Source organism: Juglans microcarpa x Juglans regia, chromosome 1D (assembly GCF_004785595.1).
Source record: "Juglans microcarpa x Juglans regia isolate MS1-56 chromosome 1D, Jm3101_v1.0, whole genome shotgun sequence".
In the NCBI taxonomy this organism is placed as follows: domain Eukaryota; kingdom Viridiplantae; phylum Streptophyta; class Magnoliopsida; order Fagales; family Juglandaceae; genus Juglans; species Juglans microcarpa x Juglans regia.
In genome coordinates, this window is record NC_054594.1 from 38025714 (window position 1) to 38097512 (window position 71799).

A 71799-nucleotide genomic window follows, 5' to 3' on the forward strand; every position below is an offset into this window, starting at 1 on the left:
GACAACGGGTCCCCGTTGCCCACCCTTACCCTCGACCTTGCAAATTGGGAATGCTTGAGACACATTTTACACTATATTAATAGTGTTATTTGAAAATCTTTACCGCATACCATCTATATTACATAATTTAATTTATAAAATTCAAATCTTAAAATTTATTTTTAAAATTAAATTATGTCATATGAATAATATATGTTGTAAATATTTTCAAATAAAATTATTCTTTGCGACATTGTCAGTAACAATGATATATTTACGCACTAACTTATGAATGGTTAGTAATTTTCCAGGCCTAGCAAGCTCGACCTTACAAATCAAAACCTATCTCATTCAAATATTGGAGAGACCCATCTCATTTATGATAACAAATCAATTACATGCATAGTGCCTCCATGAAATCGTTGGTCCCCAAATATGGTTCGGTCAAGCTGATGCCTCTGTGAATGATAAAGAGGTTCTCGTTGACCTTGTTAGGGATGGTCCTATTAAAGAGCTCTAGTTGAACAACTAGCTTCTTCTTGTGCATGAGCTCCCAGATTCGGTTGGCCTTGTCACCACTACAGGGGGTAAAGACGAAAGGAGTTTCCATGTTATCAATGCTTCCTCAATGTCAACTGCGACAAGAACTGCAGAAACCCCAGCTTTCTGGGCATTTCGAACCTTTAAAGTGAAAAAATAATTTCCACGATCGACCAAAACTAAGGTCAGGAGAGCACCGGTGTTCGACTTGAAGGAAATCCCATCGAAGCCTCTGCAATCCTTTTGGTTCTCCTTGGGGTGCGCCACAACTCCAGCCATCACACTGATAATTTTTCAGCAATTAAGTTTACTTGACAACAAATAGAAACGAAGAAAGCCATCGAAAATTAATGAGAGAAAGAGAGCAAGGTATGGAAGGAGAATTGTTGGCTTTTCAGGTTTAAAGTGATACTGCTAGAGACAAATGTTAGAGAAGAATAAATGTGAGGAAATTGCTTGAGAAGATGAGGAGCAAAGATGGAGAAAAGAAACAACATTTGGGTCAAACTCTCGTCTGGTGCACAGGAAAATAAGAGTGCCAAAATCCTTACCATTGATGCCGATAATGGTTCTCATCACTGGTTTCACTTTGTTTTTGGTTATGGCTTGATAATAGCCTGATACAATCGTTGGAAAGGGAGGTAATGGAAGAACCGATAAATTTTTTGAAACAAAGGAAGAAGAATTCTCGTTGAGACTGAATTCCTATTTTTCTTTCATCATCTCTTCGTGTCCATCTTCCTACAACGCATAAAATTGATGATCCAGGTGGGTTAAATTTTTATTGACGTTGCTGGTGAAATCTTCAAAGTCGTTCCTGACATCCTTGAATGTCTGTAGGATAATTTCAAAACGTTGTTGTGATTGTTCAAGCTGCTACTTGATTTTGAGCAACGATGTGATAATCTCTTTCATTTCCATTGATTGATGAAGCTGTCAAGGAAAACATAGCTCTAGATACCACTTGTAACACATCTGATAATAGATGTTTGGGTGACTAGAAAATATAAGAGAAAATACATAGAAATTGGTCACATTCGAGGTTGACCTAGCCTCCAAGAGAAAAGAGAAGGAAAGCAGAATAGGAAAATATTTTCATTAAGGTTCTGAATGATTCTTCAGAGCCAAGTTGTTCATTACATATAACCCACGTATTGGGCCTGGGCTAAAGTAAACACAAGACAATAAGACTAAAATCTGCATGCAACTAGTTATTGCTATGGGCCTAAGCCCACTACTTGTTACAATCCAAAGGCCCATAAATAATCTAAACCAAAACACGAGTAGAAAGAAGTAGAGTAAAAGGTAAGGGTGACCCATGGACTAAAGTTGAGTCCAAGTTAATTAGGCTTGTTACAGTTGCTTCAATCTATAGGTTGTCTAAGCAATTTTGGATGGGGTTAATGTCGATTCGTGGCCATGTAATATTATATATATATATATATATATATATATCTCTCTCTTTATACTTAAAAGAGGCTATATATATATGAACAGTAATGAACAATATTTTATGTTTGACACTTTTGTTTTCCATCAATGCCCCTACGTAAAAACTCTGCTTTTTTCAAGTAAAGCTGCTGCTTTTTTTTTTTTTTTTTTCCGCTAGGTTCTTTTACTTTTATATTTTGCAATCCATGTGCTTCATCTATTCGAGCTTCTCTTGAATTATACTGCAGAATATTTTATTGGTAGGCATCTAGAAACGCCGAATGGGTAAAACGTGCACAATGGGATTGAAAGGGTCATTCATTTGTTTGTAAAAATGTTGCTTTTCCATTTTTGGTCTGCTAATGTTGTGCATTTATTGGCCTAAAAAAAATATAAACAAGAAAAAAAATAAAAATGAAGAATAGAATATCAAAGATGCGTTGTGCATGTGAAGAAATATTGTCCAATTAAATCACAAGTTATAAAATTAAGCAGAAATCATACTATTAACCAATTTAATTCACAACTCAGATTTATGCCTCTTAACCATTTTTTCTATCTAAAACCAATAATAATGTCATGAAATAATTGAAATATATTGATTTTAGATGTATAAAATGTGTAATAATTCAGCTGAATCAATACTTCATGAGATTGAAGGTTCTGGGTTTGAGTCATAGGTTGGTTAAACTTATTGCTGTTTGAGTTAGGCTTAGTTTGGATCTTTAATTCCTCTCAACTAATCATTACAATTTTTTCAAATTTCAACACAAAATATAATAAACAATTCAAAATTTTCAAATCTCAAAATAATAATAATATTAAAAAATAATATTCTAACAATATTTTATCATCTTCACTCAACTCAACTCAACTCAACTCACTTCAACATTCAAACATACCCTTAGTAGTTTTTAAGTAGAATGAATTATATTATCCTCGTAGATCTTATCATTAATTTTTTTTTTTTTACACTGAATATTTATATTTTAAAGTAATTTATTTTATAATAATACATGGTCAACATGCCTCGTACGTAATCCCACGATAGGTTTCCTGTTCGTTGGGGGAAGCATCGTAAGCCTGTTTTGTTTCACTCGACTTCTCTAAAAAGCCCATTCCAAACTTTAGATTCTGTACTCAATAGGTGAGAAGAGCCCACAATAAAATAAAAACGAAGAAGGTCCCTCGACCTTGCAAATTGGGGATGCCTGAAACACATTTTACACTATATTTAGTAGTGTCATTTGAAAATTTTTACATGGTATACCATTCACATAATATAATTTAATTTATAAAATTTAAATTTTAAAATTTATTTTTTAAATCAAATTATATCATGTGAATGTATGATGTAAGTATCTTTAAATATAATTATTCTTTGCGACATTGTCATCGGTACGATATCCCACTAAAAATAACATATTTACGCACTAAGTTGTGAATGCTTAGTAATTTTCCAGGCCTAGCAAGCTCGACCTTACAAATCAAAACCTATCCCATTCAGATATTGGAGAGACCCATCTCATTTATGATAACAAATCAATTACATGCAAGTAGCCGTAGGGAGATCCATCGCTAGACCACATTATAGGTACTTTGGCTCATAAAGTAATCCGCAGAAAGATGGTTGACCCTATCCTCACTTCAGTATAATCGTTTGATTAAACTCCCCACCAACTGGTTGTTGATCTTCGAGACAACTGATACATAATCCCACGTGTGAAGTTGACAACCTGGTCTTGAACCGCCATAAATCACACAGAGGAGGAGGGGGGAAACAAAACTAGAGGAGCTCCCTTATCGATGTCACCAGTGCTATTTAATAATAATATTGTGGGACTGAAAAATGAGGTATAGAGAGGGAGGGGAGGATGATGAAATGATTGCAATAGTAATCAATCACGGCCGTTGATATGTACAATCTGGGATGCGGGGCCCTGGCGATTGATGATTCACTTCCCATTGACGATTGTGATGCGTGACATAGGGAGAGGCGGGTCCCCCCAATTGCCACTCTGTCCCACACCGATTATGTTTTTCCACCCTTTTCTTGTACTCCATTCATAACCCTTGACAGCTCACAAAGTACATATCCACGGCCTCACCATGTCCCCCTATCATATGGCCCATAATCTTTGATATCCATAATTGCCCTCTTGTTATCAATATATTATCAAATGGTTGGGGGTTATACCAAGGGTAAACTGGGCAAGTGGCACGGAGGACATGATATAATATTAATTAGAGGGTGTTAAGCCTTTATCAAAAGGGTTAGAGGGAATAATCAAAGGATGGGAGGATGGGGCCTAAGCCATTATTGGATGTAACGTCTTCTCTTGCATTTTGCTTTTTGGCTAAGACACGAACATCTTTGTGACAATTTGACCGCAATTCTGAAAGCCCCTAATCCTCTTGCTTAGCGTAAATTAATTGCCAATATTATGTCCCGAATAGTAATACAAAGAACAGGTTAGGATTTTTTTTTTCTTTTTAATGGAAAATAGAATGTATTCATTCATAAAAAATGAAGTTATAACTTTGACTAATACATACAGAAAAAAAAAACTCAAATTACAAACTAACTATTCACGGTTATAATAATTAAACATATGTAATTGAGACACTTAATTCACATATAATATATTATTAATCAACCAAATTAAACATTGGCGCTTGGTATGTAATTATTTCTTTTATGATCACCAAAACCCAAAGACGAGCATTGAGAAAAGGTGTGAAAAATAAAAAAAAACCAAAGTTTTAACAAATAAATAAACCAAATTCCTAAATATTTTAGGGTGGAATAGGAAAATGCGGTGCCTTTTGCTAATCTTGAAAGAGTTTTGATACTTTAAAAGCACTCACAAGGAAGTATGTCATTATTATAACACTCAATCAATCAGACAAGAACATATATAGAATTTTTAACCCTTTTTGGAAAAACATTGGGAGCATTGCGTGAGCCTTTCATCTGTCCCACTGTTGTCTAATTTGGAGTCAAACAAACTCTATAATTTGTTTGCAATCTTCAATGGCAAATCAAAATAGACCCAAAAAATTTTGTTGCACTCTATCCAATAAGACAAAACAAAGTGAAGCCGGGTGAGATTTTGAGCGATCTCATCCGATGATCAAATTAGCATACAAAGAATAAGGATAATGCTCTATTTATTAGATTATGAAAATACTAAAATAAAAGAATTTATGATTTTATATATATATATATATATATATATAAATACGTTACACATATTCCTTTTATATGCAGAGAAGTCTTTGATTTTGATTTTGTAGCAATATTTTTATACTTTTCTTGATCCTCAATAGTGTTGTTGAATCGCATACTCTCTTCACTTTCAAAAAATATAATTTGTACGTGAAAACAAGATGTTGGTGACAAATTATTTTCCTCACGTGATAATTAGAATTTAAAAAAAAAAAAAAAGAGAGAGAATTATTTGATAAATAAAAATGATGCTTTCTATCTCTCCATTTTTGGGTATTTATAATTTCATTAATAAATTCTCAATATTATTTAAATGAATTTTTTATTTTTATTTTATTTGTTTGCTTAGGAAAAAGAATGGGAACGGAGGTGCCCAAAGAAAACTACGTACTGTATGTATGGACCTGTGGTTATCAACATTTCGAAAGCTACGTTACGGCGTGAAGTGACGGCGTGAGCACCGACGAGGCACGGCAAGTTGGCAACACATATTAAACAGAAGCGTGAGCACCAACGTGTAAACAGAAGCGCACTTAAAGAGACACACAGACGCACACTCACAGCTCGATAACAAGAGAGAGGACCATCGTCCACAAGGCCCAAGGCCTAAGCCTGAAAGCAGCAGAAACCTGAGAGTCTGAGACCGGAGGCAGAGACTCCGTCCTTTCACAGATCGGACCAAAACCGTGAGTTGTTTCCCACATTTGCCACACTCTGCTTCTTTCTCTGCTCTCTCCGATCTGCTTACTCGTGCATGGTTGAAATGTAGCTCTAAATTCAAATCTTCAATGCCTCGATCCGTGCGGTGTAGTTTGGTTGCTTGTTATTCTTCCCTCTTTGATTTCTCCCTCTCTCTGGATTTACCTTTTCGTGCACTCGGTTCCATTTTCTGCTTCTTCATTGTTGCTTCGATTTGAAATTGTAATTTATTTGTTTGCTTCGAGCTTTGTTTCGCTTCCGCGGAAATGTAGGATAATTTGTCATTTTTGGAATCGAAATAGCACTTTATTTTCCCTTAGTTATAAACATTGAACATGAAAAAGAAGCTTTCTTATTCGATCTTTCTGTTCTTTGACTGCGTTTATTTTAATTGGAAAATCAGCGCCAGGTCTGATTTAGTTCATTCTCTGGTCAATCTGGGTTTTTTCAAAGAACAAAAGCCCTGATTAGCGGGGGTTAACGCAGCTATTTGCTCTAGTTGAGTTTAGTCCTCTGTGTGTGTACACGTATATCGGTATATATGTTGTGTGTATTTCATAGCAGTTAAGATTCAAGCAAAAGTTTAAAGCTATGAATTTTTACGTCCGCGTGAATGTTATTAGATAGATTGATTATTTATAGTTGGAGTCAGCAGATGAGTGATCTCTTTTCTTGATTGAATCTAGAATTGGTGAAATATTGGCTTTAGTGATAGAAGAATATCCTAGTCGCTTATATGCTATTAGTGCAATTCGTCTTGATTTGTCTCCCAATTTCTGGAATTGATGCTTCTTAGTCAGTGATTCTATATTGGTCTCGTGATATCCTAAATGTGGACTGAGCAAACGCCAATACCTGCCTCTACGAGGATTCTTCATATTGTTTTGTAGTGCTTGAGTGCCTATCTTTTCACTTGGGAAAACCCCTTGCTTTCTCCTGGAATTCTCACATCCAAGTTAAGGTTTGCTTCTTGTATGGACAAGGGTCTGTGCTCCCTTTGACATGACTAATTCATTGCTTTATATCCTTTTCATATGAATATCGTAATTTCCTGTGATCATACTTTAGTCTTTTAGATTCACTGTGTCCCTGTTGTCTGTTATTTGTGTTGAATTTGCTTTACTCCAACAATATTGATACACAATTACTATTAGTAGCATTTCCCCCCATCAAATGAAATCTCATTTCTTTTGAATTTTTCTTTTTCTTTTTTTGATAAGTTGAATTTATCCTTTCTTTCATTCATATATATAATTTCCAAGGTTTTCTTTCTGCCAGAAGGCTTCAATTTCCTCTAAACTTCAACTTTCTATAATGAAGACTTTTTTTTTTTATAAGTATAATGAAGACTTTAGTTGAGCCCATAGGAAGAGAGATGCTATCACAAATACATTCCTGGGAAGTGGATTAACCAAGATGTAATCGTTTGTGGACTGAAATTGGATTGCTTTCTTTTTCCTTTGGTTCACTAGTCTGTGTGCACCTTGGTTGTTTCTATTTGCATCTTGTATGTTCCTTTTATCATGTTAACTTTTAAAAGCTTTTCGTATAGGTTCTAATGTTTGTTTCTCTTGGAGAAAGTCTCTCCAAGATTCTTCTTCTCTCTTTTTCTTGATCCATACAATTAATTTCCTGCTAACATATCAAAGAAATTGGTATTGGTGTTATATTTTGTGTATGCTTCAGGCTTCAGAGGTAATACTAATTTTATATCTATGTTTACGTGATTCTAGCCATTTTAAGATGATTGTAATTAAAGACATGGTAACTTGGAAATTAAAACAAAATTGGATTAGTAAATGTAATGGTTGGGAATTTGGGATGCATATATGTTTGCGGCACTGAGAGCATGACCAAATTAATGTGAATGTGATATTTATGTTCCTTTATTGCAGTGCAATGGGAATAGAAGTTCCAGATATTTGTATGGACAAGGAGCCAGATTGTGTCATAGTTTATTCAAACCATGAAACTGCTCCCATTCATCATGATGGGTCTGAGTCATACGAGCATATTAATGAGGGTCCTGAAATCCAAAGTTCAGAAGAAAGCACTGAAGTGAAGGAATATGATGTGAAGGAATGTACTACTGAAAATTCAGTAGAGTTACCTGAACTCTGTCATAATGAAAAATGTAAGGAAGAGCAGAATGCAATAAACTCACATTTTAAAGCAGGTCTGCCTGAAGAAAAGATAAAATCAGAAGCCCAGAAGAAAAGGGACAATGATAGGTCACAAATTCCTGTCAAGCAAGCATCTAGAGCTCTTGCTGCAAATGTTCGAACAAAACACACTGTTCCACAGCCATTTGCACTAGCAACTGAAAAGCGTGCCTCATGTGGAATTTCTCCTGCTGGTGCTCAACCTGATGTTGGGACTCGCCTGAATAAATCATCTGCTGCTAACAATTTGCGACATCCAAATACCACAAAGCCCTATCAGGTAACTACTGACTAATTCTTGATTTCCTGTAAAAGGTATGTCATAAGATCACAATCACTACCATTGAATCATGAATAAATTACCGTTTCTAGTTGGTAAAATGTAATTTTTTTTTTTTTCCAATTGATTTTTAAATTTCTGTATATTCCTGCAGCAAATATCACAAGTGTTACCGAGGAAGCCGCTGCAACCTGATAACAAGAAGCATTCTGATGAAGAAGATTCCTGTTCTGTTGCTTCCTCGTATTCTCTTACCCCTTTCAATCGGAGTTTACTTGTTTTATTTCATGTTTCTTTCTACTTATAAAAAACAAAATCACGTTTCTTTCTTACTTTTCTAGTGTCTCCCCTCACCTTCTCAGTTCTAAAATCAATTTCATCCTTTGACTATGCACAGAACTGCAGTATCTACAAGGGCAATTAAGTCCAGGCCGACTGTTGCATCAGCTCCAGTATTTAGATGCACTGAGCGTGCAGAGAAGCGGAGGGAGGTATTATGATTGAATTTTGTATCCAAAGTTCCTTTTATGTTTGAATATAGGTACTGTGTTTATGACATAGCCTAAATGCAAAGCCACACATCCCTATCATGTTGCCACGTTTCAGTTTTATTCAAAATTAGAGGAGAAACACCAAGCATTGGAAGCTGAGAAAACTCAAAGTGAAGCAAGGACAAAGGTAGGATTCTTTCTCAAGTATCTTTGAACTAGATTATTTAGAGCACTCTCTCTCCCACATGGTGGTCAATAGACTGTTTTTTCTGTCATTGCTTTCCCTCACTCATTTCTGTTTATTAATTTTGTGTGGTTGTGTTAGATAATATTACTATAATTTACATTGCCTCTGTCCTCTTCATGAATTTTGAAAATTTAAGGAAGAGAAAGAGGCATCTATTAAACAACTGAGGAGGAGTTTAATGTTTAAGGCAAGCCCAATGCCAAGCTTCTATCATGAGGGACCTCCACCAAAGGCTGAACTCAAAAAGGTACTGCGTAGACACCTCTTATTCTTATGATGTCTTATAGAAGTACAGGAGCTTATCTGGAACATGTAATTTTTTTATTTTTTTAATCTTTCCTTTCTTGCTTTTCTCTTCTCTTTTTTAGTGGTGCGCATGGCATTATTCCAATGAATTTTATCTATCAAAAAATGAAAATTGTTAAGCTAGTATCTGAACTTCTAGGTTCTTTCTGTTTAGAGATCATAAGTGACAGAAAATGACTATCTTAGTAGTATGCTTAAAATTGATTTTGTTGCTTGCATGAACGTTAGTTACCACCAACTCGTGCAAAATCACCAAAGCTGGGTCGAAGGAAGAGCTGCAGTGATACAGTCAGTTTATCCCAGGGACACAAGGTGAAAGGAGCTTGTGCTCAGGGAAATCGTCATAGCCTTGGTATTGTCAAAGAAGAAACCACCACCGATGGTTCCACCTTTATTAAGGATCAGATCAACATCCAGAATGGTAATACCCTGTGCAAATTCAAAGATGAATCCAAAGAAGCGGAAGGGATAAACGAATCATTTACAACCAAGGTTAATGGTGAGGGGAATATGGTCTTTGATGTCCATTATTGAGTTTCTGGTCAGTTTTCTAATTTATGAGAGGAAATGGATCTTCATTTTCTCTAGTTTTCTTGTGACTGCTCTAAAAAATATGTGTAAGTTATTTCCTTAAACATGCAAGGACTTGCTGCAGTGCTTTGTTTAATGTATGATGTGTAAATTCTGTAAGTTATGTCCATTCATATATATATAAAGTATATAAAGGATTCATCTTTCCTTTCCCTTTTTCTTTTCTTCCATGTAAAATTCAAATTTTTATTTTACAGATTGAAAATGGAAGTGTTTTTATACAACTTACCCACCAAAAAAAAAAAAAAAAAAAACCGTAGCCAAGGGCATGACCAGTAACATAGGCCCCATCTAATTAATTTTTTTTTCTGGACAGGATGCCCTGATTAGGATTCGAAATATTTTCTTTTGTTGGTTTGGGATATTGCACAAAACAGTACTTGTATAACATAATCATCAAAGTTTTTGTTTTCAGTGTAGAACGTGTACCCATATTTTGCTTGGTAGTGTGGGAGTTCTGATATTTGTTTACTGTCACCCTGACCGAGTGATGAGGAGCATAAAGTTTAGGGTGAGGGACCCATTAAGTTGTGCTTTTGTTGGGTTGGAAATCCATGTTTTTGCGTGATTATGCTAAGCCTCATTATTGAAAGTTCTTAAAAGGAAAAGGGTGGAAAGAAGAAAGAAAGAATGACACTATGGAGCGTGAAACACGTCCGTGTTAAAGCTTCTTAGATATCACATAGCAAAAGATGGACTTTCTGAGTAAACTTGCTGGTCTCTCTTGGTTCTTAGGGAGTATTTGTTTCTTTTGTTATCTTCTGTAAATGGCAGATACTCGAAAATGTGCCTCGAATAACAATAACGATCCTAATTGCAAATACCAATTGTTTTGGATCGGTCGCAAAAGTATGTAGTTCTATTAGTGATTATATTTGAAGTTCATTTGCAACACTTGATTAGTAATAGTAGGTACCTTGACGTTATCTCAAAAATTTAACATCTATATCTTCGTAATTTTGCCAACTTTCACAAAATCCTGCTTAAGCTTTTAACAGGCCAACCTGTATGTCTTTCCATTTAAGCTTGTAGTCGCACCATTTGGGGCATCCCATGCGTCAATGAAGGTTCTACGTACCACCTCATATCTTTCCCTTTCTTCAAGTGGGAAGCAAAAGACACCTCCTTTTAACTTTTAAGCACCAATGTCAAGACATCATGTACTATCAACTTTAAGCTCCATACCGATTCACAATAACATCCTCACTAAGCAATGATCAATATATGATCGCGATAGGATCGGTCGATCTATCGGATGGAAGTGAACCATGCCACATGTTATCATTGGAGGATTTGAATGGCAATGCCTGGTGAAATTAAGAGGCTGAGGATGAGCTGTTTTTTTAAAAAATAAAAAATAAATTCTAGATGCTAAAATAATCTTGCTTTGACCTCATTATTCTACCATTCCCTCACACAGAGAGAGAGAGAGATCAGAGAGAGATGAACCTATTAATTAACAGTGGCAACTGGTCTTATTTCTCCCACCAAACTGTGCCTTTTTTGATTCATTTGACATCATTACCTATTGTCCTAACCTATAAGATTTGTTTGGCAGTGTTTACAAAAATCAACATTGACGTACATTAGAAAACGTTTTTTGGTTTGTCTATTGCATGCAAGATGACAATTTTGGTGTAACAAGCAAAAGAAAACTGTGGGGGATGACTAAAGAAGAGACAGGTTAAAATTAGGTGGAGAAGTGCGATGAGATTGCCTGTGCATTCAGCCAAACCTAGCCCAATCTATTTTTTTTACTTCCAAAGTCTAAAGGTTTAATAGGGAACTGTACAAAGTGGGACTCCATGTCACCCGACCCACAAAAAAACTCTCTTCCTCCCCCACGTATATTAAGGGCCAATGAAATGCATGGCTGTTTCAAAATCGAACAGTCCTCTCTCTCTCTCTCTCTCTCTCTCTCTCTCTCTCTCTCCATGAGTTGAGGGGAATGCTGTCTGGTTCGAGACCATGTGAAGCACAGATAATCATTCATTCAAATGATCTCGGACCAGGCTTCATTCCCCCCAACTCTCCAATAGCTAGAGAGTCTTCGTACATGATCGATGGGAAGCTGCCTATACATCAACAATCCAATATTTCTTCTGCTTTCAACATGTAAGTTCTTACTTCTATCCATTTTCTTATATATTATGCATCGATCTCTCCCTTTTCTCTAATGAGAGTGTCAAGCGAAGGAGGGAGGCACGCTGTTTTGAGTACGCTATCCGAAAAGGTACATATAATGGCCTGGTTTAGAGCAAATTCAGGAACACTTACTTTCAATAAAGTGGTTTTTCCTGCAAATAGCATTTTCCTTTGAAATTTGCAACTGGAAGTGCACGTAAAACTCTGTAGGTTCAAACCGTAGGTAATCTGCCAAGACCAATGCTTTTAAATAAAATTGCATTATATATACATCCCTTTGCAGAAAATTGAGTGTGTGTGTGTTATTTTTCGTAGTTTTGTTTTTCTCCTTGATCAAAAAGACAGTCTTTATCTTGAATACTACAAAAGAAAACTACTGGGGATTTTATTCGCAAAAAAGAATGTGCAGATAACTTGTTCACGAGAAGCAAATTCACTAGAACAAACTGGAAAGACAACAAAGAATTACTAATTTCTAGAAGTTATTTGCTTCAGCTTCACCCTTTCAAATCTTGGAAAAGTTTAGGAAATACTCGGAAAACCGTTAAAAAAAATCATAGCTAGGAGTTTAATTTCCAATGCTCCCCAAGTCTGCAAAATCTCTGTTCCTACTACTTCCTACCAAATTCGTTGAAATACAGACACGGGGTTAGTGTGAAAATATGACTGTGTGAAGGCAAAAAAAAATAATAAGCAAATAAAGTTGTGTTTTATCTTTTGGTGGTTGAATCTTGTCTTTCCCTTTGCCTTTGCTTGCTGGGAGTTACAAAGAATATAAGCTCAGGAGCTTTCACTTTATGTGTTGCATGAGAGGGGAGATATTCTTTTGCTACCTATCAAAGTCGAGCTTTGAATTTACTCCTTTTTTCCACCTTAAGACTGCCATCATAACCACCTCCCTCAGTCTAAGCCCATTTCTCTCTCAACTTTTTAATAACATGTGGGTCAGATCCTACCCAATGTTCACATTCAGATTGTGCATGAAAAACCTATACTGCCGTGTATATCTGTTCTTCATGGATTTCATTCGTAAGCCATGCCCCACCATATATGTCAGTCTTCAGATATGTATTTTCATCTTTACTTGGTAGGAATGGGAAAAAACAGAGAACCCACTTAACTAGAGGGGGGGTGGCATATTCCAGTAGGTGGTCTTGTACGATTCATAGACAATTTCTGGTGTTCTCTTTGTGTTGATAAAGTTTTGATACATATGTTGATGAGTGCATGCATGTCTGTGATCCAGACTTCAATGCAACTAATTAAAAAGAACTAGAGGCATGTTTCTGGGTCAAATGGTCGGTGAATATATATATATATTTTTTTGACTTGTTAATGGCATAAATTTGTCCATGTGGTGTTATGTGACCAAGAATTTCAATCTGGAAGAAATGTCAAACAAATGGCAATTAAATATTAACCAAAATTAGAAAAGGTCACCCTCCATCTCCATCACCACAGCTGGTTTCGACCTCTATCATTGTCTAATTATCATTTTCAGTTTGGCAAACTTTCTATCACTTGAATAGCCATAATTTTATGCATTATTGTTTGGAAAACAGGAAAGGTACCAGAATGTGGTAAACTGATGAATTCATCAAGTATCATCATATATATCAAATGGAAATCATAGCTAGCGTAGTAGCTCAACAGATCTTGCCTTAGCCTTTTCGTTGATTTTTGCAAAGCATGTCATGTTCCATTGCAATCAGTCATAAGAAATGACATACGGATTGAGATCTCCTCATAGGAGTCAAAAGAGAAGAGAGACATCTTGAGTGTGTATGAGAAAAAGTAATTCCCATGCTCGATAAAGCCATACGGAATTCGTTGTCAATATTGTAAATGGATTCCCTAATTATTTTCGAGTACTTTTTGGGTGACTTGACCATTTGTAAAATCTATAAAGCATTCAACAGCTAATTGGAAAATTACCTGGAAAAGTCCATTTTATTCAAAACAGGGACTTTGTTGGCCATCACAATCACAGACTTTTTTCCAACACACAAGCTCCCCCCCTCCCATCTTTTTTATGTTGATCCGGGTATTCCGTTATATCCAGATTCACATTTAGATTTATAATACAGTCTGGGTATTTGCTCGAATTAATCTCACTACAAAAAAAACAAGTATTTGTGACAGATTATTTGTGAGGATAATGACTATTTACGATGAAAATAAACTCATTTTAACAAAAAATATTCATTTTCGTATGAAATAACTGAACATAAATAAACAATTTTCTTGTAGTATCTAAACGAATATTCGGTTACTTGAATTGTGACTGATATCCGAATTTATCAAAAAAATCAATTTAAAAAATATTTTAGTTACATATATAATTCATAAATAAGTTGTAATGGTGATAAAGTTATCTGTGTGAATCTAAAAGTTGTGGACATGCAGTTTGTACAAGAGAGTCATGCATTGAAAGCGTACCCATCGTTATCACTTGTCGTTGAGCCGAGTACTGAGGTGTTGTGATGAAATCAGGCTTCGTCCAATTGGTTGGGCCAATCTTCCTCTCGTGGGCCTGTCATCACCATGATGAACTTTTTAAAGTCCATTATGTATGCAACAACCACGTGATAGTTATGATCTAATCTAAAGCCCTCTGCTGCTTCGGTTTATCTAAAAAATTGGGAATCTTTAAATAAAATGATAAAACGGATCGTTTTGTTTTGTTTTGTTTTTTTTTAGGCGATAAAACGGATTGTAATATACAAATTCAAGAATTCTTCCAAGAGAGAAAGGACAAATAAACAAATATTTTTTTTTAAAAAAAAAACGGATTGCAATGTACAAATATTGGTCGCGGTTCGGCTCTAACCATCCTAAACAAGTATCAACATGTCTAAATAATGAGATGAGATGAGATGAGATTATCTCTTAATAATAATAAAATAAGTTATAAACAATAATTAAATATTTGAGTTAATATATTTTATGAGAGAAAAATTAAATAAAATTAAATAAAACTATTATAAAACTGAAATATTATTATAATACTATTTTTTATATTTTGTTTAAAAGTTTAAAAATTTGTAATTATTAGATAATGATTAGATAAAAAATTTAAAAATTTAAAAATAAAAAATGTTTGTGTTTATAATATTTAGATATTGAGATAACATATTATGAAATGAGTTGAAATGAAATTGAATGGCTTGGAAATATTTTGCTATCTAAATTATGCCTAAAAAAAAAAATAATATTATATACAATTTTGAATTATGCAATCTTTGTCTACTTTTTTTTTAAAAAAGGGAAGTTATCGTTAAAAAAAAAAAAATTATGTAAATCTTAAATTTATTATTATTATGTTTTTAAAAAGTACGTGACTGCATATTAAATTTTTTGATAAGGATATACGCGCAAAGATGCTGATCCTCTACCGGATAGGAGCACCCAATCTCTAACACTGAAGGCATCTTTCCTTAAAAATAAAAATCTTAAGAGGATAATGCTAGTCCTCTTCCGCTCCCACCTCTGGGAGTTACTGCTGACATTTTTGTTTTTGTTTTTATTTTTTTACTTTGTGTTTAAAGAAATATTTTTTAATAATGTTACGAATTTTTTTAAAAAATAATATTTAAAAGTGTTAAAAAATATATATAAAAAAAATATATTAAAATAACTAGTGAGAACCAACGGTGACTATAGTGCCATCCTAAAATTAAGAAAAATGAAATTCTCATCACTGATTCTTATAGTTCGGTGTTATTATTGAAATTTTTTATTTTATTTTATTTATTTTTAAGGAATTATTTTTTAATAATATTGTATTTTTTTTAATTTTTTAAAAATATTTAAAAGTGTAAAAAAATACATATAAAAGGATAAAAAAAAAAAACCAATTATACTTAACCATAACTACCAGCGGAGCGGTGGACGTAACAGTGTCCAATCTTAAAATCAATTTAGAAAAACGCTTGTTGCAAGCGTCCGGTGTAAATGGCTTGTAAACGGGACGGACGTGGAAATCACTCATTTCAAACCCTCCGAATTTAAAATACTATGGGCTGTGAGAGAGATCGAGTTGATGAGAGAGAAAGATTGAGCTGATAACAGAGAGTGCTGATGAGAGAGAAAGACCAAGCTAATGAGCTGATTAAAGAGAGTTGATAAAAGAGACGACCTGAGTAGCGAGAGATAAAGAGAGTTGATGATAGAAAATTGATAAGAGAGCTGAAGAAAAAGAACTTGTACGTTTAGAGAAAAAAAAATAATAATATACATTTAAAGTGATATAGACGGTTGTATCCAATGAAAAATCAAATTAATAACAGTACGTTATCCTCCTCAACCTCAATTATCACTTGCTAATTACGACCTTAACCCCAACCACCACGCTCCACAAATCGCGTAACCTAACACGACCCCCGCCACCCCTATCGACGGCCTCTACTATGCCAGGTCATCTCAAAAGACTTAATTCAACTACCCTAACCGTCCCCTCCCTCCCTCCCTCTCACCCTTTTTGCGTTCTGTGTCGTGTCGGAGAGTACCCCGTGGTCCATGTAGATCGAGCTCGCTGACTTTTCGGGAAAGTCTAAGAGGATTAGGGAGGTCATGGATGAGCCGTTCTTCGATCTCGTGGAGTTTCTGAGGCGGCCTTCGATCGCCGAGACATTCGTCGACATTTTGCTCTGCGCAGTTCCGATTTGGCTGGCCGTAACGATCGGCCTGGTCATCGGGTGGTCGTGGCGGCCTAGATGGACCGGCCTCGTCTTTCTCGGCCTTCGCTCCAAGTTCCGCTTCCTCTGGACGGCTCTGCTTGGTTTCGGAGCTCGCCGCCTCTGGATCGCCTTCACGGCCTTCTCCTTCTTCTCTGTTTGCCGAACCATCTGGTCCAATTTCGGACGCAAAAGCAAGGGATCGGCGCCCACATCAAAGTTATCAATCCCAGGATATGTCGACGCTGTTGGGCGAGTATTTCTTAACAGAAAATCTAATATTTTTTGGCTTTTATTTATCTTTTTGGAATATTGTTGTGAATGTTATGTGGTAAATAAGGAAATTCAGTGTCTTGGTTTATGCGTTCGTTTTGGTTTCGCTAATTTTTTAATTGGTTACTGTGATTATCTTAGTGCAACTGAGCGTAACCATATAATGTTATTATTTATTATTATCTGCTAACTGGAAGTGGGATTATTTCGGTTTTGGGCAATATGGCAGGTTTGTGAGTGGGGTGAGACACAAAATTCTCTTCTCATCATTATACATTTTCAAATCACCATACAAAATATAATAAACAATTCAACTTTTTCAAATCCTAAAACAATAATAATATTAAAACATAATATTTAAGACTTTCAAACAAAACACAAAATTCTCATCTCACTCCCAAACCTGTAATATAGTTATGGTTTGTGCATAATATGAGATGACCATACCATTGCTTGATTGATATAAGTTGGCACATTGTTGGCGAGAGTAGTGCAATTTCTTTTGATGATCTTTTGGATGAGACCCAGGTATTTGGCCTTCATAATTTTGAGTGTTAAGGAAGCAGGGTTTAATGAGTGTAAAATGGCCATGTTTTGGAATTGGGATTTGTCAGGGATATTGGGAGTTTCAGTTGTCCTATCCAGAGTTAAGGGCATAATTTCTTAAAAAAAAAGAGTGATTTGAGCTCAAAGATTTACGTTTGGCACGTGAATTTTTATACACTGGTAACCTTGTATGAGAGACCAGCTACTTGCCTTGGAAGATCTATATGCTTGATTGGTGACATATTGATTTTTAAAATTGGTGACTTAGTGAAATGGAGGATGGTTTTGGGTGTACTGTTGCTGCACATTTTTTGTCAATTGTATTGACGAGTTTATTGTGGGAGAGCATGCTACTCTGATCCAGTGCTTTCATATAGGGAGTATTTTTTTACTCTGCTTGACAGTAGGACCTGGAAATACAGATTTTTGTGCCTCCTCAAAGCAATTATACCAGACAAGACATAAAAAAATTTGCTGATAATATTTGGAAGTGTTTTCACTTGATAGCATTATGTGTATGTCTGTAGTAAGAATGGATGGTTGCTGTTTATGTTGTATATCGGGTCAATGATTGGGCAATCAATGGAACAGTGTATATGCCTATAAAAGAATTAAAAATGGACGTTAACTAAATCGTAAACTATCGAATATGATGCTTATTGTATCATACATGGTGCTGAAGTAGAAATGCCTTGTACGTTTTCTATAGATACAACAAATAAGGTTATTTTTCCAACTGAAATTGCAACATTGATGTTAATTATGCACCTAGTTCAAAATCATTTGATTTTTTCCCTGGAATAATCATTGATTCATGTAGACAACTGTCAACTTTGGTAGTGCTTTTTTTGTGCATCAGATTGATATGCCACTTTAGGGAAGGAATGAAATTGTCTCCTAATGATTTTGGCCTAATGACCATGTAATTAATTTTGTTTATGAACTGCCTCTTTTATTTGTTTTCTTGAGTTTTTTGAGATGATATAAATTTTCTCTAATTGTATTATGTTGCTTGCTGTGTTTATAATCTATTTTTTGACAAGTAAAAATATTATATATATATATATATCAAAAGGAGTAACCAAGTACACTGAATGTATACAAGAGAAGACCTTGCCCATAATAGAAAACCCCTAATAACCCAAAAAGCCCGTGAAAAACAACCCAAAATACACCAAGCCCGACCCCAACCCCTTACTTCCCGTAGAACTAAAACTCTACCCAAAAACTTCTCCATGTGAAATTCTCACGAATTGTTGAATCTCGTTAACTTTAGGCAAAATCCAATCCGCTATTGGAGGAAGAGAGACCAGGGGAGCCACAATATCCCTAGACATAGTATCCACCTGCACCAATGCCAAATCCATATTCAAATCCGGTTCCACCTCAGCAACTCCATTGGTTCTCTCCAATGGTATGATATCAAGTCCATTTACCTCTGGTGACCCTTTATACTCAACTTTAGCGGGTCCCATCACCAATGATTTGATACCATTTTCCTTCAACTTCGACGAGGGAGCCATATTCTCTTTGAGTACAGAAGTCGCTTGAGGCGAATGACATTCCATTGCAAATGTCTCTATGCCGATACCCGACGTAGAATCCACTTCAAATAACCCAGACTTCCTTTTGACCCACCATACTCTTCTGGATCTGGGTATAGGAGCAGGGCTAAATCCGATTTTCCCTTTTTCTTTATCTGAGTTTAAAGGATTTGGGCCTATCTTAGCCTCCAGTTGAAAGCAGGTCTATTTTCATAGACAAAAAAGCTATCGCTGCCTTCAATTTGACAAGTTGGGTTTCCATCTCCTTTAAGGGATTATGCATCGCGACAAGCTGGTTCTGTGGCGTGATCTGCAAACCACTTCCATCAATCCCCTCAAAGCTGGCACATATGATCGGCTCGCCACTGTGGATGTACTTGGGTCTTTATGATTTACCTCCAAGTTGATGTTCTCATTCTTCTTTTGGTTTTCCTTCTTTGACCCATCAACAAAAAGCATATCCGCAGCTCTGCGTAATTCCGCAGCAAATTTCTCCCAACCTAGACCTTCATACCCTTCAGGAATGACTACAACACTCCGCCAGCCTCCTCCACCATATTCTGTGACCGTTAGAAACCTACCATGCTCGTTGGAGCATCGTTGAGCCATGAATGTTCTGTTTCCTTCACGCAAGTGTTTTGTGAAATCCAAATTTCTCCCCGCCTGCAATACTGCTTCCACCATAGCCATTAGCCATTCTATACCACTACGACCCATCACTACAAATCCCAAACCCTTCTACTCTCCCCAATTTTTAAGGAAGACCTCCATGTTTCTGGCAAAAGTTCGAAAACCTTTGATTCCACCCAAAAGCGCACCATCTGACCCATACTAATCAAACCTATAACTTTAGTTGCAGGAGCATCCCAAGCTGCATGTCTTCACGTTGAGAATGCACAAAAGAGTAACAGAAGCCCCTAATACGAGTTAACGGAGAAAACAGAGTTGCCGGAGGATGACCGACATTGGAGGCCCACAATGTGGTAGCCGGAGTCCATCGAAACAGCCCGTCGAAACAGTATCAAAAGCAGTCCGTCGAAACAGCAAAAAAGCAGCAAACTCCCAGTCGCCGGAGAAGACGACATCGGAGGCCCCACAACTGAGTCGCCTGGGTCTGTCGTTCAGAGGTCTGTGGCAGTGTCGAATATGACGGCAACAACTTGACACTTCCAACAATGAAGAAAATCGAAGGAGCCAGTTTGCCGGCGAGGACCAATGTCGGATGGCCCATAGCGAGGACGCGGGGGCCCATCGGCCGCGTATGTGACGGTGGTGTGGTGTGGTGTCACTCGCCGGTCGATGGTGGGTGGGGGGTGGCAGCGGGATAGATGGGTTAGGTCTTTCTCTTGGCTCACTGTTCACTCACGGGTCTCGTACGGAGAGAATTTTAAATGTCCCGCTATGATTTTATTGGTGATAAAAAAAAAACTCTTACAAACAAAATCTGGTATAGTGTTGGAGCAATTCTATTTCTTATTCATACTTTAATTGGTTTGTGATTCCTTTAACTTTCCTGCAGCTCCACCACAGAAGGTGAGGGGCAAGTGCAGGACATTGTCACAGAGAATGATCTAGAACACTTATTGCATCTTCTTGGAGGGAAGAATGGAGAGTTGGAATGGCAAAGTTTCATGGACAAGTCTACTCCTAACATGGCATACCAAACTTGGCGCCATGAGCCTCCGGTAGATTCTGACTTTGACTTCTATTATATGTATTTTCTGTTCTTCATCAGCTAAAATGATGTGTATGAGTTTCATTACATGTAGTGTACCCAAGAAGAATATTGGCTTCTCATTCATTCATAGAGAAACTTGTTAAGGATAAAAAGGATGCCTAGATTACTTATCTTTTTTTTCTTTTTCTTTTTTTGGGGGGGGGGGGGGGGGACTTTTCTATCGTGTGACACATTTATGTAAAATAAAAAAATAACTATATATAAAACTATATCTTGATAATTTGCTACTAACATGTAAAAATAAAATTCTAAAAACACAACTTAATATACATTTTAGATTTATGATGATAATGTTTCATGGAATAATATTCATCTATTATTATTTTTGTAATGGATGAATATTTATTTTTGTAATGGATGAATATTTTAGTAATGTATTTTTTTAGGGGGGCCAACTTTTCTATCGTGTGACACATTTATATAAAATAAAAAACAGATTAAAAAATAAAAAAAAACATAACCATATATAAAACTATATCTCGATAATTTGCTATAAATGTGTAAAAATAAAATTCTAAAAACACAACTTAATATACGTTTCAGATTTATGATGATAATTTTTCATGAAATAATATTCATCCATTATTGTTTTTGTAATGAAATATTTGAATTTATTTTTTTCATAGAATCTATCAAGTGATCTTTCAGAAGGCAATCTTTCATTCTTGTGTGTAATCTACTTTTATTAAATTTCATGTAAAATCTAGATATTTTCGTGTTACATTAAACATATAATGATATTTTTTTTATAGGTAATCATGAAGTTTTATTTATAGAAAAAGGGAAATTCCAAATACATAGGAAGTATACATGAGAAGCCCCTGGTTAGAGTTTACAATCGAAAGGAGAAAATCGTGGACATTTTGTCCATTACAAACTTTTAACTCATCCATTGTTCTCTCACGATCTTCGAAGCTCCTACCATTTCTCTCCTGCCAGATGCACCAACACATACATATAGGAACCATTCTCCAGATGGCTGCCACTTGTGAGTTATCGTGAAGGCCTCTACAACTTGCAATGAAATCCACCAATCTAAGAGGCATGACCCATGACAATCCTATTCTCATGAAAAAATCATCCCACATGGTCCTGGCCACCTTGCAATGTAAAAGCAAATGATCTACTGATTCACCATTTTTCTTACATATACAACACCAGTCCAACACCATTACTTGGCATTTCCTTAAATTATATGTGGTAAGGATCTTGTTCAATAATGTTGTCCATATGAAGAAAGCTGCTTTTGAAAGAGCTTTCGTCTGCCATATACTCTTCCATGGGAACATAGTCATTCTAGGACTCGTTAGAACTTTGTAAAATGATCTAATAGTGAATTTACCTTTCTTGGATGGGCTCCAGTTCATCTTATCACCGGTACCCTTGGTCATGTTTACGGAATATAATGTCACATAAAACTCTGTAATAGTCTCCAACTCCTAGTCTTGGGCTGCCCTAGTGAACTCAATATTCCATTGAGGGGAGCTGCTAGAAATGACCAAGACGTCGGCTATCGCTGCATCCTTTTCTCATGCAAGCTCAAAAATGACCAGGAAGGTGTCTTGTAGACTTCTTTCACCACACCATTTGTCATACTAAAATCTAACACGAGAACTGTCACCCACCACAATATGTTCATGTCCTCGGAAGATCTCCCAATGTCTCCTAATGTGTTTCCAGAAACCCACCCCATATGGGCCGCATGCCTCATTCGAGCATCATCCTTCCCAACCCTGATCCCCAAACTGTGAATCTATAACTGACTTCCATAGGGCCCCTCTTTCATGTTGATACCTCCACAACTATTTACCTAGTAGTGCTTGATTAAATTTTGTCAAGTGGTGAATTCCCAATCCACCCCTAGAAAATGGAGTACAGACCGTTGACCAATTAACTAGATGAAATTTAAATTCTTCCCCCAATCGACTCTACAAGAAATCTCTTTGTAACTTCTCAATACGGTTGGCAACCTTTGTAGGGAGTGGGAACAATGACAGGAAATAGTTAGGTAAGTTAGAAAGAGTACTTTAATTAAAGTCAACCTACCACCTTTCAACAAATACAACATCTTCCAATAAGCCAATCTGCGCTCTACCTTTTCAACCACTCCATGCCAAACTCCTTTGTATTTGAAGGGAGCGCCCAAAGGTAAGCCAAGATACTTCAAAGATAGAGATGATACCTTGCACCCTAAGAGAGCAGCTAAATTCTCCGCTTCAGGGACTACCCCCACTAGCACCAATTCAGACTTTGAAAGATTAACTCTCAATCTCAAAAAAGCTTCAAAACAAAAAAGTAGAGCCCACAAGGATTGAATGTGCCCGAGATGTGCACCACATAAGATAAGAGTGTTGTCAGCAAATAGCAGGTGAGAAATGTCAAGATCGCCATTTCCCACCGAGAAACCATAGAGTAACCCACCTTCCACAAGGCCCACAATCATCTTACTGAGAGCTTCCATTACAAATAGAAAAAGTAGAGAGAGTGGGTCCCCCTGTCTCAAACTACGGGAGGAGTTGAAGAAACCCACCGGTGAGCCATTCACCAAGATAGAGAATCGAATTGTAGAGATGCAAAATTTGACCCATTTTGGCCATTTCTCCCCAAAGCCACATCTTGCAAGCAAATAAAGTAAGAACTCCTAGTTGACGTGATCATAGGTTTTCTCCATGTCTAATTTGCAAAGCAACCCGGGTTCTCTAGATTTGAGTCATCCGTCCAAAACTTCATTTGCAATCAAGACTGAATCTAGGATTTGCCTACCTTTGAAAAATGCATTTTGCAGCTTTGATATTAGCTTTTCCACCACTAAGCTCAATCTATTCGCTAGCACTTTGGACAGAAGCTTATAAACCCAATTTACAAGGCTAATGGGGCAATAGTCTCTAACATCCGAGGACCCCATCTTTTTGGGAATGAGTGCTAGGAAGGTAGCATTAAGACATTTTTCAAATCTAGCATTAGTGTGAAACTCTTGAAAGACCTGCATAAGATCTTCCTTGATCACTTCCCAACAAGAAAATTATGTAGACCTTAAATAAATTTTTTCTTGCTCAATGAAGTCTAGAGGATAAAACCTCTCAACTACTTTTCATATAGATCATCAATCTTAAATGATTTTTCTTGTATTTTCACTTTGAATTCCATATTAACAAGCCTAATATTGTATAACAAAAAACTTTGGGATTTGTATTAATAAATTTATTATTTCTCCTAAACTTAATTTAAATTAATCTTAGTGAGGCCACATCTTTGAAAATAGATAATATATGGAAATTATACAAAATTTTGGGACTATAGGAAAAAAATTGGAGAGACATTTCTAGGTATATTGAAATTTTAGAAACTTCTAGAAAGCATATGGGGATTACAAGTTTTTTTTTTTTTTTTTTTTTGGGGGGGGGGGGGGGGGTTCATTTTACTTGCAATTTTCAGTCAATTTTATATGTTCTGCATGCATGACATGCATTTGGTGAATTGTTCTTATATTCGTTCCAACATCTTATGAAAAGCAGGGATTCCATTTCTTGTTGCAGCGTTGGGCCTTTTTAGTCTTGCTTAGATGATAGACATATGTTACTTCCTTCCATATTTTTAACATACAAATTTGTGACTTTTAAAAGATGATTGAGGAGCTTGTGCCCCTGTGCCCTAGTTAGCCTCTTCTCTATTTGTTTGCTTTGCATGTATATTATCTTATATTTGACCTCGCAGCATGTTCTCTAAGATGTTGTCTTTCCCATTCTTGTAGTAGTTTAACTATATTGTGTCTTACCATCTGACGGTGATTTTGTTATCAGACTGGCCCGCCAGTTTACCGTAGTAGAACTGTCTTTGAGGATGCAACGCCTGAGGTTGTTAGAGATTTCTTCTGGGATGATGAATTTCGACCTAAGTGGGATCCTATGCTTGTGTATTCCAAAATATTGGAGGAGTGCCAATATACAGGGACAATGATTGTTCACTGGATAAAAAAGGTTTGTATATCAAAATATTTGCAGGGTCGTATGTATGCCTTGGTTTTATAATACAACCACTAATAAAAAAAATGTATTAATACCTTAATTTACTCCCCTCCTATTTGCAGTTCCCTTTCTTCTGCAGCGATCGAGAATATATCATTGGTCGAAGAATATGGGAGGCTGGGAAGACTTACTATTGTGTGACAAAGGTATTAGTTGCAACATATATTCATTTATTTTTTAGCAGTAATCTTGTCCTTTATTGCTTCTTTACTGTCCCTTGAAGAACAGGCCCTTCTAGAGTGTTATGACTGCAGGGATCGAGATGGTCAGTGGTAACTATTCATGATCATAAAAACAACTCTATAAATAATGATAGATTGTTCTGGACAAATTGGATATTCTTCGCTATTTTTTAGTATGTTCGTCAGTTCTTGTGTAATCTAGAATATAAGTGTACCTAAAAAGACTAAGAAATACTAATGGAGTGTATATGAGTAACCTTGTTCCTCTTCTTGTATGTTTTGTGGCATTGAAACATGTCACTGCTATTTATTTTGCTTTTTTTGCTCCCTTGGCCTAGCCAAGGACATAGAATCACCTGTTAATTTGGTTGTTTCGTTGAGAAGCTTCAGAGACCTCTCCCCAGAGAGCCTTTTTTTTAATCTTTTGATTGCATCTTGGATTATACCATGGTTAGCTGAGATGAAAATAATGTTTTGGCTAATGAAAATAGTTGATATAGGGGATTCCGTGACCCTCCCTCCCTCCCTCCCTCCCACCACCCAACCAACCCTCAAAAAATAAAAAATAAAAAATAAAAAAGAAAAAATAATAATAATAAAAGAAAAAGAAAAAGAAGGAAAAATGAAAGAAAATGATTGATTAGAGGGTAAAGCTTCTGGATATTTTATGAGTTTCCTTTGTCACTTTACTAGATTTGCATGATGTTGTTTGGTTCAATGTCTTTAACTTGGCTTGTATTTGTACTGTCAAAAAAGATTATACATAATAGTAGTATGTGATTCCTAACGTATTTACAGCATATGGGCATGTCTTAATATGTGAGCTACAATATTGTAGGGTGTGCCGTATCCATCTTTACCCAAGCGTGACAAGCCTCGACGTGTTGAGCTATATTTCTCTAGTTGGATTATCAGGGCTGGTAAGAGTGCTAGTTGTTTTCTTTATTTTTGCAACAATGCGGTAAGAAAATTTCAGTGACAACCGAGTGTTGCTGTCATATTTGCTGAATTTGGAAAATATATGCAGTGGAATCTCGTAAGGGTGATGGACAGTTGTCGGCATGCGAGGTTACACTTGTGCATGATGAAGACATGGGAATACCCAAAGATGTGGCAAAGTTGGGAGTCCGTCATGGCATGTGGGGAGCTATCAAGAAATTGCATTCTGGCTTGAGAGCATATCAGAATGCGAGGAAATCAGACGCTTCTTTGTCTAGAAGCGCACTGATGGCAAGAATCACAACAAAGATTCCTTTGGTGGGAGGCATGGACTCTTTAGAGCCAGCTTCTGGTGAAGAGCAAAATGATCAAGCTGTGGTGAATAAGCTACAAAAAGACCATGGCATTGATTGGAAATGGTTAGCTATAGGTGGAACGGTGGCTCTCGTTTTTGGACTTCACTCGGGTGCAATAGGTAAGGTGTTGTTACTGGGAGCAGGGAATAGAGTTGCTCGGAGGTGAGAAACATTATTGTATTTCTGTCTGTTATGGGGATTCATGAAATTTTTATCTATATATCAACACATGAATTGTTACTTATTGAGATCATATAGAATTTCTTAAATTTTGCTCTCTCTCTCTCTCTCTCTCTCTCTCTCTCTCTCTCTCTCTCTCTCTCTCTCTCTCTCTCTCTCTCTCTCTCTCCTTTTACATGGCGATTTGGAGAGTTAGGATTGACATGTTATCTCGGGGGATTGGCGTGGATTTTGATCTTCAATAACTAACCACCATACTCATGCACTGTTGTTTCAGTCCACACTCTTTTATTACATTTTCATTTGGAATCAGTAACTTGGCAAAACAGAAAAAACAAAAAATAAAAAACAAAAAATAAAATCAGCGACTGCTCTTTATCTTCTATTGATGTTATAGTTTGTAGACTCTGATACAAACTTTTTTCTTATGATCTTTAATTGCAGTGATAATCCATAGTTATAGATCTGGGTTTCATTATCATTGTCCGCCATGAATTTAGTTCCACCTTATCAAAAGCTAGCTTTTCTACTTATTTCTTTTCAAAATCGATCAACTTGTTCTCCATTTGCTAAAACCACTCCAATAAGTCCAGTTATATGCTCTCTCTCCCAAGTCTCAGTCAACAAGTGGGAAAAATTAAATGGGGTCTACTGACATACGAGTAATGATATGTGGGTCAAGATCCCAAGCACCCGAGTGTGGGCCTGCAATTTTTCTGGGCCATTCCATTTTTAGCCCAACCGCCTCTAAACTGAGTCAGTTGAGTCAGGCTCCCACCCTGGGTTGGGCTAAACTCGGGTTCCAGCTAGCACTGACTACCTGGGCCCAGGGCTGCCCCCACGTGCAAGAACAAAAGTCATCCCATCAATGTTTTTTTAATTGAGAAATACTATATATTAACATATTATTTGTTATTCTTATATTTCTATTTAAATATACATATTTATACATTAATATGTGTGTATTTAATTAATAAAAATGATAAACACTAATTGTGAATCTGTGATTGATTGTAACAGATTTTACTAAAATTTTGTGAAAACACGTAATGACAGTTGAATTCATTATAATAATAATAATATTAATATTATTAGTTGACGTAATATTACTTATCATCACTTTTATCATAATTTTTTAACTATTTCATATTATTTATTATATTGTATTTATGAGTCAATCATTTGATGTGACAAAAAGATTAAAAAATAAATAAAAAAATAAGAAATAGAATTTTTCATTTTTCTAATCTAAGATAGAATGCTCATGCGCAGAGATCACTGTCATCGACAACTTTTAGATCCCATAGTCTTGTCAAACCCTTTATGGCGAAAAAAACCTGCTCTGTGGATTGTTCTAAAACAGCAACAGCTAGCGAATGCACGAGCTCTTTCATCTTTGGCATGTTGCCATGCGTTGCCCTCGCTCTATTATAAGGAAGCTTGAGAGGGACAATCGGACACTGTAGTAGATGTAATGTAAAAGCGCCAGTGCGTAGTGGGGTCGAATGCATGATCCAAAATCCCAGGCTCGTGGTAGACAGTGGCTCAGCACGCTAATCCCAAAAGACATTATATATGATTGAGATTGATTTCTTTGGAAATTGGGGACCCTTTTTCCTTCAGCATTATCTAGATTTTAGAGATTATTCATCATATCTCTTCCAAATTGCCAAGTTGCTGATCATGATGATCTTGTTTGTCTCGGTTTCCTTTTCATTGTCTAAATCTTAACTGACCGTACCATTGAAAGATAAGATTTTATGAAATATTTCTTCTCACTTCTTCTATTTTTATGGATGTTAACGTCGTGATTCATATGTCTGGATAATATTTTCGCAACTAGGACCACTGTTTCTGCCTGCAAGTAAGAAGATAAAGATGGGCTCAAAAGTTCGAGAAACCTTCAATGCTTAAGTCAGTTTTACGTGTTTCGAGACTTCATCTTTTTATAATAATAGACTTCAAGAGAATTCTTTATATTTTGATATGTATCTTTTATATTAGATTTTAGGAGGATATTCTGTACACAATGTCAGGGTCTCGCCCAACCCAACTATCGTGGACCGGGTGGAAACATCCATCCCAATGGTCATTATATTTCTTCATATTTTTATTTCTTTCAGATTCTATTTAAATGGGTTATTAAGAATGTGATCCATGTCTTTTTATTTGATTACTTTTAGTGTTTATTTATTTATTCATTTTCTCAAATAAAAAAACAGTGGAGTCTATATACACCATCTGCTCTTTTTAATATGTAAATTTATAGGTAGAACAGATTTAGGAAAAAAAAAAATCTAAGCAGAAAAACCTAATTCTTTTACTAAAAGCTAACTTTCTCTACTGATTACGGTGAAAACAGATTGATTGTGTTTGGATAGTAAAATATTTTTGAATATTTTGTGAATAGTAATAAAAAAATAATAATAAAATATTAAATAATAATAATAAAATAATAAATAATAATAATATATTCTCAAAATACTTAAAAATATTTGAGAATACTTCAATATCGCATCTTGCTTGTCTTTGACCCAAAGTCATAAAGGCGTCAATTTTTTCTTTTTACTTTCTTCAGATAAATAAAACAAAGCACAAGGACGCGCATTTGGATAACTGATATAAAGTACGCACTTTTTAATACGACATTGCTATTATTATCTATAAAATAAATCAACTAAAATTTGTAATTAACTCTAACGTAATGTTATTGGTAGGGAATGTTCCACGCGGCAGATGGTTGACCGCATACCCCAGAATCTCAGAAAAAGGTACACAGCTTCGTGTCACTGGGTAGCAGGACGCATGGCATGCTCTTCGTAACTGGACTCTCTCTCGCCCTCTCGGGAAGACTCGCGCTTTCGCTCACACACACCTCACCTCTTTCCTCTCTCCCCCTCTCCCTCTCTCTCTCTCTCTCTCACGTGTCTGTATATATATATATATATATTTATAATACATACAGACATCTTCTTTTGGGTTGTACTTGGCTTGCTAGAGTACTGTGCATAATGAAGGAATTGGCAGAAGGAAATTAGCATTTCCCATGTATATGGGGGACAATAGGTATGTAGGTCTCCACCAATCGTTCTCCTTGCTTGTTTCTTAATTTCGTTGCTTTTGCAGTAAGTTCACCTGAGTAGCTTCTGAAACTTGCATTTCTACAAAAATAATAATAAATAAAAAATGGTGTTCTTGTTTGACTGTCTCTTGATTTCTAAAGGTTATGGCTTTACTACTGAACAAGAAGCCAGAGAACCTGACCTTATCATCATGTATTAATATATCTTCTTGTGAAGGAACTGGATTTGAATTTTTAACTTTTATCTCCAAGACAGTTTAAGAAAATTCCATGGGAGTATTTTGTCTCTAGAGTCTAGAGTGGGCCATGCTAGAATGGAATCGTCCTAGTTCTGGGAAATCAAGATGTGATCTCTCTATTTTGCAGATCAATCACAGTGTGTTGCTTCATTTCTCATGCTCACAAATTCCTTTTATTTTTTCTTTGATTAATGATTATTGTTCCGAGGCAAATTATATCTGCTCGTGTATGCATGATATGCATCTTATATGCACGCATGCATACATGTACATAGATGTGTATATTATTTGTGGTTTTATGTATTTTATTTGGAAGTTTTGGCAATGGAAGTATAGGTTAGGCATTCCTTTCATAAGCAAAAATATTACCCAACGCTTTCTTAATGCCAGCTGATGTCACCATGTGTCCCAAAACCTTAAGGTGGTGGTGGGATTAGGTAAATTTAATTTTGTAAATTTTAAATTTGGGAAATATTTTGGCCACAAAGGAATTTCACAAAAAGAAATCCAAAAATTGGTACGTTAGATTATAAAGTTACTTTTATTATAAAATAGATCTAACATATCACATGAAATCATATCAATTTGTGAGTTTACTTTTGTGAAATATATTTATTTCTGTAGCACTTCACTTTAAATTTTATCCTTAATACTCTTCTAGATGTCATGGGCATGCTCTCAGTGTTTTAGAGAACACAGTGTACTAAAGGTTTGGTTTTCTGGTTCTTCACACAGTCAATTCTTGTTCTTTCACAATCTGATTACCAAGTATAAAACCACTAACTAAAATTTAATCAGCAATCGGTGATGACAGCTAGCCCCAAACTTCCAAGTCCTATAGCAATCCTTATTAGTATATGCAATATCTTCGGAAGTGTGGACATCTTGCAAATATAGTCTTGTCCTAATCGAGTTGCAAGGCCAAATCTCTATGTTTTACTATCATTTTACTTTTGGTTTATTTACCTGGGTCTTTCTGCAGCAAAAAGATAATCTTATGTTATTCCCTGAATTTCATCTTGCAATATTTAGGGATATCACAGGCTCAATGTGTAAGTTCAACGTTATGTCTAGGTCTATCTCAAGGCCTGCTCACCATAATGCAAGCTGAATGGTAATAACTCTTCATTTTTTTTTTTTTTTTTGTGTTTGAATACTTTTTTACCTCAATGCTTCTCTAATTGTATGGGAAAATAATTTCATAAGGGTTTCGTGAAGATTGCTTCAATTACACTGAGTGAAACAACTCTATAAGCATAAAGCCATGGAATGGTAGAAAATGTGGGTCAACATAGTGGGAGGACATGTTGAATTTTCATTGCCTAAAGTTAGTATCGTGATCATCATCAATAGCTGTTGTTAAGACCATCACTTTCTGTTTGTAGATGCACTCTGGTGATATATAAGTTAGTCTATTGAAGTTGTTTTACTTGAAATGGAACTTGCTTCTTTTAGCTTTACAAATTCAACATGTTTTCAATATGTGTTTGTGAGAGGATTCTAGGACTTAGAATGCCAGTTCCTACTGTCATAAAGTTTCTAAGATAACATCGTGTCCTATATTATATCACAGTCGGGTTAAGTTTGCCAGTATTCATGACGATTATTAAGTTTGCCAGTATTCATGACGATTATTACATAATTCACATGTGTAGTACCATGGAGAAGCCTAATCCTATCCCAGTTAGCATTTCAGCATCGCCTATTAAGGACTCCATCCAACCAAAGATGAATATGCATGATGAGAACATAGAACCAGGGACTGATTTAAGACTTGGTCAGGGTTATTCTAACCGGTGCACTCAGAGACAACTGAAAGATGAATCAGATGCAGGTGCAGGTGCAGGTGCAAATGCTGGTTCAAGGATAGACATGACATTTGTGGCCTCTGACCCCCTGTCTGAATTAGTCTGGTCTCCACATAAGGGTTTGAGTCTCAAATGTGCTGATTCTGGCTTTGCTGATAAAAAGGGCTCTCTTATGTGGGGTGCAGGACCAAGCAATGTGGCTTTTTCGCTGCCTCAAAACATTACGAGTGAGAGGTCTACCACAGGCAAACCTACAGATGTGGAAGTCATTACACCACAAGCAGCATTTCATGCAAACAGTAAACTTTCTGGTACAAATACTTTAACTAGATCCCCCGCAAATGATGCTGTTATCATACCGGGATGTGGACCAAATCATGTAGATGAGACAGGTAAAGGAAAAATGTTTTTCATGTTAACTTGTCTGGAAGGGAAGGTTTATGCTAGGCCTTTAGTCTAAATGTTGCTTAGTGAATAAGAAGATTCTGGTTAGTTATTAACTGGTATAATGATGGAAGTGAACTTATCCATTCCAATCCTCTATCCTATTAAAGCCTGGGGACTCCGTTTGGCTGGACCCATTGAGAATTGTTTTTTCTAGCTTTATAGATGCATGCTGCTCTCTTTCCTCTTTGTTATGCAAGAGAGGTCTTGGAAGCTCATGGAGCTGAAACTGGTCGATGTTTTATGTTTTATAACCAATTAATTCTCTTGTTCTATAAAGGAATACAGACAAGGTTTTATACTTTCTAAAGGAACAAATAAAAAAAGCACTTGCTATGCTCCCAAAACACACGAGCACTGCAGACTGTTTTCTTTTGCTTGTAAAGTGAAAATTTTCTTTTATATTTTACTTCTGTCCATTTTTTTTCATCTCCGACATGTTATGATCTGCTGATTTTTTACTTACAGGCAAGGTAAATGGAAGGAATGCTGATACTTTATCTATTAAAATAGATGAACCTAAACCTGATGTGATGGTAAATGAATTATTCTCAGCGGATCCTACTGGTAGTGGCAGAGATCTTGGAAGTGAGCAAATATTGGGTATGAATATTGTTTTGACCTCTGATGTTCACCCTGGGGATGAATGCAATGCTTCTGAAACTCCAGTTAAGAATTTTAGGTCCCCAGGCAGAAGGCCTCTGGCAAAGCCAGGGCAAGCTGCAGAGAATGATTTACAGACTCCAATTGGTGAAAATGCTTGTGGTGGAGCGGCTGAGATGGTAGAATCAGAATTTTCTCCCAAATTAGAAAACACTTTTCAGCATTACGAAGCGATACGTCCTAGAAACAAATATTTTCCAAGTAAACTCTCCCCAACTAACAACAGAATCTATAGAAATCAAAGGAAAGGTAAGGAAAAGGCTCTATCTGATGGAGATGTTAATGGAAGATCATCAAAGGAAGGAGATGACAGCCATGAGAGTGTTGAAAGCTGCAACAGTGCTGGGTTGCTATCAAGCGGCAAGAAGAGGCAGAGCTTTGATGAACACTTGATTGTTGGAAGTAAAAGAGTGAAAAATCAAATCCAAGAAACACCCAGTTCAGCACCCTATATTAGACAAGATAGCTCCTTTATGAATTGGATATCAAACATGATGAAGGGCTTCTCAAAACCAATTCAAACTGTGGCAGCTTCTCCTGCTCTTGCTATTGCACCTCCTGATCATGGACATCTGGATCTTCCTGATCAGAATCCCCTCACATGCAACAAGAATCAAGATCCAGTGTTCAAAAATATTGGTTTCCGATCAATCTTTCAGTCTTTATATGGTCCAAAGGTGGAAGGAGAAACATCATTGAATACAGCATATGAAAAGGGGGAAGGATCTAAGGAACTTGAGCTGGCTAACAAGATGTGTACCATTAATACTACTCCAATAGCCATTCAGGGAGATAGTGATAACATATGCAATCAATTTCTGCTTCCAAATGAGAAGTTTGAGGAATCAATATCTGGAAATGGAGCAGCTTTGGTGACCCAGCCTAGAGTTTTTCCTGTGAATTTTGCTCCCAGTCAGGAAAATAGCAAGACCATTTCCAGGGAGGATAAAAATTCATGCAGAGTGGAATCGAGTAAGGAGAAAAATGGAATAAGTTCCAATTCATCTCTGGGTAAAGATAAGACTAAGATTGGTGAGAATATTGCTTCTGATCCACCATCTGAAGGGAAGACCACAAACGATTTTAGCTACAGAAATGATCCTATGAGAAGCTTGTGGATAACTAGGCTTTGTTCAAAAACTTGTCGCCCTGTACTAAACCTGGGTGATCACAACCCGAGTATTGGTGTAGGTCTTGACAGCTCCAGTGATTGCACAAGGCTTCTTCCTTGGTCAGGGAATCATAACGGTTTTTCCACAAACCACAACGGTGTGGCAATGAAGGAGAACTCAGTTGAAAACCCAATGCCTGCTTTGGGTGAAGAATCACAGAAGTGTCCTGCTGATACCAAGGCTATCATTGGTTCTGAAAAGATCAAATGTCACAATGATCAGAACTCTGCATATCAACTGAACCTAATTTTGCCTTCCTCAAAATTTAGAAGGTTAGAGGCAATGACTTCAATCTTTGCAAGAAGATTGGACGCCCTCAAGCACAGCATACTATCAAATGTAACAGATAATGCAACTCGAGAAACTACAACCTGTGTCTTTTGTGGCATAAAAGGCCACTGTTTACAAGAGTGTTCTGCAATAAAAGAAAGTGAGATTGAAGATCTTCTCAGGGATGTCAATTTATATAATGGGGCTGAAGAACGACCTTGTTTATGCCTTAAATGTTTCCAGCTCAATCATTGGGCTGTTGCATGTCCCAGTGCTTCCTCAAAAGGGGAACATCAAACAAAAGGTGGTGGTGGTGGTGCTTTGGCTGGTCCTAGCAAAATGCAGCATAAAGGAGGTAACGAAAATTTGAAGCTGCTAACTGGTTGGGAGAGACCATTTCAAGATTCTTGTGATGGGAGCTATCTTAGAATACCAGAGCATAGTAACTGGGAACAGAATGAAATAATAACCCCTGAAAAAACTGGAAATGCAAATTCATTGAAGAAATATATTGCATCAAGTTCTGGGGGAAACTACTCAAAAGAACAAAAGATCATCCCTGTCAATGGGCAAGTTTCAAATGTACCGAAAGGAATCTTCGATGCCATAAAAAGCCTTCGTTTGTCACGCTCAGATATCCTAAAGTAAGTGGACATACTAAAACAATATATCAACTGCAAACTCATGCTCTTAATTACTTGTTTGACTGGAATTGCTTCTATACACAAGAAGTAACATGTTCAATTACACTTGATATTACCTCTGACACTTTGCTTATGTATTCAAGGATGGAGAAAAATTGACTGTTTACTCAAGTTTCCTTTATGGGATTAAGTCTATACTGTAGTCCAACTATCGTTGTATGTTTGAGGCATAGGGGACTTTTTTTTGTGGGTGAGGCATAGGAGACTTAGAAGCAACTAAATTCAACCCAAATTCATATGGTAGTGTTTTATACCCTATGGAGGGAAATGGAATATTTACAATTCTTTTAGAGTTCTCAGGATGCTCAGTTTTCATCAATGGTGTGGGGACACCTTTACTTGTTTTTCATTGCTCGTGTAGAGTAGGCAATAATTTCCTTTTTTTTCCTTGAATTCATATTTCTTCTTACATGAGATAACAGCCTATTTCATACGTGGAGGATTTGTGTGGAACCTTAGCTGTGCAGAGAAAAATTACATGTCTACGTGATTTACAGGACTTTATAAACCCCGTTTTATAGTTTGAGGAATAAGTCCTACTCTACTATTGCAATGAAAAGCATTGGCTTCCAAAAATTCCTTGTTTTTTCTTTTCCTACCAAATTATTGACTGATTTTTCTTCAAATTTGGGTTTTGGTTTATCTTGATAGAACTCAAATTTTCTAGCAGACTTATTCTTTAGAGAGTAATCCTTACAAGGGATGACTTTTCTTCCTACGATAATCACCTCCATAATTGATATTCTCCATGTGCTTGCTAAGAGAATATTCTCTGTTGCATGGGCACCAGATGGATGAATTCCCATGCGTCTCTGTCACATCTTGATGGTTTTTTCTTGCGCCTGCGGCTTGGGAAGTGGGAAGAAGGACTAGGGGGAACTGGATACCATGTGGCCTGCATAACTGGTATAAGTTGAATTAACTCATGATTGTTAGCTTGTTTTGATAACTAATCTATTTTATAATTAGTAGCTTTTTCTATGCATAACAAGTTTTTAGATCATCTTGATGCAATTACTTAATCCTTGACTTTAGAATGGCTCATTTTTCCTATCATTCCGTTCTTATTTTTCTTCTGGATGAGCAGGGAAGCAAAGAGAGAATTCACCAGAGAATGCCAAATATTCTGTGTGCGTAAATGTAGGTGGAATAAAATGCTTGGTCGAGAGTCACTACATCTCCAATCATGATTTCCTTGAGGTAATAGTTTGAGTAGAATTTGTCATTCTTGCAGTGTTCGTATGCCTTTAAGCTATTAGTTTTCAGTTTCAATTGTTATTCACTTGTTTAATTAGATCTTGCGAGCTTGATGTCTTTTACCACATTCTATAACATTTATACATCTATTACTTTGAGGTTGTCTTCCCACATTGAAGAATCCATGCTGATATGGCCAAGTGGCAGTTCTGTTCTTCATTAAAATGTTGTAAAGTAACCCTGCTTTGATTTCAGGGAGCACATGATATGACAGCTTTATCTTTTTAATCACCATTTTCAAGTTCATTGGTAACGCACAAATCACTGTTCCATCTGGAATTCTCTTTCCATCTTTGTTTGTATCCATCAAATATCTGATTCATACCAAATACACTGGCAATTAGAAAATAAAGTGAAATGCAACATTGTTAATTTGAAGAAGGTTGCCGATTCATGCCCTCTTTCGTAAATTGCTGATTCACGTTCTCTTTCAAGCTTGCAATACCACTGCACTGGTGAAATTCCCATCACATTTTGCAGGATGAGCTCATGGCATGGTGGAGTGCAACCTCAAGGGACGGTGCCAAGATCCCATCTGAAGAAGAATTAGGAGTGAAATTCAAGAAAAAAAGAATGTTAGGCTTTTAGGAATCAAGTGATCTCGGGAACCATCTTTGTAAGCCTCGGGCAATTAAAATTCTAGCCCACATGAATACAGAGCGAGAAGCAATTGACAAAAACCGAGCCTTGTATTTTGTATATAAAATTTTGGAAGTCCTTTCATGTTTGCATGCATAAAGCACATACGTGCAGCTGAAATTAGGACAGGAAAACTCTTATCTTCAGGCGAGTTTGCACCGATACGCATCAATCTATCTACGTGTACCATTTATTTAAACGGTGCGTTTTGATTTGGGCAAGAACCAATTTTAAACGGATGGGAGAAGCTGAGATGCCCATTTTTGAATGGGCCACTTCCGTCGTTTCCTCTCTCTCCATTCTCCTCCATTTTCTTCTCCTCTCCCACCGTTCCTTCTCCCTCTCCATTCTCTGCAATTTCTTCCCCTTTCTTGTCGATACTCGTGGTCTCCCCACCTAGTTTTTATGTATAGGCAGAGCTTGTCGTGAGGCTCTTGGATGGAGGATCCGGAAGGGAGGTAGTCCTCGATGTTGGGTCGATCCAAGTCCAGCTTGGAGCTTAACGAGGTTAGCTTCTCACTACCACTCATCTCGATATCTTCTGAATGTGTCGAGTTTCCCAATCTCGGTGGCTGCAAATCCTTTGTGCTTTGGTCCTTTTCTTCTAGTTTTATTTGTACGAGTCATGGTTATAATTTCTGGTAATTACAGATAATTACGAGCAGAGTATGCATGCGGCGTGAGTCGTGGGTTCGACTGTGAACCTCCGGCATGGGTGAGAGATAGTGTCTGTGCCGAGAGAGAGAGAGAGAGAGAGAGAGAGAGAGAGAGTACTATGAGGGCAAAACCAATACTTAGAGAGAGTTAACGTGGAGAGCGAGAAGCTTACCGTGTAGTCTCGGCAGTGGTGGCTGCCGTGAGACGTGGGGGGGTTGATTTTGGTAGCTTATGGTCATGTGGATGTGGTGCAACACTAGAGATGGTGGAAGTTGGTGGTCTGTAGGGTTCCGCTTGCTCTGTTAAGGTCGCTAAAAATAGAGGCTTGTTGAGTTCTTGGTGCAGGTGGCTGTGTAAGATAGTGGCTCTCGATGGTTGGCTTTTGGAGGTGCTAGCGGACGATGGTGGTGAAGCATCCGGTGTAAAGCTAGCTTCCACCGGTGTGGCGATGGAAGAATCACAGACAGCATACGTGGGAGTGGGTCGTGCTTTGTTTTTGTTTCTTAAAAACAGAGACTTCCGTGTTGCCGGTGTAGGAATGTTGTGGGTGTGGAAGACATGCGGTGGTGAAGGTTTTCTTTCGGTGGTTTTCTGCTTGGCTTGGCCGGGATCCTCACTCTATGCATTGGTGGTCTGGTGCAGCGTACTAGCTATGGTGCTCATTGGTTTCCAGTCGTGTGGTTTTGGGCGGCACGTGGTTGTAGGTTTAGAGATGTCTTTGTGAAACAACCATGCGTGACTGTGCAATGAGGTGTTGGGAGGTGGCGAAACTTAGTGACTCATAGAAAATAGAGACGTTTGCGTTGGGCGAGAAGAGAAACTGATGAGTGGGATTAGAGGGAGAGGGAGAGGGAGAGGGCGACATGGGGCTGTGGGGAGGTGCAGTGGTTCAATGGTGGCGATTTAATTGGGGTTGCTGTTTCTCGTGGGTTGTGGGAGGTGGTTTGCGGTGGTTGGCTTATGGTTTTTACAAGGATGGTGGTGGTCGTAAAGTGTAGCCTCCCCATATCTCAATGTACATATAAAATTCATATTCGTCTGTTCTTTTCGTTATTTTTTCAATAAAAAAATATAAAAAACTACGTCAGTGATCAATGTGCAATCGGTACACAAGATTGTTTGTACCTAGAAGAACTGATTAGGATATTCTATTTGTTTGCCATCTTGAATTGATGAAGAAGAAAAATAATTTTGATTTATTTAAGGCCAAGAGTCACACTTCTCTTTTACCGATTCCAGTGCTTCGAATGTTTATGCCGCCTGAACTCTGAATAGTAAAGAAATCAAAAAGAGTTCTGACATGGTGACATTGACTTCAAACGCAACGTGGTCTCAGTAGTGTTTTCGGTGTCATTTTCCCTGGAGAAATATGAAACGGTAGTGATAGGGTATCCATTTATTACTTATAATAATATTTGAAATTTTTATTTTTTTATCATTTTTTAAGTATTTTTTAATATCTTTGATCATTAAAAAAAATATATAATTTTATTAGTCGTCACTTCATTAACTATTAAATAAAATTAAAAATTAAAAAAAATAAAATATAAAAAGAAGAGTCACTAACAGTAACTCTATCATATAGAAAGGGATAACTACCTGTCGTATCTGGATTGCCAATACCACGTGTTTTGTTTAATACCCTGGGTTAACGATGTTGTCTGTAATGCTTGATAGAGAGAGATCGATCAGCAGCAAATCATGTATTGTTTTGCAGGAGCCATCTCTGCCTCGTTTGACCAATGCATGAGATGAAAATTTTGTAAATACTAATGAGATTATTTATAAATAATAATTAAATAATTTAAGTTGAGATTTTTATTAAATTTTGAAAAGATAGATAAAAAGTTTAATAAAAATATTATAAAATTAAAATATTCTTAAAATATAATTTTTATTTTAGAATTGAAAAAGTTGATTTGTTTTTTATGTTTTATATGGAAGTCTGGAAAAATTGTAATGATTAATAATGATGAGATGAAAAAGTATGAAAGAGAAGTTTAAAAATGTTTGGATGTTGAGATAAAATGAGATGAGACCAACTGCACATCCAAATGGGGCCTTAGAATTATGTCCTTGAAAAAGAGAAGCAATTTCATTACTAAGTTCATAGATTTGAGGACCATTATCTTGACTAAACATTTCTTTTAAATCCAATGAGATTGTTGTTATTGTGTTGGTGTAGAGAATACTGGGTGCAATTTGCTTTGAAACAAAGTTTTGCAACCATAAAACAATCATATCATTACAACGCTTCCAAGAAGGGAATAAAGGATCTAAAGATTGACCAATCCACAAACCCTAGCTCGTTCTTGGCACTCAAGGTCACCAACATAGAACGATTCCAAGCTTAATAGTTATCCCCAGTTTGAGATTGTATAACAAGAACAGCACCTGGATTGTCATCATTTTGGAGATGATACTAGACGGATCGTCTAAGAGATTAGAAGAAGAAACTGAAGAAGTTGCTGCCATTATCAGAACAATATTTGCTTTGATACCATATCAGAGAAACAAAGCAACAACTTTATGTTGATAAGAGAGTCACACAACAAGAAGGAAAGAGCTATATAGGAGAGAAGGAGAAAGAACTATATGGAAGAGAAAGAATATATCGAATCAGAAAACTTGTATATTATCAAGTTGATGAATTCTATGCAAAGGGTCTTGGAGAGGGTAAAAATGCTGAGCCCAAGAGTCCGAGACCCCATGATTTAAAGGAGGCCCATCGGTTTGGCAAAGTGAAGATAACAACCTTTGTTGGGCTTGTCCCACCAAGTGAGAGGCCTATTCGGCCTGGCCCAAGAGTAATGAGACACTGACAAGGTGGCTAGGGGTGACATACGCCAACCTGTCATCTGCCTTGAATCATCACCAGCACGTGGCTACCAGGAAGCGTGTGGGAGAAGCGTGTGGGAGAAGCTATAACCACCATTCACTTGGGAAAAGGAAGGTGGGTGCCACCTGGACAAACCTAGGGGACGCAAACTCCTCAAGTCCCTAGAAAGCAACTGCTAGGAAGCGTGCGGAAGAGGTAACCATGACTCACACACTGAGGAAAGAAATGTGGGCACCGTTACAGTAGGCTGAGAAGCAACCAAAATGATGGTCTTGAAGCAGCAGTTGTGAGAATGAGTGCCGAAAGAACAATCATGGCTATCCCTACGAAGAGAGAGAGAGGGACTCGTCGGACCTGACTGAGGGGGCATCGAGACATGAGTCAGAGCTCAATGCCACATTAATTATTTTCTTTAGGGTATCACACCCTCTAACTGATTCATGTGCACAAAGCATGAGGCACGATGGGACAACTCCTTGATAATGGAAGCAACAACACTCCAAACTACCTAGTATAAAAGCTCACTCAAGATATGATCAAACTCATGAAATTCAAGGGCAAAGAAAACACTTCCTAAAAAGGAAAACTAACTTAAGTATCGGAATGCCTCTGACCAACCCCGAGCCCCCTTCTTTATTTGTATGTTTGTAGGTTCCTTAATCCATCTCCTAGCTGTTTTAAGAGTCCCATGGTATGCGCAAAACAAGTCCAAAACAAGTCTATTTATATGCCATGAATATCGAGTAACTAAAATATTATACAAACGATACCGATGTAAAATAAACATCTAACTAACTATACACCTGGGCATAATTTTGAATATTTGTTTGCTTAAAGAGATTGGAGATGGCTTTTCTACATATAAATATCTAGATAGATTCTCATAAAGTTTCTAACCCAATTTCTTAAAAGAGTATAACGGATATGACAAATTGGTGAATTATAACAATCCACTTAATTAGCAAATAGCAATGTTTATGACATGTTTTGCTGCAGATTGTAAAGAATGCTCAATACGACATATTGTTGAATTATTTTTGAAAGAGAAATTAGAGATGATTGCATCTCAACTGGTCTATCCCTCAAGTCATGAGGAATTATATCCGGAAACTCCCATCTCAAAAACTTTTTATTTGCCTATCTTTAAGATGTCAAAACCATAACGAAAACTTAAAAGAAGAGTCAAACTAGAGGAAAATTTTTTGGTTTACAATATTGAATTGGTTTTCCTACAGTAGTCTTCCAATTTGTTACGAGAGCTAATGATTAGGAGACATGCAAAATCTTGATGCGAAAGTCCTTTTCCCTTCTGAGTCTTGTTAACATAGAGAATGTTGCTACATCATCAAAGGCCACTGTAGTGGAACCGTAGGGAACTTTGTTAGTTTTTCTCTCTAGTTTTGTAACGGATTTTATTCTCTTAGATTTCTGTACAAACTGTGTATAAATATCACTAGCAATGCAATACAAAATATCATTGAATTCAGCCAAATATGTGACTCTGATATGGTATCAGAGCATTCGACCCACAATCTCTGATCCATGGCGTTATCTCCTTCCTTTCCCTCTCCAAATTCTTCCATCATGTCTTCCTTTTCTCATATCGTCACAACCAAGTTGAATACATATAATTACCCTCTATGGAAGGTGCATATTACTGCTTATTTACGAGGCCAAGACCTCTATCATTACATTGATGGAAGCCTTGTCCCTCATTCTGAAACACTACCTAATCAACCCACCTCCCCTGCACAACCTAACCCAGATTTTGCCTCTTGGAAATGCAATGACCAACTGGTACTCAACATCTTATTTTCTTCCTTCTCAAAATCTGTTATTGGTCATGTACTTTCATCAAACACCTCTCGTGAGCTTTGGCTCTCCCTTGCTTCTATGTTTGCATCCCATTCTCAAGCCAAACTGTTTCAAGTAAGATTTCAACTTGCTAATCTAACTTGAGGTGAGCAAAACATCACAAATTATTTTGGTAAGGTTCACTCACTTGCTGATATACTTGCTGCCATTGGTAATTCCTTACTTGATCAAGAGTTTGCTACTTACCTTTTCACGGGACTTGGTTCCACATATGAATCTTTTGTTACTTTTGTAACTACACGGGCCGAGCCCATTTCATCTAACAAGCTTTACCAATTGTTATTTGTTCATGAAAGTAGACTCTCTCATACGGCAAGGAGTTCTACCTCCCTTGAATATTCTGTCAATTTTATTAACATTGATGGACATGCATGAGGCTCTTATCGTGGTGGTCGTAATGGTCGAAATGGCAGGGACAAGCCACCGTACACCAACCATGGTGGTCGTCATTTCTCTCCTGCTGCACAACCAAATACTTCCTACAATCGCAACCTACCTGTCAAGTTTGCCACAAAGTAGGTCATGTGGCCTTACAGTGTTGGCGTCGCTTCGATCACAGCTATCAGTATGCTACTTCCACTTCCTTCTCTACTACGAATTTCACAAGTCCACCAGCTTCTCTGACTCCACATGGTACCTAGACTCTGCAGCAACCCACCACATCACTCTTGATTTTACCAACCTCAATCTCTCCTCTGAGCCTTACAGTGGTAATGAACAAATACAGGTTGGAGATGGCTTGGGCCTATCCATACAAAACACTTGTGACTCTTCTCTATCTTCTCCATCCTCTTCCTTCTTACTTCACAATCCGCTTCATGTTCCTAGTAGAACCAAAAATTTGATCTCGGTTTCACAATTCTGTTGCGATAATTTTTGCTATTTTGAATTTCATGAAAATTTCTTTTCTGTGAAGGACATCTCGATGGGGAAGCCCCTCCTCACATGACCAATCCGTGATGGACTTTATGTTTTTCCTTCTGCTTCAGCGACTGCTCCTCCGTCTCCCTTCTCTCCTTCTGCTCATCTCGGCGAAGAACCTCCACGGCTCAGTGGCACTATCGGTTAGGCCATCCTCATCACTCTGTGGTCTCCAAAATTCTGCACACCAACTGTTTGAAGATTTCTCCAATTGCTTCAAAATACACCTGCATCGACTGCCCTCTTGCCAAAAGCCATCAACTCTCTTTTTCAACTAAGTGGGCCTCTTCTATTAGGCCTTTAGAACTAGTGTGTGCAGATGTCTTGGGCCCAACCCCTTATGTTTCTTGACTAGGATACAAGTATTACGTTTCTTTTGTAGATCAATTCACCAGGTTCACCTGGTTCTATACCTTAAGATTAAAATCTGATCTTCTCCATGTCTTTTCTAACTTTTTACTTCTGTTGAACGTCTTTTTAATACCAAACTTGTTACCTTCCAAACAAATGGGGGTGGTGAATTTAAACCTCTCACGCCATTATGTCAAAAGCTTGGTATTCATCATCGTTTTTTTTGTTCACATACCCATTAACAAAATGGGCTCGTTGAAAGAAAACACAGGTATATTCTTGAAATCGGGCTTGCTCTTATAGCCCATGCCTCTCTTCCCTTCCATTTTTGGGCCGAAGCCTTCAACACGACTGTTTATCTTATTAATCTCTTACCATCATCAAATACCCAAAATAAATCACCATTTTCTCATGTTTATAACCATAATCCTGATCATCATTTTTTAAAAGTTTTTAGTTGTCAGTGCTTTCTTAATTTACATCCTTACAACCAACATAAAGTTAATTTCAGATCCACTCTGTGTCTTTTCCTCGGTTATAGCTCTGTGCACAAGGGATATAAGTGTTTGGACTTAAACACCCAAAGGCTCTCGTGATGTAGTCTTCCATGAAGACTCATTTCCCTACTCAAATAATTGTCCCATTACAGATTCCTCTGGGTCCTCACCACAAAACCCGTTACCTACTCACTCCTCGCAAGCCCATTTACCCATCCTATCACCATCTATCCTAAGCCCAAGTCCATTCCCTTCTTCCTCTCTGAATTCCTCTCTTGAACCCTCTCTTTCCCGAAATCAAAATCGAACTCAGATCCCTAGTTATTCTTCCCCAATTCCCTCTGCTCCCCCATCCTAACTCCACCCCGTTCTCCAATCATCACAAGATCCCACACCAATTCATCTTGTCCTCGTGTCCGTCTAGATGGTACTGTCCCTTATCCTTCACAAACATGTCTCAGTACCATTGTACATACCTCTGAAACTCCCTCTAGCTACTCGGCAGCTTCCAAACATTCAAAATGGCGTGATGCTATGCAGCAGGAGTACAGTGCTTTGCTCCAAAATAATACCTGGACCTTAGTCCCTCCTAACCCCTCTGCTAATGTCCTTGGTTGCAGATGGGTATGTAGAACCAAACTTCATGCCGATGGGTCCATTGAGAGAAAGAAGGCAAGACTTGTAGCCAAAGGCTATTATTAGTAGCCTATCATTGATTTCCACTAGACTTTTAGTCCAGTGGTTAAGGCTCCGACAATTCAACTCATCTTATCAATTGCAGCTGCTCGTGGATGGTCCCTGTGCCATATTGATATCCAGAATGTGTTCCTTCATGGAACCCTCAATGATTAGGTATACATGCAACAAGGGTTTATCAACCCTCTATATCCCATTCATGTGTGTAAATTGCATAAAGCAATTTACGGCCTCAAGCAGGCCCCTAGGGCATGGTTTACCCAGTTGAGTTCGTGGTTGCTCACTTATGGTTTTAAAGCTTCTCAAGCTGATGCCTCTTTATTCATCCTTAGTCATGGTGATTTACGCATATACCTTCTGGTTTACGTTGATGACTTTATCATAACTGCCTCTAAAGCCTTTACAATTGACACCTTAATTCATGACTTAAGTTTGGCCTTTCCTGTTAAAGACTTAGGGCCAATGTCGTATTATCTTGGCTTGGAAATAAGTCACTTGAATGGTGGCCATTTGCTTTCTCAAAAGAAGTATATTAAAGACTTACTGTCTTGGAGTCAAATGTTGCAAGCAAAACCGATAACCTGGCATTCTTTGAAGCTGTCCCAATTTAACTCACCAACTTTTGATGATGCTACACTTTTTTGAAATATTGTTAGAGGTTTGCAGTATTTGTCACTCACTAGACCTGACATATCCTTTGCCGTCAATAAGGTGGGTCAATTCATGCACACATTCAAGTTGCCACACCGGATTGCAGTAAGGAGAATATTGCGTTATTTAAAAGGCACCATCAACTATGGCCTATTTTTCTCATCTCAATCTTCCTTCAAATTGCAAGCTTACTTAGATGTGGATTGGGTTGGTTGCCCAGATGATAGAAGATTAACTGGTGGTTTTTGCATCTACTTGGGTAAACACCTCATTTCATGGAGCTCAAAGAAACAAAGAACTGTTGCAAGATCAAGCATGGAAGCAGAATATAAATTTGTAGCTTCCTCAGTAGCTGAACTTATTTGGCTTCAAACCCTTATTTCTGAACTCAGTTTACCTCTAACTCAAGCCCCAACACTTTGGTGTGACAACATTGGTGCCACTTACTTGGTTGACAATCATGTTTACTACTCACGAGTAAAGCATATCGATATTGACTTCCACTTTGTTAGAGACTGAGTTGCTGCCAAGACATTAAATATCTCTTTCATCAGCTCAAAGGATCAAGTAGCTGATATATTTACAAAACCATTGGCAGATAACAAATTTTTTAAACTTAGGACGAGTCTCAATGTTGTTGGCACTCCCTTGGACTCGAGAGGGCGTATTAACATAGAGAATGTTGCTACACCATCAAAGGCCACTATAGTGGAACTGTAGGGAACTTTGTTCGTTTTTCTCTCAAGTTCTGTAACAGATTTTATTCTCTTAGATTCCTGTACAAATTGTGTATAAATATTAGGGCTGTGCAAAATTATGAAATTTTCGACTCCGCCTGACATCTGCTCCGATTCGAATTCGGAATAGCTCCGAATAGATAATCGGAGTCGGAGTGGAATCGGAGCTCCTTGGAGCTTCGACTTCGACTCCGATTTTTTTAAAACACAAAAACCCAGTCGTTTTACAGCTGGGTTTTTTTTTAAAAAATTAAACGACGTCGTTCCACTTCATTTCATCACATTGGGGGGTCCAAAATGCAGGACCCCCCTTCCCGAATCACTTCTTCCTCTTCGGTCTTCCTTCTCAGTTCTCCCTTCTCTCTCGCTGCTCATGAACTCTGAACCTCAGTGAAGCGTCTCGCGTCTCACGTCTCTGGTCTCTGTTGCCGGCGTGCCGCCGTTCCTCGTTGCTACTCCGTGCCGCCGTTCCTCATTGCTCCTCCGTTCAGCTTCCGCCTACAGTGAGAGTAAGGGGTTCCGAGCCCTAAATTTAATTCAAGCAATTTAATTTTCTACAGCACGTCTCTTATGAATTGGTATTTTGTTGTGATTCTTGTGAATTGATTTTGTAAATTTGTAGTAAGGAAATATGTTTGATGAATTGTATGTTGTGTTTGTAAGCTGTGTTGTATGCATGCAATGTGTTTGATAAAATGTGCAAGAGAATCAAGAGATGTACATGGGCTATTTGAATCAAGAAATGAGCTCTTTGTTGTTAACATAAAATATATACGGAGCTTTTCATTGGGTATACACAGATCAAACATCATGAAATTAAAATAGATATTACAATATTTATTACCGTATGCTTTGTCTCTCATATGATTTTAAATGTTAAATAAGTTTTAATTACCCTGTTATTTAATTATTATTTGCATGGAATGGATCATGAGGTTGAGATGCTTTTGGAACTTGCTTCTTCAATTTATTGTATCAAGTAACTTTAAAATCTTGGTCTGCAATATGGAGCATTAAAATGTTGTGACACTGTTTATGTGTTTTATTGTTTGGATTATCTTGTCGATTAGAGAATGATTCTACTAAAAACACATACACAAAAAAAGAAGAAGAAGAGAAAAATAGATTAAAGTGAAAATGGGCAAAGACAATTAATAGCTTGATTGATTAATAAAGATGCCCCCACCATGTGATGCTGACATTCCTCTTTGACCTCTCACAGTCTCACTTGATATATAAAAAAAGATATTTTTTCCAAGCTATAGAACATAATTGAAAGGTAGTTTAGGGGATGAAACAATTTGATATATATATATATATATATATATATATACATGTGTGTGTGTATTTTTAGTTGGAGTTGCTCCATTTATTTGTGGTGGTGTTATATGTTTTTATTGAAGTTTGAAAAACAAACAAACAAACAAACAAACTAACTAACTAGATGCATTTCTGGACATGGGCTTTGACCGGGAACTGCACTCAAAACTTACCCGAGTTTCTTAGCTCAGACATGCACCTCTTGCTTCATGGATTTTTGCATTATCATTTGCATGTCCATGCAACTCTTTATTGATTTTCTTAGCTCAAACATCTCTTGATAGAGTTGTTCCATATGGCCTCTCAAATTGTATATGTTGAGGGAAAATTTAGTTGATTGGCATATTCTTATGAAAACTTGTGTAAAATTGAGTTGTAACAAGTGTTGAAGCGATGTAACATGAAAAAGATTGAAGTGTGCTCAACACGGCTCAACTGGTGCTCGAGCGGAACCTTCCAGATAGGTTCGCTCGATGTGCGCTCGACGTGGCGCTCGAGCAGAACTCTTTCAGAGAGGTTTGCTCGATGTGCGCTCGACGTAGCGCTCAAGCGGAACCCCTTGAGAGTTGGGATGGAGTTGAGAGAACCCCATTTCTTGGTAAGAATGAAATTCTACTTTTACCGTTTTCAGTTTTTTTTATCATTTTTTTTCATTTATTGATTGTAACTTTCTATCTTCATTTCAGGCATGATCAATGGACCATTGAGATTTGAGTGACATGAGCATTTAATATTTATGTCAATGTTGTTATTACGTTATAAATGAGACTGTTATAATTTATGGTTACATCATACATGTTATTTAGTTTTTAAATTATTGTATTTAAGGTTTTTTTTCTCTCTTTTTTTTTATTTTTTTTATTTTTTTATTTTTTATCTTTTCAGTATATATTTTTTTTACAGGTTTGGACTTGGTTAAATTATTAGTCTTAATGTCTTATATTTATTTTTAGATTAAGTCGTAGACACACCTACCTCTGTTAATAGTATTATGTCATGTAATGGATTAAATTTATTTTTGCATATAATTTATTTAACAAAAGAAATTGACCAAGTACTATTATTAATTTTTTTTTTAGTCCAATAGACGATCGGAGCTCCGAGCTTCCGGTCGGAGCTCCGACTTCAGATCGGAGTCGAAGCTTAGAAACGGCTACTCCGACTCCGTCGGAGTCGGAGCTCAGCCCTAATAAATATCACTAGCAATGCAATACAAAATATCATTGAATTCAGCCAAATATGTGACTTTGATAAGTCTTTCCTTCATCTCGATGCCCTTCCCACATCTTACCCTAAGCCCAATGCAACAGTCACTCCCTCCTCCTCCTCCTTCATCGTGGATTCATTTACATTCGGTTCTATTCATGGTTGCTTCCTCCTCACCATTTTATTGTAAGATCTTTGCTCGTTGAGTCCTCTCTCTCTCTCTCTAAAACTCTTAAGTCTCGTTTGTTTTCAGAAATGAGATGAGATGATATGAGTTAAGATTAAAGTTAAAAAGATGAATAAAATATTGTTAGAATATATTTTTTAATATTATTTTTATTTGGAGATTTGAAAAAGTTGAATTGTTTATTTTATTTTGTGTAAAAATTTGAAAAAATTGTAATGATGAGATGAGATTAAATGAAAGGTTTTCAAAGTTTTGGATTTTATCCTTGAAAGCAAATGAGGCCTTAGTTTGTGTAATATCTTTGATTGACCTCAGATTCTTGTGGACTTTACTAAGACGATTCAGATATTAAATAGCCGCCAGATGCATCGTTAATGTAAATGCACATAGGTACATTCTTCCTCTGCATTGTAATGCTTACTGCATCAAAAGTCCATTTTATTGGTGATCCTAAGATTCTTAAGCTTGTGGGTTTGCTTTGAATCTTTTCTTTACAATGATTACATTGGCTCGAGAACAGTTGGGCATTTAAATTTGTTATTGTCTTGTTTTAGGTTTGATCTTAAAGTTAGCAACTATTTTATTAATGAAGTTTGTGCTGGATGCCCGCTACCACATAAGTACGTTTTAATGAGTTGTGTAATTATGAAGAATTTCTCACTCGAAGAAAATAAATGTTAAAGCCTGTGCTCAACTTGCTTTTGTCCTTGGTTTTTCTAACTACCAAAATGAAAAAAAAAAATCTCTTCTATCTAATTCGAATTTACATACCTTGGATTGGTAGTTGATTTTTATGGTTTTCCCAATGGATACTCCTATGAACAAATGGCATTAAGTTGATTACCTAGGCTTGGCTCTGGTGGTATCACGGTCGAATTGGATTAGGGTTGTTTGTAGCTTTGGAACTTTTTATAACATAAGAGAAGTAGAAAAAAAGCATGAAAAATGGTGTCATGCCTCTATTTTATTTGTGGATTTCCTTGAGTCATATGTATTTTGCATTTTTAGCTATTGAATTTGTGCATGAGTGGAAGGGAGAGGTAGGAGTTGCATTTCCCACTAATGATAATACCATTTGAATATACATAAAATTAGAAAACAACCTTACAGTCCTTTGCTTTTCATTCCGATTTAGACTTTTTACACTCCATGAATTATGACTTTACTATATGTTTTGCAGCTTATTTCTACTATGCATATTGTTCTTTGACAGATTTAGATTTAGAATTAGAGATTACCATTCTGCAACTATAGACAGAGAGAAAGTACGTGTAAAGAGAAAGCTGAATTGTTAAAGAAGGAGGAAAAGCTTTAAAAGAGAGAGGAAGAGATTTAGAAGAGGGAGTTAGGACTTCACAACAATCAAGTCGAGCTTTGAAGGCAAGAAGCAGACATGCAGCATTTCATGTGTATTGAGATCAAAGTGAAGCCCCAACTAATTGGGATACATCGACTACCTAGTTGATGACTTTGTTATTAGGGACTTAGTGTTTGTAACAGAGACACATTAATGACGCCGTCGTAAAGGCACGCTACATTAAATGAGCCTGACAAAGGGAACAGTAGTGAGGACGTAGGTCCCATAGGGGTAGGCACAATCTACTCCCCCAAACTCCCAATATAAATAGCGATCCACAGGTATCAAAAAGCTCTCTGGTCTCTAAACTCTCTCATTATTTACAAACTTTCAAAATACTCTATTGACTTTAGCATTGGAGACTCCCCAGTCCCATGGCCGCCTTCTCTTAGCTTTTTTCTTCTTCGTTTTCGAAGGCCCAGTTTTGAAGACCTGAGCTGTTGGAACCTGACCCAAAGGCGTACGAAATATGACATTAACAATGGCACCGTTTGTGGGATCCTTCGTAGATCTTGCGTATACTTCGTATGCCTACGACAACCCGTTCCAGACAACTTGGGAGGGACATAGAAGAAGTTGTCATGGAGGTGAGACTGAAAGCTATGAAGGACTGGGTAACAAAGTTAACCGGCGAAATGCAAAAACTTCGCAAGGAGAATGAGGAGTTCAAGAAACCTCAACAATGACAAAACAAAGCGGCGGGGCCCAGTAATAGCAAGGGCATGGAGTCCTAAAAAGAGAGAGTTGGAGCGAACGTGGAGGAGGAGAGGAAGAACATGCAAGATGAGCTCCGCTATCTCAAAGGGAAATACAAAGAGATTGCAAAGAAAGTATGCACATTATTGTTGGTGGACCAACTGCTCACAAGCATTGGTCTACCCTACATGGAATAAGTGATGGTTGTGCCCTTACCACCAAAGTTTAGGATCTCCACCATGAAGTGAGAGAAATCCGAGGCGAACAGGTCTTGGCGATGGAATATTACGTCCAAAAATTGAAGCAAGAAGATGGTGGGGTCACCCCGAATGGCACCTTTAGGAAAGAGTAGGGCATGCACCGCTTAAGGAGCCCTGGCAAGCTTTAGTCTAGGATTCACCCTGTTGGACTCGAGGGGGAGTGTGAAGGTGCATGGTCGTAGAGGAAAATGAAGAGTAGGCGAAAGCTCCCCAGCTAAAGGCTCATTCTCCCCTTATTTTGTAATTCACTACTTGAATACTGTAAATTTTTGTTGTTTAATGAAATGCATGATTTTTCAGGACGATGCACCCCACCTACTTCGAACTTTCGCGTCGTCGACAAGACACTGATAGGGGAAACTCCTTTCACCCTTACTTACAGCCACGAGGCGATGCTGCTAGTGGAAATCGGGATCCCTACCTACAGAGTTCAGCACTTTGAGCAAGGCTCAAATGACAGGCGGGACTGCCCGAACAACCTACCTCCCTGCGGACCAAGGAGATGGGTCGAGCTAGAGGCCGCTTTGTCTCCTCGCAGTGGAGAGTGAGACTATCCCCACGGCTACCCGAATAACTTACCTCGACCCCTGCTACAACGAAGAGTGAGTTCAGTACCAGCTTGACCCAAAACTTACCCTTTCCTACTGTGTCAACAGGCGGGAGCGGGTTCAATAGCAGACTGCCCGAACAACCTACCTCCAGCAGGGAACAAAGAGACGGGTTGAGCTAGAGGTCACCTTGTCCCTCCCACAACGGAGAGTGGGTCCAGCCACAATGCTGCCTGAAAACTTACCCTGATACCTATTGCGGCGAAGGAGAGTATAAGCCATATTGCTGTTTGAATTAGCTCATCGGGAGGCAAAGAGGCAGTTTGGCTTGAGGCATTCCAACCCCTCCCCGACGGAGTGTAAGTAGTCCTCAGCTACTCGAAGATGAAAACTTACATTCCTCGCAAGCGTCAATAGGCAGAAGCGGGTCTAGTAGCAGATTGCCCGAATGACTTACTCCCCTCAGACCAAGGAGACTTGTCGAGCTAGAGGCCGCCTTGTCTCCCCGCAATGGAAAGCGAGACTAGCCCCATGGCTACCTGAATATCTTACTCCGACCCCCGCTACGATGAAGAGTGAGTTCAGTATCAGCTTGACCCAAAACTTACCCTTCCCTGCTGTGTCAACGGGAAGGAGCGGGCCCAGTAGCAGACTGTCCGAACAACCTACGCAGGAAACAAAGAGATTGGTTGAGCTAGAGGCCACCTTGTCCCTCTCGCGATTGAGAGCGGGCCCAACCCTAACACTGCCCGAAAACTTACCCTAATACCCATTGCGGCGAAGGAGTGGATAAGCCATATTGCTGTTCGAATTACCTCCTCGGAGGGCAAAGGGGCAGTTTGGCTTGAGGCATTCTAACCCCTCTCTGACAGAGTGCGAGTAGTCCTCAACTACTTGAAGATGAAGACTTACCTTCCTTGTAAGCGTCAACAGGCAGAAGCGGGTCCAGTAGCAAACTGCCTGAACGACTTACTCCTTGCGGACCAAGGAGACGGGTCGAGCCAGAGGTCGTCTTGTCTCCCCGTGGCGGAGGGCAGAACTAGCTCCACGGCTACCCAAATAACATACCCTGACCTCCACTACGGCGAAGAGTGGGTTTAGTGCTAGCCTGACCCAAAACTTACTATTCCTTGCAGTATCAATGGGCGGGAGTGGGTCCAGTTACAGATTGTCCAAACAACCTACCTCCCACAAGGAACAAAGGGACTGGTTGAGCCAAAGGCCACCTTGTCCCTCCCACGACGAAGTGCGGATCCAGCCCTGAGGGTGCCCGAAAACTTACCCCGACCCCCGAAAAGACGAAGGAGAGGATTAGCCACATCGATGTTCGAATTACCTCCTTGGGGGGCAAAGGAGAGGTTTGGCTTGAGGCATTCCGAACCTTCCCTAATGGAGTGGGGCCGGGTCCTTCGATTGCCTGAATGCTGCACCAAGGAACACGAACATCAACAACATGGTAAAAAGCTGCAAGTACATCTAGTCATAGGCCAAAAGGCCTAAGTTTGCAAAGTCTAACTCCTACGAAGCTAAGGATAAAGTTATGATAGCCTGCTTATTTTTCAGTCAGGAATTAAATACGTAATGTCAATGGACGGGAGCTGGTCCAGTCCCAAACTGTCTGAATAACCTATCTCTTGCGAGGACAAAAGGGACTGGTTGAGCCAGAGGCCGCCTTGTCCCTCCCACGACGGAGAGCAGGTCCAGCCTCTTGGTCACCCGAATACTTACTCTGGCCCCCATTGCATCAAAAAGCAGTCCAGATTATTTAATTCGACTCCACGGCCACGGTGTTACTCAGAGGGACATAAATGCGGGTTAGCAAAACACTTCCCAACCTCTCCCCCCGAGATGGCAACTAGAATCTCCCTGACGCGGCTTAACTCTTAGGGGGGATTTCTATCCCCCCAAGCCGGCGGCAGTGGATGAGAGTCGACATATGCTGATAACACTTTTTTTTTTCAGTTACATATCAAAATAAAGTACGACAACGCAAGATGGAAGAACTAAAGGAGTAGGCGGGGTAAAGCGTGTTCGAGAGATTGGCGGCAAAAAAGAAGAAAATTGGCCCAAAGAAAAAACGGAGAGACATTGGCCTTGTAAACGATATCACTAAATGCACCCAGATGATAATTAACTAATGAAGGCAAACGAGGACAATATAAGCAAGAAGTCATTGGTCGGTGGGGTCGTCAGGGATGGGTTCAGCGCTGGCAGGGTGAACTGTAAAGCTTTGGATGACGACAATCCCCCTGCTCAACGTGAACCCCACAATTCCCTAAGTTGAAACCCACAGGCTGGCGGTAAAAAAAAAAAAGAGAGAGAGAAAAAAGAAAGGGGAGACCCTGAAAGCGAAGGGCCACAGAAGATAAACAGAAAGTAAAAATAATAATGTTATCGAGAAGTTACAATATGGAGCTGCAAGATTGCAATGAAAAAATTACAACGTGAAGCGACAAGTTACAACATGAAGCCGCAAGCTTACGATGGACAAATTACAACGTGAAGCAACAAGTTACAACATGAAGTCACAAGCTTGCAATGAACAAATTAAAATGTGAAGCGGTAAGTTACCACATAAAGCCGCAAGCTTACAATGACATACAACATAAGTCAACTAGATACAACAGAAAGTTGTGGAGGCACAAGTCACCTCCGAACCCCACGAGAAGCTAGAAAACTCCTCTGAAATGGTGTTGCCTTGCTCATTTACGGCACAGACAGAGTCAAAAGATCTAGCTAGCCAGGAAGGGCACAAGGATTTCTTGGGGGCCATTAGCAACTAGGGAGAAAGAAGAGGAATCAGAAGGAATAACGCAATGGGAAGTGCTTGAAAGGGAGATGGGAACACAGGATATTCAGTAGAAGAGAGAATAAGAACCTTATATAGTCAAGCTCAACGGTTGACATCTCGAAGCAATAAGAACCCACGCTCCCCACGAAGTACAAGATTTCCACGATCGCCATGATTCTAGCATAGCGTATCCAGTGTTGCGACGTGGGAAAGAGGTAACCGCCTAATAGGAATAGTGACGAAGGGGCAGAAGAGGCGCCATTTATGTGGATCGTAATCGTCGAAATACAACCATAAAGCTGAAGGCGAACTGTTGCTAGGTATTGTGTAAGGATGAAAAGGCTACTCGGATATGGCTGGAAAGCAGAAGTATGACATGTGAGCACCGAGAAACCCACAACTCCCTGTCCTGGGAAAGAAAAGGCCGCATAACTGTAGTTGCAAAAATTGATTAATCAAGGAAGGAAAAGAAGAATTCCCATCGGACCCATCCGATAGGAATTGGCAAGTAAGGAAATTTTCTCCTCACTCATAAATCCACTAGGCGCTCGACCGAGAGTAATTAATTACAAACTTGTATGCATGAGTAATACCGTCTACACCAAGACATACACACACATAATATACATGACTATCACTCAATAATATCTCCAACCCAAACAACAGAAAGAAAAGCAAACCAAGAGTCCAGTTCGGTTCATATAAAAAAAATATAATATAAATATATATAATTAACATATAATATATATAATGTAATGTAAAAAATTATATATAATATACAAAATCATATAAAAAATATTATAAATATAATATAAATATATATATATATATATATATATATATATCAATCGGTCCGATTCAATGCAAATCAATGTTCTAAATATCAAAATCGAAATCGGACCGATTTTGATTATAAGAGCCAGAATCGAACTAATTTCTAACCGGATCGAACACACCAATTCAGTCAATTTTACTGATTCATTGGTTTTTGCCATTAAAATTGTGGTTATGGAAAATAAAGAAAGTACAAAATATGGTTAATAAAAAGTAATGATAAGCTTATAATTTTTGTACAATTTTATATAAAATTAAGGATAATTTCCTAAAATAAAAGTTTATTAAATTTAATAGAGATGTTGTATTTTCATTGTTAATTTCACTCTGTTCAACTTTTATTCATTTTTATAATTTTTAATAGAGATTTATAATAGAGAAGCGTTATGTTTATACACAAATCTTATATAAAAAAGTTCATACACTAATATAACTTAAAATAATATGTTAGAATTATTTTATAATAAAATAATATTATAATATGATGGATTATATTAAATCATGCTAGTAAACTTTTTTGTACAAACATGATACTTTTAAGATTTTAAGATTATGTTTAAATGTTGAACTGAGTTGAGCTGAGTTCAGTTTTCTATGAATAATAATAGTAAGTTGATATGGTGGAGTGAGTTATATGGCGCCCACTTAAAATGAATTTATATGTATTTAGATGTTAAGATGAGTTTAAATATATTTATGAGAAGTTAAAAAAAATTATGAGTCACGCGTGTAAAGATGTGTTTAATTGAAAAATATTATGTATCTCATATATAAATAAGTTTTGAATTGAATTGAGTTTAGTTATTTGAGAGTTATGTGTTTGAATGTTAGAGTAGGCCTAAATCTGAACCGAATTGAAGGAACCAAGCGCAGCATAAATGGCCTTAAAATCAATTCCACACAGTTATAGGTCCTTATGCGCAAAGATTTCACGCTATCAATCTAGGGCTACACTCCCCAACTTCTCGATATATATAGGTAACCATCTGCAAAGCGCCCTCTTCTACATAAACCCTAGCGGCCACAGTTCCCACCGAAGCTTCTCTCCGATAAGGGTTTCTCTAGTTCAAACTCCAACGATGGTTATTCTCGATTCTATTCTTTTCTATTCACGCTGATCTCTCTCTCTCTCTCTCTCTCGCTGGATCTCAGTTTGTCTGGTTGTTTTTCAGGCTGACGTTGAGACTGATGTGGCGGCGGCAGGGCAGCCGAAGAAGAGGACGTTTAAGAAGTTTAGCTTCAGAGGAGTTGATTTGGACGCTCTCCTCGACATGTCTACGGATGAGCTCGTCAAGCTCTTCCATGCCCGTGCACGCAGAAGGTATATTTTATAGTTTTCATTAATGATCTGTGGTATTATTCTTATTTTTGTTCAATTTTGGGTGTTTTTGTGTTACGGTGGCAAGCAGGTCTAATTTTTGCGTGTTGCTTGTGGTGTTATAGGTTTCAGAGGGGATTGAAGCGGAAGCCAATGGCCTTGATCAAGAAGCTTCGCAAGGCGGTAATTTTTCTTGACTATTTTGTTGTTTATAAAATCCATGCCGAATATGGAGTGGTTTGTGGTAGGACAATAGACGCTTGAACTTAAATGGTAGTGTGCTTGTTTGTTTTGTCTGTGGATGCGTCTCTTAATGAGTTTTCGGAATATAAGATAAATCAAGGTGTGATACTTTTGTTTTTTTGAGGTATATTCTACAGTATTTTTGTCTGTGAATGCGTCTCTTAATGGGTTTTCTGAGGATACGATAAATCAAGGTGTGATACTAGTTTTTTTGAGGTATATTCTACAGTATTTTTGTCTGTGGATGTGTCTCTTAATGGGTTTTCCGAGTATACGATAAATCAAAGTGTGATTCTTGTATTTTTCAGGTATATTCTACAGTAGTGAATTTTTTGCATATATATTCTATGCTGTTAATGGTTATTCTTTTTCATTCTGTTCTGAAGTTTAGCAATGGGATGGTATGGTTAACATTATGCTATTATTTGATTTGGCTAGACTTGTATGTTTTTTTTCCAAACTCTCTCGATCAGTTGTGCGTGGGTTTTCCTCCTTGGAGTTGCAGCTGCTAGTATTTGATGAATAAAAAGGTCATCATATTATTATTTTTCTTTTGGAGGAATGATAATGCATGTTTATGTAATTGAATAGCGAGTTACTCCATGGGATGAGATCTTGGATTTTGCTTTCATTGACTTGCAAGGAATGGCAGAAGGTCAAGAGGATGTTGGAATAGGAAGTGTTGGTCAGCAACAAAAGGCATTGTTACCTAGTGGAAGACGGTAGTCCTTTCTAAGAAAGCTTTAGTTAAAACTACTAGCTGGGAGTGAATATGTAATTTGACAGGCATGATCTGGGTTGCTTGTGATGATAATTTCTGAAGGTTTCTTCTGAAAGATGTGCTTTGGAAATTATTGTGGTAGTTTTCATAAAATTTATGTGAAATATGTCACTCTGTGGGGATTGGAAAATTAAATTACCTTGGCCTTCTTCATAGAATTTCTGCACTGCAAGTTGTGGTGATTGCTATACAGGGTGATTGTAAGTTTCGTCGTTGAGGCCTTAGAAAAGCAAAAACTGTATTGGAAGTGAATCCTACCTATTGGGTATTTAATTGCACCTTGTGGTCAAAGCACATAGCAGTGATTTATTGTATTTTCTATTTAGACAATACTCGAGGACAATTGCTCTTCTAGTGGATTGTGCTGTGTAAATAAAGTGGTGACTCAATTGATGTTGCTAGTTTTCTAATGGCCTTTAGATCATTCTTTTTTTTATTTTAGTGTCAAATGGTTGATGCCTTGGAAAATTATCAACATTTATTTATGTGAGCTAGGGATTTTAGAGGGCATGGAAACAGTTTGATCTGGAGTGATCCCGTCTTATGTGGGCTGTTTGAATTAGTCATAAGTTCATATTCAAGAACTTCAAGTTATCTATATAGATAAAACTTGTAATTATACATACTGTCCAAGTGCTCTATTGTGTTTGGAAATGCCCCTTATCCTTTTGTTGGATTTATACTATATGCTTGATGTAATCCTTTTGGTTTCCTTCATGTGCTACCTATATACTTAGGTTTCTCCTTTTATAGAAAATTTTCTTATTAAGTGAAACTTGCTTATTTTGGTGAATGTAGCACTGTTGAAGTAGTTGCTATGGATGATTTCTTGTCAATTGCTTCATTATTAGTGATTGATTCTGACTTGACTATGTCTCAAGAAAACTGAGTTGTTCTTTATTAAAGAGTTTGTGCATTATATCTGTATGCCCAATTTGGTGCTTTGCTGGTTCCCATTTTCGCCATGCTGGTTAGTACATATAATTGAAATTCAATGGAAAATCTCATATGATGATGGGTAGTGATGACTGGCCATGTGTACATTTATGGTTTAATCTGGGTAGTGAAGACTGGTCACGTGTACGTTTATGCTTTAAGCTTGGTCTTATGCTAGGAATGCAGCTTTTTTTCTCATTGCTCCGACATCATTACAAAGGACTGCTTTCTTTTCCTTTTCTGTTATCCACTACATTAATCTATGCTTGCCTTAGTGACTACAATGTGCTGTTGGGAGACTAGTGGAAACCAATTAGCTCCCGTTAATTATTTATAATTTTATTTTTTTATTTTTTCTAGAGTATTCTTTGATGTAATTTGACATAATATAAATGTGATGAGTTGGTGGAATTTTAATAGAGTATGCTTGTGCTTTTTGTGAAACTATAATGGCTTAAATACCATTTTTCATGATGTTTTGAATCAGAAAAGGGAGGCCCCACCTGGTGAGAAGCCAGAACCTGTCCGAACCCACCTCCGCAACATGATCATAGTTCCTGAAATGATAGGAAGTATCATTGGGGTCTACAATGGCAAGACCTTCAATCAGGTTGAAATCAAGCCTGAAATGATTGGGCATTACCTGGCCGAATTCTCAATCAGCTACAAGCCTGTCAAGCATGGTAGACCTGGTATTGGTGCCACCCATTCATCAAGGTTCATTCCTCTTAAGTGAAATCGACACCTGAAGCTATATTTTTCGTCTTATTTTCCAAAAAACCTCTATGTTGGACCAAATTTGTAGGTTACTCCATCTGCGTTTCATCGTTTCCATGTTTTGTTGAACTTAATTAGATGAGCAACTTCAGTTTATAGTCGGAAAAGCTGGTGCATTTAATGTTCCGGACGTCATGTTTTTAGTATTTATATCGAATGTTTTATTTTTGTGTGCGCTTTCACCCAGATAATATTTTTCTGGTTTTGTTATTTCTGCACACTTCTTATGTGTATCCCAGAGCAAGGTTTCTAGGCTGCACTTGAATTTTATCACTTCGCTTGCTCCATGCCTAAGCAGTTATGGCTTATATGCTGTCTATTAAGTATATGACAATTAGAGTACGCACAGAAACGCGGTTCAGTGATTCATATTTATCTGGTCAAATGATTGTGATTATACTACGGGTCGAATAGTAATGATGATAACGAATGGAAACCCAAATTCATTTGTTTATTATATCTTCTATCTATAAAGCGGTGTTCCAAGATATATCTTCTACCGTTTGTTTTTGGTCAACCCTCTTTTCTTGTGTTATCCGTCAAATCTTTACTCAAAATGATATCGACAACCTGAAGACCCAAAATATCGTAATTTATTTGACAAAAAGGAAGTCATGGTTTGCACAGAAGATCTATCAATCTTATCGTACCATCAACTAAGCAGCGCCCTTCCATCGTGCTTTAAACGTTATTCTAAGCCTTAATTTTGTTACTTTTTTATTTTTCTTGCTCAAACAAAAATAAAAAATAATAAAAAGATCTGTCTTGGCCCCGTTTTTAATTTTGTTACCTTGTTCAACGCATATCTTTTGATTTTTCATTTTCCAAAGCGTGTTCAGTTCATTCAATCTTGTAGCGTTTGTTACTTTTCTCATCAGCTACTGGCAGTAATATCCTCGTGCTCAATTCGATAGTCTAGCTAATGGGTATGCTTAAGAGCTAAACAGCCTTCTAAATTCTTGGTCAATTCAAAATCTCATAAAAAATCAACAAGTACATTTTCAAGCCAATAATAATAACCATCCAATTGACCGTCAAACTGTCACGCTCCTCCTATTACTTTTTTACTAATATCATAACAAGACCTACATCCAACGGTTAGAAAGTGTTACTTTTTTTTTTTTTGTGTGTGGGCCTTTTGGGAGGGGAAGGTGTGGAATTCTTTGACGGCCTTTATTTTCTTTAGCTTCTCCGACCTTCCTCGAAATGTTGTAGTAGTTTCCTCTCCACTTCATGTAGATGTAGTGTTCTCTTTATAGCCTTTTCCGCTTCGGCAGCTCTTCCCATCTTTTCCAACATCGAAAGAGAGTATTTGATTCAGTAAAATATATGAGCAGATAAACCCCACGTGCAATCTTCCCACTCTCTAGTCTTTCAAACAAACCACCAGCATTTAGTATTATTAAACTGAGAGCAGCTAATTAAACACGTGCCCATATTCCTACTACTTTCAATTTTCAAGTCAGTGCGAAGTTAGTCCACTCAACAGATAGGAAATTTCCTAGTATCGGAATCTTCTACACATTTAGGTAATTCGTTCTTTTAAGTCTAACCATTATTCTCAATTAAAGTCATTCCCAATCATCTCAAATTTCACCTTTGCTTGAAGAGGCTCTTACTCGGAAAAACAACCATTATGCACATGTAAATAATTTGTGACTCAAATTGAAATTTTTGATTGAAAAATTACTACAATTTATTTTTTCAAGTGCTCTCTTGGGTCACTATACAAAGTCTTAAAAGATTAGTACGCCTTTTTTTCCCCTTGGTTTTATGTCGGTGTGAAGTTTCGCAGATTTAGATGCTTGAATATTGGAGTTTATTAAATGTGTCGACCGAAGTTCGCCTTAACAGGCTGGTGAGTTTGCTTCCAAGTTAACGAGTACCTAAAATAGTGCATGATTCGTGAAATGTGTGTGGAATTTACTCCAAAGAAATGATATTTGCAAATGTTTTTGAAAAAAGTGAGTAAATATAGGATTTACATTAAAAAAATTAATTTTTTAATAGTAAATTTTACTATTTTTCAAAACGATTACGTGACGCTTGCGCACTTAACGACTATAACTATACGTAGCATTACTGTAATTAATCTTTTACTGAGTACCTCAAATAGCTCATGAGGATCGAAACAATTTCCAAAACTACTAACACTTGGATCATCCATGTCCTTATCTATCTCAGAAGAAAAATAAAAAAACAACATGCGATCAATCGAGAGAGAGAGAGGGAGAGAGTACCTCGGTTTCAATCTCCAGTTCAGTTGAGAACTCCTGAGCAGAGAAATTCGACCTGATGGTTCTGGTTTTCAGTCCCAATGTTTTTAAGCATTTAAGAACTTCTACCATAGAATCAAGTCCAGATGCAGGATTGGGCACACTTAGCCTAATCTTGGCTCCCCCTGGTCTGTCCCCTTTCACCGCCACCAAACTTGCTTCAACCTCCAAGTTTCTCCTTTTCAACTCCTTCACAAACCCGTTCAGCTCTTGAATTTCCTTGGACGCCATTTCAATAATGGATTTCTTATCACTCTGCACACAAAATACCGAAAGAACAGATTCATGACTAAGAAGACCATTTTGACTAAGAAAACCACACCCACTTGCAGAAAAATCCGCTCACCTTGGTTCCAAAAGGCAACATGGAATGCAGGGCCATGTAACTTTGCTTCTGCCTCTCCCTCCTCACCCGCTCGTTCATCATGTGCCGAAAACCTCGTTCTTTCTCGTGCTCCTGGATTTCAATTCTCGGATGCCAACTCCTCGTCAAGAATTTCATCATTCTCTTGTTCACGTTCCAGGATTCGGCCCACTACCTGAATTCGCTGCCCCAAATCCAATTCCGGGGCCCTCTGTGTACGCCACAAAAGCGCTTCGGCTCACCGGCGGAGCCTCAAAAGCCTCGAACCAGAACATGTCACTCTGAAAATCCTGTGGGAAAGACGGGTCCATCATTCTTATTTTCTCTAGCTTTGGTTTTCCCGGGGATTTCAAATACCGGTTGTAGCAGTTAAAATAGTACTGTAACGGTCGTTTGGAACCGGGATTAGTATATACAGGGACTCGTCGAAGCATATGTAACACGTGGTCAACGTTGTTTTTTGGTCTTGGAGAATTTGCCATAGTCAAAGCTTACGAGTTAAGCAGTTTATTTTTTAGTCTTGATCTCACGCTTGACCATCGTAAGACTAGTCCATCGTATTGGACCCTTGGTAAAGAAAAGAGAACAAAATATTTATAGTCGTAAGATGAGAAAATGTTTTATAAAAATTAGAAGTTAAATAAAATGTTGTTAGAATATTATTTTTTAATAATATTATTATTTTAAAATTTAAAAAAATTGAATTGAAATTTAAAAAAGTTGAATTATTTATTATATTTTGTATAAAAATTTGAAAAAATTATAATAATAAAATGATATAAATTGAAATGATTTTTCAATTGAGGAGTCCGTCGGATTTCACATCAACGTCTCTTATTTCACCGCCTCAACTCTTTTTTTTTTTAAATTTTTATTTTTAGTGACCTACACGTGGGGGTGATCCTTTCCCTTACTCATAAGCCCCTTTGAGATTAGAAGTAGATGACGTTGATTGTGCACTTCATGTTTGGTAGCTGGAATTTCACCTTGTTTTCGCGTCGGCTCCCTTCTTGCTGAAGCACAACTATGGGAGAAATTATATTTGTAGTTTGAGCAGAGGAATGAATGTGCAATCTCATTGATAAATAGGGTAAAAAAAAAAAAAAATTATTTAAAAAAGATAATATTATAATTTTATTTTTTTAAAAATATAACTATATGAGCTTGCATAAATAATCTTCAAATGGAGATTGTATGTAGACTAACTCATATATAAATGAAAAATTCTATTTACCATTCTTATAATTACCATCTTTTCATCATTCCTAATAGTTACAAAATAAATTAGACCCAGTTTTGTGTGACTTTCACCATAGATATAAAGAAGAGAAGGAAAAGACAACCTAAATATTAGATCAGCATAATCAACATGGAATCAGCAACCTTAAGCTACAAGATTATGAAGATACTGTTGCTGCTACTTGTGGCATCATAGATGGTTCTAATATGCAAGCACAACCATCATCAAATGGACTTGCTGCTTGTCTTTTGTGATTCATTTACTAGAAAGTCTTTATCTTAGTTGAGTTGTAATGTACCTTTATGTAAATTTAGAGTTTTTACATAGCTATACAGAATTTGAAATACTCGATTGTTCTCCAGTTTGTTAGGATTGCTTTTACTTCTTTTAGTATATAAGCAGCACCACATTGTAATACAGTACGACATATAGAATAAAATAACATTTTTTCATCAACTCTCTCTCTCTACTCTTTCTTCCACTTCTTATCTTTTCTTCTTATTCTTACATGGTATCAAGAGCCACAGAGTGAGATTTTCTTTTTCTCAATGGCTACTGATCCAAAGACTTCAAATACTTCCATTTTTTGGATTTTACCAATATCATTAATCCCTATTGACTTGACCATGGGGATAACCCTTTTTTTTTCTTGGTCCCTGAACTTCTTACCACAGATAACTATATCACATAGTCAAGAGCTATGTGTAGAGCACATAAAATTCAATCCAATCTTCCTCATCTCTATTGGAATGATTGCATCCTCACTGCAACTATATTATCAATCGGGTTTCCACCCCTCTATTTTCCAATAAAATACCATTTGAGCTTCTTTTTAATACCCCCCCCCCCCCCCATATTCTCACACGAAGATTTTAGGATGTTTATGTTTTACCCCTACTTTATCCCAAAACAGAAAGAAATTTGATCCTCGAGGTAGGCATTGTGTTTTTTTGGTTACCCATTTGGAGTAAAAGGCTACAAGTTACTTGACCTCAACACCAAAGCAGTTTTCATCTCTAGAGATGTTACATTCCATGAAAATGTCTTCTCATTTCATCATCAATCTCATCCTTCACCACCCTTACAATTATCACCTCATCCTTTTTTCTACTCATTTCCTCTTCTCGTCTTTCAACTCCTTCACCTTCCACTACATCTACTCTGCCTATACCTCCAGAAAATCAACTCACATCACCCGTTCCTTCTGCTCCAGTAGTCTCTCCTTCCACTTCCCCTCTTCAATCAAATGAAGAACCTGAATCCCAATCTGATCTTAGGAAATCAACTTGAACAAGGAAAGCCCCTCAATATCTCAGAGATTTTCATTGCATGCAAGCCACTTCAGTCTCACCCACTCAATCATTGGTCAAGGCTTCTCATACACCAGGTATACCATTTCCTCTGTCTTCTTCTATTTCTTATGAAAATTTATCACCTACATTCTCTTTGTTTTCTTCCATCATCTCATCACACAATGACCCACACACTTACAAACAAGCTGTCAAATACCCAGACTGGTGCAAAACAATGGAAGCTGAACTTGAGGCTTTAGAACTCAACAACACATGGATTCTTATTGATTTGCCCCTAGAAAAACTCCTATTGATTGCAAATATGTTTACAAAACCAAGTATCATTCCAATGGCATTGTTGAGAGAAAGAAAGCAAGGTTAGTTGCTAAAGGCTTCACCCAGGAGGAAGGGGTGGACTATCACGAGACCTTCTCACCAGTTGTGAAGATAGTTACTGTCAAAACCATTCTAGCCTTAGCTGCAATTAAAGGGTGGCATCTACAACAATTTGATGTTAACAATGCTTTTCTCAATGGGGAGCTCAAAGAAGAAATACACCTGAAAAGCCACCTGGCTATTGTAAGGGTAAACCTGGTCAGGTATGCAAGCTGTTCAGAAGCCTTTATGGACTCGAACAGGTCTCATGCCAATGGTATGACAAGTTTTCTGCCTCTTTGATTCAATTTGGTTTCACACAGTCCAAGGCTGATTACATTCTTTTCACTTGCATCACTGATACCACATTCACAACATTATTAGTCTATGTAGATGACATAGTAGTTGCTAGTAGTTCCTTTGATCCAATCTTTGCCCTTAAAACATTTATGAACAACCAACTCAGAATTAAAGACCTTGGACCCTTGAGATATTTTCTTGGCATTGAGGTTGCTAGATCTCCCACCGGTATTCACCTTTGTCAGAGAAAATACACTTTAGATATCCTTGTTAATTCGGGTCAATTGGCTTCTAAGCTTTTAAAGATTCCAACGGATCAAAACCATAAACTAAGCAAGTCCACAGGGACTCCTCTAGCTAATCCTACTCCATATAGACAACTCATTGGATGCCTACTTTACCTCACCATAACTAGACTAGATATTAGCTATCCTACTCAGGTTCTTAGTCAATTTATGAACCATCATTCCACCTCTCATCTTGCTGTTGCTCATAAGGTATTGAGATACCATAAAAATGCACCTAGTCAAGGGTTACTATTGTCATCTACATCTTCAATCCAACTGAAGGGATATTGTGACTCAGATTGGGCCTCCTGCCCTGATGCCCGAAAGTCAATTATTGCCTACTGCATCTTCTTGAGTCATTCTCTCATCTCTTGGAGATCCAAGAAATAAACAACTGTGTCAAGATCATCTACTGAGGCAGAATACCGTGCCATGGCCTCTATCACCACTGAATTCACTTGGCTAAGGCACTTATTTACTGACCTTTCTATCCCTAATCCACAAGCTGCTGAATTGTTTTGTGACAACCAAGCTACTCTACATATAGTAGCTAACCCAGTTTTTCACGAAAGGACAAAACACATTGAAGTGGATTGCCATTTAATCAGAGATAAAATCCTAGAAGGCAGTATTCAAATTGCTCATGTCTCAACACATTCACAACTTGCTGATATATTCACCAAATCTCTTCCATCTTATCTTATTTATTTACATCTCTCCAAGATGGGAATAGTCAACATCTATTCTCCATCTTGCGGGGGGATATTAGAGTAGCATAATCAACATGGAATCAACAACAACCTTAAGCTACAAGATCATGAAGATACAACTGCTGGTACTTGTGGCATCATAGATGGTTCTGATATGCAGGTACAACCATCATCAAATGGACTTACTACTTGTAATGTCTTTTGTGATTCATTTACTAGAAAGTCCTTATCTTAGCTGAGTTGTAATGTACCTTTATGTAAATTTAGAGTTTGTTACATAGTTGTACAAAATTTGGAATATTCGATTGTTCTCCAGTTTGTTAGGATTGCTTTTACTTCTTTTAGTATATAAGCAGCACCACCTTGTAATACAATACGACATATAGAATGAAATAGCATCTTTTCATTAGCTCTTTCTGCTCTTTCTTCCTCTTCTTCTCTTTTCTTCTTATTCTTACACTAAAGGAGGTAAAAGGTACAGGAAGTTAAGCCAGACACGCAAAGGAGAAAGGTGACAGGAATATAAAACTGACAAGAGATAAACCACTCCCAAGGGAGCCTCGATAAAAAGGGCATTTCCTTACATACACCATAAGCTTCTAGTGGGTTCTTGCATGGCTTCTTTTATCTTTCTCTTGGGCACTCTAGAGACATCATCTTCTTTCTTTGGCTCTATCGACTTTTTCATCTTTCGGCTAAAGGGAAAAATGATCTTAAACTTCCATTGTATTGAGATATACGTGAGGCCATGAGATATTGTACACATAATCAAGTATAATGGATTTGTCCCAAAACACTCATTGGACATAGGTTTTATAACGAACCACATAAATCTATGTGTTTCTCTCATTTTTATTTCCTACCCTTTATTTATTGTTACTTTCATGGATGAATGCAAGAGCACCGTATCAACACCCAAGCCACTATCGTGGGCCATACAATCACACCGTTGGGCTCTAGCCTAAACCAAAAAATGCATAAAAAATTCCTTTATATGGCATTCAATGATTGAATGATAAGTAATGAATGATAAAAGATTTTATAATTATTTAACGACGCGTTAGAGGATAATAGGAGGATGATGGAAAAAGTGGTGGTGTATAGCACTTCTCTATATAAATTAGGATCAATGCCTTTCAAGTTTTCAAGTGAAAGAATGATAGACATGTAAAATGAGCCTACAATACTTATTGTTCAATTGCTTTCGAAATATTAATATGGACAACAATAAATATTGTAGGATCCACTTTATATGTCTTTCTCTCATCTCACTTGAAACCCTCAAATTAAACAAGAACATTGGGAGGGATATTTCTTGCTAGGCCCATTCTGAGTATACTTTGGCACAGTAACCTAGCCCGCCCTAACTCAAATCTCATTGTTCTAAAGGTCTCAAGGTTGTTAACAGGGCCTGGCCCATGAGATCACACTAGTGGGAGAAGGTACGAAACACGAAAAACCATATACCAGGGATAGATGAGACACACCTACTCTGACAGTCTCCATGACGCCTTGCATAAAGGATTTACATTATTGTGCCAACAGAAGATGTGCACGACCCTCCATTCTCTGACTGGGGACTAGAAGTGATTGTCGCATTCACCCTCCTCTGAAACTCACCCAGGGAGCTACATCGCATTAATGATGCAAACCTAGGAGCCACGTCACATTAATGATCTTACCTCAAAATTAGACCACATCACATTAAATGCTCGTACTATGGCAAGCATGCGTGTGACGGCTTAAGCCTGACAAGGTATCCCCCCCCCCCAAAGGACAACGTCGTTTTCCTACCTTCAGGACTCGCCCAGGGCATTAGAGGTGCAAACACCGGAGCCACGTCATATTAATGACCCTTCCTCAAAAGACCATGTCGCATTAAATGCCCAGACTATGCCATTAGCTCTTTGTCATGTTGGAAAACTTCCTACTCAAACTATCTCATTTCATTCATAGCATGTGTAAATAAAAAATAAATAAAAGGGTTAAGAAATTACCTCTATAACTTGAAGAACCCATCTTCATTGTGCACCCCAAGGTAATTGATTTTGAGATAGGAAAAACTTCCCTCTATCCCTAACCATACATTATAATAGAATTCAATGTGCTAACTCTATTATATATAGGGTGAGAGAAATGGCTTCATCATATATTAATAGTTTTGGCTCATCCCATTATGAGCCCAAGATCAATACAAAATCCATGCTAATCCATAAAAAAATGGGTAATGTTAGGGATCCAGTTGGAGCGTCCCGCTCCATTTTTTTTTTCACGTAGTGATTATGAAAATGTTATTTAATAATATTGTGAATTTTATTCTTTTATAAAAAATATTTAAAAGTGTTAAAAAAATGATGTGAAAAAAATATTTAAAAATATTTTTTTTGTTTTTTTTTCACATAATTTTTTTAAGGCTTTTAAATATTTTTTAAAAAAGAAGAAAATTCACAATATTATTAAATAACATTTTCTTAATAACTACGTAAAAAAAACTAAAAATAAAATAAAATTGGAGTGGGATGCTCCAACGGGATCCCCCAGTGGGATCCCTATCATTTTTTATTAAAAATACAACAATCTCCCACTTGGATAACATAAATCACTCAATCACAAGGTGAAAACCAACCAAGCATCTTCATAATGTAACAAGTCCAAAATGTGTTTGCAAGTATTTGGTTACGCTAAACATACACCAACAAGATGTATGAAGCTTAACAGGAATTCACAATCACGTGACTTAGATAGATGAGATGCAAGTATGATGGGGAAATAATATGGAATAGTGGTCAACACTTACTTTCATAAGAAGCACAATAAGACTAAATCCGAATGTTTTGTGTTAAAAGTATTATTTCCATAAACAAAATGTGCACACAATAACATATGGAAACATAGTCAAAATCCACAATTTGCATATACATACAGAACTCCCATGAACTAAATACAACATAAGGTTCAAACAAACCCAAATTTGTTACATGCTCCTGAGATATTTTTGGAGCCAAACATTTTGTCAATTGATGATGAACATATGTTCTGTGGAAATGTGCTCAACACAGATACGAGACTCAGTCACTCTCTCTAACAAACAAGTATTTAATCTCGATATGCTTAGAGCGTGAAGAGCTCCTAGAATTTTGAGAGAAAGAAACTGCCACTAAATTATCACAAAATATCTTTAGGGGTCTCATAATGGTATACACAATATCCAACCCTAGGATAAAATTTTGCAAACATATAGCCTGACATATAGTCTCATAACAAGCAACTTACCTTGCCTCCATAGTTGAGGAAGCTATAATTGTCTATTTGACACTTGTATAAAAACAACTACTCTTGCCATCATGAACACATAACCTTGAGTTGATCTCCTGTCATCTAAACAACTTGCACAATCGACATCAGACTATCTAACTATATCTAGAATGTCGGATCGCCAATATGTGAGAAAAAATCTTTTAGTGCCCTCTAAATACCTCGGTACATTTTTAGTAGGTTTCTAGAGATTCAATCCAGGATCACTCAAGTATCTCCCAAATACACTGACAACATAGGTGATATCAAGATGCATGGATGCTTCTTCATACATCAAACTAGCAATAAATGAGGCATATGGAATAGCTTGCGTTTGATTTCTTTTTGAGGTATTGGGGTTTAGCCAGTCTATCACCTTTCACAGTAGGTGCTTTCCTTGGAGAACAATCTTATATATTAAACCCGTTTAAAAGACAATCGAAGAAGAGTGCCACTAAATCTCTCAAGAGCAATTTTTGTACCTAATATATAAAGGCTTCATAAGATCATTTATGTCAAAATGAGAAAACAACATATGATTTGTCTCAAACACGAGCTCAATGCCATTTGCTAGAGTAATTTATCATATATATACAACACTAGAGAAAACATACTTACTTCCACTAAGCTTCAAATATATACTTTGATCAGCAAGATTCTCTTTAAAAAAAGAGCTAACAATCTCTTCAAACTTCAAGTACCATTACTTGATGTTTGTTTATGCCCATAAAAACTGATTTTTCTTTTTTAGTTTGCACACCATATGTCATATTTCGTTTTGTTATCATCAAAATCCATAAGTAGATATGGAGTTATATAATTAATGCTTGAAACGTCACAGTCTCTCTCTTTTTGATGATGACAAATACTTAGTAAAATGACATTATACTTAGTAATGTTTGAACTCCCCCTAAAAATGTTCATTACCAATGCTCATATAAAAAATTTCTCCATAGTAGAGCCTTGCTCAGTGAGTTGAGCGAGCAGATACACCCTTAAAGCTAAATCCAAGTTTATGATAGTTAAATTGATAGTGAAAGATTTGTACCAATCTTCCTAATTGGTTCCAGTTAGCATCTTGATGGTAGATAATTATAAAGGCTTAGTAAAATTGCCAAAAGTTGAGGATAACACAAAATTTATTATGCATACACAAGAGGTATGCACCCATAAATATCCTCATAATGAAAATATAATTTACATCTCAAAAAAATGCTAGAATCCGAATGAGGCTATCCAGAATTCTTAAAATTGATGACAATACAAAAATTTATATGCTTACAAAAGGAGCATGCACCCATAAATATCTTCATAATGAAAATATATTTTTCGTTTCAAACATGATTCCCAAAGGTTGAGGATAGTACAAAACTGTCATGCATACACAATAAGTATGCACCCATAAATATCGCCATAATGAAAATATAATTTTCATCTCAAACATATGCTAGAATCTAAAACACAAAATCGACTCTTAGTCATAATCATGTCGAAATTTATGCTAGAGTCTGAAAAACATAATGGACTCCTACACATGTTAAAACAAATTAAACAATTAAATGCAACGACTTAAGATGACCCTTCTATTGCCAGGATACGTATGAGTCATCAAGTGCAAGGTACTTAATAATTTTCTTTATCTTTCTAAGCATCCTTCCAAATTATTATTCCAAGTTATTATTCACCGACCGAATGAAAATAATTTTTTGCATGGATCTTAGAAAACGACATGTATTCACCGACAAGTTTCATTTTTTATCCTTTTAATATCCAATTATAAACAACAAAATCCAGTTATCCATCATGATTTATTCCATGATAGGTGAAACCATAATTAATCAGAATCGTTGATTTTTTCCATATTTCATTATTTATGCATGCAAAGAATGTACAAGTCTTAAAAAGGTTTCCCCCGACGATGAGATACTGCCGAGCTGGAAATTGAGCCCATTTCCAGCCACCACCGGCCGTCGTACACTTTTTATAATGGTTTCAATTTGAAGTTCAGCGAAAAATGAAGAGAGAAATATGTATATATATATATTTATATATATATTAGGAAAAAAAAGAAGCTATGAACATGATGAGTATGCTCAGATACTAATTGTAGGAAAAATTCTTACTCTTAACTATCTCATTTCACTCATAGCGTGTATAAATAAAAAAACAAGTAAAGAGTTAAAAATTATCTATATGACTCGAATAACCCATCTCTATTGTCAAGTACTCGGTAGCTGATTTTGAGAAAGAAAACTTCTACCTGTCCCAAACCATACACCATAATAGAATTCAATGGGTTAAGTATATTATAGTACTCCTATTATATATAGGGTGAGAGAAATGGCT

General features: G+C 37.2%; 5 protein-coding genes across 11 annotated transcripts; 4 read left to right on the forward strand and 1 right to left on the reverse strand.

Moving 5' to 3' along the window:
- The first annotated feature begins 5692 nt into the window (after positions 1-5692).
- On the forward strand, positions 5693-10108 carry LOC121252218 (protein WVD2-like 3). 2 transcript variants are annotated; one of them, XM_041151761.1, is made up of 8 exons: positions 5693-5865; positions 6675-6839; positions 7774-8320; positions 8475-8563; positions 8718-8811; positions 8927-8998; positions 9195-9305; positions 9593-10108. In XM_041151761.1, exons 3-8 carry the CDS (start codon positions 7778-7780, stop codon positions 9896-9898), a joined length of 1215 nt encoding a protein of 404 aa, XP_041007695.1. In that variant the 5' UTR covers positions 5693-5865; positions 6675-6839; positions 7774-7777; the 3' UTR covers positions 9899-10108. The 2 variants fall into 2 exon arrangements, with proteins under 2 accessions (XP_041007695.1, XP_041007688.1); XM_041151754.1 differs by lacking the exon at positions 6675-6839.
- Positions 10109-16420: 6312 nt separating this feature from the next.
- Positions 16421-26648, forward strand: LOC121252209. Its single transcript, XM_041151742.1, has 6 exons — positions 16421-17028; positions 20659-20824; positions 24678-24854; positions 24965-25048; positions 25923-26004; positions 26112-26648. The coding sequence occupies exons 1-6, from the start codon at positions 16673-16675 to the stop codon at positions 26543-26545; spliced, it is 1299 nt and encodes a 432-aa protein (XP_041007676.1). The 5' UTR covers positions 16421-16672; the 3' UTR covers positions 26546-26648.
- Positions 26649-29318: 2670 nt separating this feature from the next.
- LOC121252232 lies at positions 29319-36878 on the forward strand. Of its 6 annotated transcripts, none has more exons than XM_041151773.1 (6): positions 29319-29630; positions 31487-32080; positions 32646-34881; positions 35732-35847; positions 36029-36141; positions 36679-36878. In XM_041151773.1, the coding sequence occupies exons 1-6, from the start codon at positions 29606-29608 to the stop codon at positions 36784-36786; spliced, it is 3192 nt and encodes a 1063-aa protein (XP_041007707.1). In that variant the 5' UTR covers positions 29319-29605; the 3' UTR covers positions 36787-36878. The 6 variants fall into 6 exon arrangements, with proteins under 6 accessions (XP_041007707.1, XP_041007724.1, XP_041007716.1 ...); XM_041151790.1 differs by having other exon boundaries at positions 29319-29625; positions 31536-32080; XM_041151782.1 differs by having other exon boundaries at positions 29320-29630; positions 32688-34881.
- Positions 36879-56158: 19280 nt separating this feature from the next.
- On the forward strand, positions 56159-59483 carry LOC121252273 (40S ribosomal protein S15-4). Its single transcript, XM_041151837.1, has 4 exons — positions 56159-56342; positions 56433-56581; positions 56704-56761; positions 59026-59483. The coding sequence occupies exons 1-4, from the start codon at positions 56340-56342 to the stop codon at positions 59272-59274; spliced, it is 459 nt and encodes a 152-aa protein (XP_041007771.1). The 5' UTR covers positions 56159-56339; the 3' UTR covers positions 59275-59483.
- Positions 59484-60263: 780 nt separating this feature from the next.
- LOC121252264 (transcription factor bHLH92-like) lies at positions 60264-62339 on the reverse strand. The gene is made up of 3 exons (XM_041151824.1): positions 61938-62339; positions 61556-61846; positions 60264-60602 (listed from the first exon to the last, which is right to left on the reverse strand). Exons 1-3 carry the CDS (start codon positions 62094-62096, stop codon positions 60498-60500), a joined length of 555 nt encoding a protein of 184 aa, XP_041007758.1. The 5' UTR covers positions 62097-62339; the 3' UTR covers positions 60264-60497.
- Positions 62340-71799: the final 9460 nt, after the last annotated feature.

Coding starts and splice junctions, on each gene's coding strand:
- LOC121252273 (XM_041151837.1), top strand. Junction 56,582..56,703: donor CATGCCCGTGCACGCAGAAG/GTATATTTTATA, acceptor GTGGTGTTATAG/GTTTCAGAGGGGATTGAAGC. Junction 56,762..59,025: donor TCAAGAAGCTTCGCAAGGCG/GTAATTTTTCTT, acceptor GTTTTGAATCAG/AAAAGGGAGGCCCCACCTGG.
- LOC121252232 (XM_041151773.1), top strand. CDS start 29,606: ATGTATATGGGGGACAATAGGTATG. Junction 32,081..32,645: donor AAATCATGTAGATGAGACAG/GTAAAGGAAAAA, acceptor CTATTAAAATAG/ATGAACCTAAACCTGATGTG. Junction 35,848..36,028: donor CCATGTGGCCTGCATAACTG/GTATAAGTTGAA, acceptor CTGGATGAGCAG/GGAAGCAAAGAGAGAATTCA.
- LOC121252218 (XM_041151761.1), top strand. CDS start 7,778: ATGGGAATAGAAGTTCCAGATATTTGTATGGACAAGGAGCCAGATTGT. Junction 8,321..8,474: donor ATACCACAAAGCCCTATCAG/GTAACTACTGAC, acceptor ATATTCCTGCAG/CAAATATCACAAGTGTTACC. Junction 8,564..8,717: donor TCCTGTTCTGTTGCTTCCTC/GTATTCTCTTAC, acceptor GACTATGCACAG/AACTGCAGTATCTACAAGGG.
- LOC121252264 (XM_041151824.1), bottom strand. CDS start 62,096: ATGATGAAATTCTTGACGAGGAGTTGGCATCCGAGAATTGAAATCCAG. Junction 61,847..61,937: donor TGTTGCCTTTTGGAACCAAG/GTGAGCGGATTT, acceptor TTTTGTGTGCAG/AGTGATAAGAAATCCATTAT. Junction 60,603..61,555: donor AACTGGAGATTGAAACCGAG/GTACTCTCTCCC, acceptor ATGTTGGAAAAG/ATGGGAAGAGCTGCCGAAGC.
- LOC121252209 (XM_041151742.1), top strand. CDS start 16,673: ATGGATGAGCCGTTCTTCGATCTCGTGGAGTTTCTGAGGCGGCCTTCG. Junction 24,855..24,964: donor TTGTTCACTGGATAAAAAAG/GTTTGTATATCA, acceptor TCCTATTTGCAG/TTCCCTTTCTTCTGCAGCGA. Junction 25,049..25,922: donor CTTACTATTGTGTGACAAAG/GTATTAGTTGCA, acceptor ACAATATTGTAG/GGTGTGCCGTATCCATCTTT.